General features: G+C 50.4%; 2 protein-coding genes across 2 annotated transcripts; both read left to right on the top strand.

The window, feature by feature from the left end:
• The first annotated feature begins 7,000 nt into the window (after nt 1-7,000).
• NOL6 (nucleolar protein 6) lies at nt 7,001-19,185 on the top strand. Its single transcript, XM_006066695.4, has 26 exons — nt 7,001-7,244; nt 8,304-8,510; nt 8,598-8,714; nt 10,310-10,489; nt 10,815-10,983; nt 11,226-11,360; nt 11,448-11,611; nt 11,700-11,820; nt 12,026-12,084; nt 12,394-12,495; nt 12,687-12,802; nt 12,977-13,154; nt 13,312-13,434; nt 13,606-13,754; nt 13,904-13,979; nt 14,227-14,367; nt 14,478-14,595; nt 14,678-14,832; nt 14,923-15,086; nt 15,504-15,656; nt 15,881-15,978; nt 16,710-16,834; nt 16,958-17,047; nt 17,417-17,611; nt 17,727-17,828; nt 18,006-19,185. The coding sequence occupies exons 1-26, from the start codon at nt 7,191-7,193 to the stop codon at nt 18,153-18,155; spliced, it is 3,441 nt and encodes a 1,146-aa protein (XP_006066757.1). The 5' UTR covers nt 7,001-7,190; the 3' UTR covers nt 18,156-19,185.
• Nucleotides 19,186-28,424: 9,239 nt separating this feature from the next.
• On the top strand, nt 28,425-34,387 carry AQP3 (aquaporin 3 (Gill blood group)). Its single transcript, XM_006066697.4, has 6 exons — nt 28,425-28,607; nt 31,795-31,921; nt 32,285-32,422; nt 32,741-32,859; nt 33,081-33,298; nt 33,386-34,387. Exons 1-6 carry the CDS (start codon nt 28,500-28,502, stop codon nt 33,552-33,554), a joined length of 879 nt encoding a protein of 292 aa, XP_006066759.1. The 5' UTR covers nt 28,425-28,499; the 3' UTR covers nt 33,555-34,387.
• The last annotated feature ends 26,561 nt before the right edge of the window (nt 34,388-60,948 follow it).

Genomic DNA, 60,948 nt, shown 5'->3' with positions numbered 1-60,948 from the left:
CTTCCTGCAATGCGGGAGACCTGGGTTCAGTTCCTGGGTTGGGAAGATCCTCTGGAGAAGGGAATGGCAACCCATTCCAGTATTATTGCCTGGAGAATCCCATGGACAGAGGAGCCTGGCAGGCTACCATCTGTGGGGTCACGGTGAGTCAGATCTGACTGAGGGAGCAACTAATGCACAGAGAAATATCCAAGGCTTAGGGATGTTAAGAAAATTACTCAAGGTGAAACAGGAGAGAGGGGGGCAAGGCACAAACTTTAAAAGAAGGATGTAGCCCAAGGACATGATATAAACTGACTAGAACCAAATGGGTCCAACATAGTGGATGAGTCAAGTTCCACTAGACGTTGAGCCTCAGTATATACTCATTGTAACACATCTGCAAGCTAAATGACACTCCCATGGGTGCCACGAAACTTAGGCTGACCATTAAAGACCAAAAAGTGTATGGTGGACCAATTCCTGGAAATCTTTGCACCTTCCCTAAAATAGTTGGGATAATCCTCCTGCTCATTAGCCTATGAAATTACCCAGATTATGAAAGCTAACCGCATCATATTTTGAGGCCAGTCTCACATTTTGAAATGGTCTACCCTCTGTCTGTAGAGTGTGTTTCTCTCTCTAAGTAAATCCACTTCTTACCTATCACTTTTTCACTCATAATTCTTTCTGCGATGAGCTTCATTAAGTCCTGAAATCAGGTGTGTGATATCAGTAGGAAGACTGTGGGGTCTGGCCATGTTTGAGCCCTGGTACATGGGTTCAAGTCCTAATGTGAGGTGAACAGTTTTAAAGATTACCCAGTGAGTGACTGGTAGAACCTGAAGTTGAACCTTGGCCATCCCACTTTGGTGTGACTGCTTGTAACCACCGTGCTGTTCCTAGTCTAATGTGCCCACAGCAATCTGTACATATATGCTCTACTGCAACTGTTTGTTTATGTCTTTCTCTCAGCCTCTAAGGTGCTCCTAAGAAAGAGACATTCATGGAGGAGGAAATGGCAATCCACTCCCGTATTCTTGCGTGGGAAATCCCATGGACAGGGGAGCCTGGTGGGATATAGGCCATGGGGTGCAAAAGAGTCAGATATGACTTAGCAACTAAACAAGACCATGCTAACAATATTTTCAAGAGTATAGGATATTTTCTTACCTCTGTCATTTCTTTAAAAATAGCATTAAAAAAAAGATAAAATTATTTTGCCCAAACATTGTTAATAAAAGAAAAAGTAGCTAAAAATTATTATATATCCAGGGCTTCTCTGAAAGACAAACATTATACATTGGCTTCTAATTTAAAATTGCTCATTTTATAAACATGACTTTGGTTGATCTTTGACAAAGATTTGTAAAACAAATTTGATTTTCCTCAATTCTGTGATTTAGATACTTCCCACATTGAGGAAATAATAAAATTTGTATTTATATTTTTAAAAAGTCATTCACTCATTCAACAAATATTTATTGAATGCCTGCTATATGGCAGGCCCTGTGCTTAATGCCAAGGATACAGTAGTGAATGAGACAGAAATGACTGGGTTCTGACCTCAAGGAGTTTATATTCTAATGGTTGAGACAGAAACTGACAAAAGCAAGTAATTAGTAGACAAATAAGATTATTGCAAGTTTTGGTGAGTACTAATGAAGGTGATTAAAGTGGACAGCCAAGACTGAAACCACCGGGGTGGATGCAATTTTAAATGGAGACAGGGTCAGAAGAAACTTCTCTGAGGTTATGTTTAAATTAATACAGGGATCATCAGCCTGTGAAATGTAAAGGCAAGAGCATTATTCCAGATTTCTGGCTTGTGATCATTATGTCTTATTTATCTTTATCCTTGACATAGCACAGGCCTTGATGTTGTGGAATGAAAAGTTGACTAATCTCTGGCCCTTTTGGTCTTCCTCAGACTGCCAGGATGGCATATCCTCCCTTGATCAGTTCAAACTCAAATCATACTTCTGGACTCAGCACCAGTCCCATCTCCTCCAGGAAACCTTACTGAACAATCAAAATACTCTTCAACTATAAAGAAGGAAATTTTGCCATTTGGGACAACATGGATGAACACTGAGGGAATTATGCTGAGTGAAATAAATCAGAGAAAGACAAATACTGTAGTGTCTGGGAGTCCCTGATGACTTAGCGGTTAGGATCCAAACTTTCACTGCCATGGCCTGGGCTCAATCTCTGATCAGGGAACTGAGATCCTGTAAGCTGCGTGGCCTGGTCAAAAAGAAACAAACACTGTAGTATCTCACTGACATGCAGAATCCAGAAAAGTCAGACTCTGAAACAGAAAGTAGATTGGTGTTTGCCAGGCCCTGGCGGGTAGGGGAAATGAGATATTGGTTAAAGGGTACCAGCTTCCAGTTATAGAGGAATAAGTTCTAGGGATCTAGTGTACAGCATGATGACTATAGTTTAAAATATTGTATTGTAGACAGCATATTAAAAAGCAGAGACATTACTTTGCCAACAAAGGTCCATCTAGTCAAAGCTGTGGTTTTTCTAGTAGTCATGTATGGATGTGAGAGTTGGACTATAAAGAAAGCTCAGCACCGAAGCACTGATGCTTTTGAACTGTGGTGTTAGAGAAGACCCTTGGATAGCAAGAAGATCCAACCAGTCCATCCTAAAGGAAATCGGTCCTGAATATTCATTGGAAGGACTGATGCTGAAGCTGAAACTCCAATACTTTGGCCACCTGATGCAAAGAACTAACTCATTTGAAAAGACCCTGATGCTGGGAAAGATTGAGGGTGGCAGGAGAAGGGGACGACAGAGGATGAGATGGTTGGATGGCATCACTGACTCAATGGACATGAGTTTGAGTAAACTTTGGGAGTTGGTGATGGACAGGAAGGCCTGGCGTGCTGCAGTCCATGGGGTTGCAAAGAGTCGGACATGACTGAGCAACTGAACTGAACTGAATACTTGAAAATAGCTATAAGAGTAGATCTTAAATGTTCTCATCAAAACAACAAATGGTAATTAGGTGAGGTGAAGGATATGTTAAATGTGTTAACTAATCTTACTGAGGTAACCATTTTGCAATATGTGTGCAACAAGTCATCACGTTGTACAACTTAAACAGTTATATGTCAATTTTATCTCAATAAGGCTGTGAAAAAAATATCAAAACATTGGTAGCAAAGAAGGTGGTAAGCTCAAAAGCCCAGGACAAGAAAGCAAGATAGAGTAGGGAAACTCCCAAGTATGTTAGTATAGCTGGGCCTTAATGTTTGAAGGAGACAATGATGACAGACAAGGTTGGAAGTTTGACAGTGGTCACATCATTCAGTCAGTAAACACTTACTGAGGATGTACAGTGTACTGGGTATTGGACATGTACACCTGATCCTTGTTTTCACAGACTTACAGTCAAGGATGGAGAGATAGACAATTGATAAACAACAAAAAATCATTTTTTAAAGTGCTAAAAAAGGGAATCAATGGGGTGAAGAGATAAGGGAAAACATATTTCAGGTTGGGTGATCAGTGAAGGCCTAAGTATAGACATGTTATTTACACTGAAAGCTGGGGGATGAAAGGGAAAATTTTTCAGAGACGCATTCCAGGCAGAGCAAACAGCTTGGCTCAAGTCTCTGAGATAAGAGAGAACTTGATACAACCAAGGAATTGAAAGAAGGTGGATATTGCTGGAGCTCAGTGATGAAGCGGTAGAATATTGAGAAAAAAGATGGGCTAGCAAGTGAGGCGGAGAAGGCAATGGCACCCCACTCCAGTACTCTTGCCTGGAAAATCCCATGGACAGAGGAGCCTGGTAGGCTGCAGTCCATGGGGTCGCTAAGAGTCGGACACGACTGAGCGACTTCACTTTCACCTTTCACTTTCATGCATTGGAGAAGGAAATGGCAACCCACTCCAGTGTTCTTGCCTGGAGAATCCCAGGGATGACGGAGCCTGGCAGGCTGCCGTCTATGGGGTCACACAGAGTCGGACACGACTGAAGCGACTTAACAGCAGCAGCAGCAGCAGCAGCAGCGAGGGAATATATTGATCATGGCCTTGTAGAAGTCTGTATTTCATTCTAAGTGCAAGGTAGCCAGCCACTGATGAGTTTTTAAAAGGAGCATGACATGATAGGGTTTCAGTTGCAGAATACTCATTCTGGCAAGCATGTGAAAATATATTGAAGAAGTACAAGACCACTTTTGTGAAAATTCCTTTAAAAGCGTTGCATAAGCTAACCTATGCTATTAGAAGTCAGGACAGTGGTTATTTTTCTGGGATGATGACTAAAAGGCAGCATGAGGGGAGATTGGAAAGGTGCAGAAAATGTTGTTTTCTCTTAAATTAAAATTTATTTTTGTGTTTATTTTTGGCCTCACTGGGTCGTCGTTACTGCTCCTGGGCTTTCTCTTGTTGCAGTGAGTAGGGTCTGTTCTTCATTGTGGTGCGTGGACTTCTCATTTTGGTGGCTTCTCTGGTTGTGGAATACTGGCTCTAGGACATGTGGGCTTCATATAGTTGTGGCTCGCGAGTTCCGGAATTTGAGCTCAGTAGTTAGGGTGCACATGCTTAGTGGCTCCGTGGCGTGTGGCATCTTCCTGGACCAGGAAATGAACCTGTGTCCCCTGAATTGGCAAGCAGATTCTTAACCACTGGACAACGAGGGAAGTCCCTGCTTTTTTTTTTTTTTCTGTGAGTACATATGTATGTTTAGTTTGTGACTATCCAAGGTGTATCCTTGAGATATGTGAGTTTTTCCATACGTGTGTTGTGCACAGGTGCTCAGTGGTGTCTGACTCTGCGACCACATGGATTGTAGCCCGCCAGGCACCTCTGTCCATGGAATTTTCCAGGCAAGAATACTGAAGGGGGTTGCCATTTCCTACTCCAGGGGATCTTCCTGACACAGGGATTGAACCCAGATCTCTTATGTCTTCTGCCCTGGCAGGCAGAGTCTTTACCACTGCATGCTTCAATAAACAAGATTTAAAGAAAAAGCTATTGAATGAAACTATGCTATATTCTTCAAAACTGTTGTTGGAGGGGGGAAATGGACTTCCCTGGCAGTCCAGCAGTTAAGATTCTGCACTTCCAATGCACGGGGCAAGGGTACCATCCCTGATGAGAGAACTAAGATCCCACACGCTGCACAGCATGGCAAAACCAAAGCCAACACATACACACACGCAACAAAAAACAAAAAAGGGAGAGAATATGTTCCAGATTAATTCAGACTGAGAGGGAAAAGAAAGATGATGCCTAAAAAGATGCCTGATCTTGAGCCAGGAAATAAAACACTACTATGTAAGGGGTATTATTGAGATAATTGGCAAAATCTGAATATGGACTTTTTTTTTATTCTAAAATTTTTTTTAAATTTTATTTTATTTTTAAACTTTACAATGTTGTATTAGTTTTGCCAAATATCGAAATGAATCCGCCACAGGTATACCTGTGTTCCCCATCCTGAACCCTCTTCCCTCCTCCCTCCCCATACCCTCCCTCTGGGTTGTCCCAGTGCACCAGCCCCAAGCATCCAGTATCCTGCATCGAACCTGGACTGGCGACTCGTTTCATACATGATATTATACATGTTTCAATGCCATTCTCCCAAATCTCCCCACCCTCTCCCTCTCCCACAGAGTCCATAAGACTGATCTATACATCAGTGTCTCTTTTGCTGTCTTGTACACAGGGTTATTGTTACCATCTTTCTAAATACCATATATATGCGTTAGTATACTGTATTGGTGTTTTTCTTTCTGGCTTACTTCACTCTGTATAATAGGCTCCAGTTTCATCCACCTTGTTAGAACTGATTCAAATGTATTCTTTTTAATGGCTGAGTAATACTCCATTGTGTATATGTACCACAGCTTTATTATCCATTCATCTGCTGATGGGCATCTAGGTTGCTTCCATGTCCTGGCTATTATAAACAGTGCTGCAATGAACATTGGGGTACACGTGTCTCTTTCCCTTCTGGTTTCCTCAGTGTGTATGCCCAGCAGTGGGATTGCTGGATGAATATGGACTTTATATGATAGTATTGAATGATTGAATGAAAGTTACAGTTCTTGAATTTTATAATTTAATTATGACCACATAAAGGACAGGGAGGAGAAGGCAATGGCAACCCACTCCAGTAATCTTACCTGGAAAATCCCATGGACGGAGGAGCCTGGTAGGCTGCAGTCCATGGGGTCGCTAAGAGTCGGACACGACTGAGCGACTTCACTTTCACCTTTCACTTTCATGCATTGGAGAAGGAAATGGCAACCCACTCCAGTGTTCTTGCCTGGAGAATTCCAGGGACGGGGGAGCCTGGTGAGCTGCCGTCTATGGGGTCGCACAGAGTCGGACACGACTGAAGCGACTTAGCAGCAGCAGCAGCAAAGGACAGGGAAGCCTGGCGTGCTCCAATCCATGGTCGCAGAGTCGGACACGACTGAGCGACTGAACTGGACTGAACTGAACTGAAGTGAACTGAAGAGATAGTCCTGGGGCTTCCCAGGTGGTGCTAGTGGTCAAGAACCAGGCTACCAACGGGCAGGAAACCTAGGAGAGGCAGGTTTGATCCCTGAGACAGGAAGATCCCCTGGAGGTGGCCATGGCAACCCATTCCAGTATTCTTGCCCAGAGAATCCCAGTGACACAGGAGTCTGGCAGGCTACAGTCAGTACGGTCGCAAAGAATGGGACAAGACTGAAGTGACTTAACACACACACACACACACACACACACACACACAAAATGAATAAACTCCAGACATATTTTGGAAGTAGAACTGAGGAGACTGGTTAATTGATAAAGCAAGAAGAGGAATCACTTACGTAAACAAACCCTCCCCAGAAGGCCCAAGCCAACCCCGCCCTTTCCCTGGTGTTCTAAGAGGGGGAAGTGAGGAAACGGAGGCAACCGCCAAGTTGCCGGCAAGCTTCCGGTCTGGCGTCGCAAAGAGGCCGTAAATCGGAGAACTCTGTTTGGCCCCACCCCCGTGATGGGCGGTCCTGGAGAGTGACAGAAACCAATGGCGAGCGACTCGTCGGGCACTCACCCAATGGCTCTGGCACTGGGCGGGGTTCTTTGCCATGAGGCTCGTTAACGCCGGTACCCGCATTTCTGCCGCGGTTTGGGCATTTCTGCCAACGTGGGTAGAATCTCTTCAGAGCGAGTGGACTTTAAACCCAAAGTGCGAGAGCAATACGTGAGGGATGGGCCCTGCAGCTGCGAGAGCGGAGCATCGCGGAACTGCTGGGGAGCCGGAGGTGGGCGAGCGGCCTGGGAGGAAGGGATGCGCAGCGTGCCGGAGACAGCAGAACCTAACAGCTTGCTAGCGAGGGGCACGAGAGTGGCCCCTTTAGGGAAGAGCTTCATTTCCCCCGATGTTTCCAGCTTAGGATCCCGAGACAGGTCTTGCTAAGGGAGATAGAACTTGGCTTTACTTGCAAAGTAGTAAAGCCTGTGGACGGTCTCTGTTCGTTAGCTCTACACCTTGAAATTGAATAGACCCGCTCCATTCCCTTCTGCGGCTTGGGTCTTTTCCCTGAGTCCTTCTGGACCTTGTGCAGGATTTTCTCCCCTCCTGTGTCTAGTTTTGTGCTCCCCACGTGGTGGCAGTCCTGGTGCGCTACAGTAAGGCTCTTCCGGCTGTGGAACCATGGAGGGGGGCGGAGCCCAGGGCTGCAGGGTAGAGGTTTGGGATCCCGCAGACCAGGGTTTGAAGCCTGCTCACAGTTTAATCATACCAACTGGAACCACGAGTTCAACGGAGCTTAGTTCAGGTGTTTGTTTTCTGTTAGGATTATTATAAGGATTGAATGATTTATTGAGTATATCCTTCAGAGCCAGTAGGCTCCATCACTGAGCACTTAATGTATACTGATATAGCCTATAGTCAGGGCTTGCTGGGGCATGGGGTGCGTGTGTGTAACCTGGCAGGATTTGGATAGAGCAAGAGTGGAGATGGCATTTGCGACGTTCCAGAACTAACTCAGCAGAAGAGAAGGTCTTGTTACTTGGAAGTACAAGGAGCTCAGGCATTGCTTCCAGGGCCCATTCAGCTGCTACCCCTACTGACTCCAAGCAGAGCTACATGCTTGTGCTGTTAGATAGATGGGAACCCTCAACTCAAGGAGTTTTCAGTCTAGAGCTCAGTAAGTTCTTTTAACTAAAAATTATTCTGAGTTTTACACAATCTGATTCTTGTTCAAGAGAGACCAGAAGCAGGTGAAGCCTTTACCTGCATCTGGTCCTTGTGGCACGTCAGGCGGTGGATGCTGGATGTCTGTGATGTCACCCTGGCTTCTCCCTCTCATTGGCCACAGGTGATGGAGTCAGCTCTGGAAGGCACAGGCAAAGAGGGGAAGAAGGAATCCTTAAAGAAACGTAAGATGGTTGGGTCTCCGGGGGAGGGCCTCCTGCAGCCCGTGAAGCTCAGCCGGGCAGAACTGTACAAGGAACCTACCAATGAGGAGCTCAGTCGCCTTCGGGAGACTGAGAGTCTGTTCCATTCCAGCTTGCTTCGTTTACAGGTACTGTTGGGTGACTGGGGCTTGGGTTAGAGGGATGGGCTGAGACCCTGAGGTTGAAGTAGTACTCTCTCCTGCACCATCTTACAGGTAGAGGAGTTACTAAAGGAAGTGAGGCTGTCAGAGAAGAAGAAAGAGCGGATTGACACTTTCCTACGGGAGGCCAACCAGCGGATCATGAGGGTGCCCTCAACCCCTGAGACAGAGGTAAGTCAAGTAGTGGCGGGAACTGGAAAGCCCAGAAAAGGTCCTCAGGGACCTTGCTATTCTTTGAAGGGGATGGGGTGCTAGGGAGCTCATTCTCACTGCCAGGAGACTCAGCTGGGAGCACACTTATTTGTTCATTCAGCAAACACTTATGTGCCCTGCAGTAGTTGTGTTCTTTAGATGTGTTGTGCTTAGTCGCTCAGTCGTGTCCGAATCTTTGCAACCCCATGGACTGTAGCCTACCAAGCTCCTCTGTCCATGGGGATTCTCCAGGCTAGAATACTGGAGTGGGTTGCCATGCCCTCCTCCAGGGGTTCTTAGGATACATCAGTGAACAAAGCAGCCTGTGTTCTAGTGTTGGAATATGGACAGTAATATAATGAACATGACAAGTAAACTGTATGGCAGTGTTAGAAAGTGGTGGTAAGCACTATGGAAAAAGGAAGGACACATTAAGGGGATCATTGGAATATCAGAGGATGAGAGTGGTTGGCAACTTTAAATAGGGTGGTTGAGGTAGGCCTTACTAAAGTGACATTTGTGTAAAGAAAGTGAGTCAGCCATGTAGATATTTAAGGGAAAAAGAACATTCCAGGAAGGGGAAACAGCCAACACAGAGGCTCAAAGGCAAGAATAGGTCTGGTACTTCTTTGGAATGAGTGAAGGGAAGATAGAAGGAGGTCAGTTTAGAAAGTAATGGAGGAAGTGGGTATATCATGCAGGTCCTTGTGCACCAGAACAAGGACTTTGAGCTGTTGCTTTGGGGCTTCCCTGGTGGTTCAAACAGTAAAAAATCTGCCTGCAATGCAGGAGACCTGAGTTTGATCCCTGCATCAGGAAGGTTGCCTGGAGAACGCAATGGCAACTCACTCCAGTATTCTTGCCTGGAGGATTCCATGGACAAAGGGGCCTGGCAGGGCTACAGTCCACAGGTTGCCAAGAGTTGGATACAACTGAGGGATTAACGCTTTGAGTGAGATGGGGATAACTACAGCATTTTTGTTTTGTTTTGTTGTTGTTCTGTAAAGTGATTCTGTAATCTAACTTCAGTTTTAAGAAGTTCACCCAGACTATTAAAAGTAGAATGGAGGGAAACAAAGATGAAATCAGGAACCTGTTGTGCAGTGATCCACTGAAAAATAGCTCAGATTAGGATAGAGTAGAGAAGTGATCAGTGTCTGGATACCTTTTGAAAGTGGAATGGGTGTTTGTTCCCTCTTAACCTGTATTTATTTATTTGGCTGCACTGGGTCTTAGTTGTGGCATGCTCACTCTTAGTCACAGCATGTGAGATCTAGTTCCCTGACCAGGGATTGAACCCACACCCCCTGCATTGGGAGTGCAGAATCTTAGCCACTGGACCATCAGGGAAGTCCCAAAATGGGAGTTCTTAACAGAGATGAGTCAAGGTGATTTAAACATTTTTAGCTTGAGCAGCTAGTATGGAGTTGCCTTAATGGGGAAGACATATTTATAGGAAGATCAGGATCTTGGTTTCAGACATTTTGACGTGTTGAATTTGAGATGTCTACTAGACATTAAGGGGACATGTTAGGAAGGTAATCAAATATGTGTCACTGTCTCTGTCCCCGCAGCTGACCAACCAGGCATGGCTCCCAGATGGGGTTCAAGTCCCTATCCACCAAGTACCCTATACTGTGAAGGGCCGTTTCCATTTCCTGCCCCCAGCCCAGGTCACTGTTGTGGGAAGTTACCTTCTGGGCACCTGCATCCGGCCGGACATCAATGTGGATGTGGCACTGACCATACCCAGGGTAAGATCCAGAGTTTGGGATGGAGAGATCTGCCATTTCACCACCTACAAATCCTGGATCCCATTCTTTTTCCCACCTCCCACTTGCCAGAGGATTGAAATCTGAATTTTGAATCCAAAGAACAGACCACTGCAGTTGTCCTGAAGGAGCAGCACTTTGCCTTCCTCATCCAAGATATGGTGTTACTGGCCTTGACTTTGGCATCCTCGCCAGCAGATGGGGTTGCCAAGCTTTGCTCTCACTTTGGCTTCATCTTGGCCCCCAAGTCCTCCATCAACAATTAAGCAACTTGGCCGTCTCTCTCTCTTCTCCTGACTGCCTCCAGGAGATCCTACAGGACAAGGATGGGCTGAACCAGCGCTACTTCCGCAAGCGTGCCCTCTACCTGGCCTACTTGGCTCACCACCTGGCCAAGGACCCACTTTTCGGCAGTGTTCGCTTTTCCTACACCAACGGCTGCCACCTGAAACCCTCGCTGCTGCTGCGGCCTCACGGTAGGAGGCACACACTGGGTGGAAGGCACAGTACGGGGTGATGGACACATCTGGTAGGGGAGGCACAGGGGCCTTAAGTCCATGGTGAGAGAAGACCTGGGCCTCAAGTCTCAGGGGAAAGGTATTGGGACCTCAAATTCTGAGGTGAGCAGGCATGGGGCCCTTATGTTGGGAGGGTAGTGCAGGGGCTTCTCTGACTCCAGGGTGGCTGCAGGGTCTCAGCATCACCTGTCTTCCCCTAGGGAAGGATGAGCGTTTGGTCACCGTTCGTCTGCATCCCTGCCCTCCACCTGACTTCTTCCGCCTGTGCCGCCTCCTGCCGTCCAAGAGCAATGTGCGCTCTGCCTGGTACCAAGGGCAAAGTCCTTCTGGGGATGGTGAGTAGATAGTGATGTCAAGGCTGGGTTGGAGGAAAGGGTATTATGGGGCCCTCTCCTCTCACGGCTTCCCCTTTCCTCCCGCAGGTAGCCCAGAACCCCCCACCCCCCACTATAACACATGGCTCCTGCAGGACACAGCCCTTGAATCCCACGTGCAGCTGCTGTCAGCTGTGCTGGGCTCAGCCTCAGGACTGAAGGATGGGGTGGCACTTCTGAAGGTCTGGCTGCGGCAGCGGGAACTGGACAAGGTGAGCTGGAAGTGGCCCGGTTTCCCTGGGCCTCGCTGGGTGGTGGGCTGGCTCTGAGCATCGGCCTCTCCATCTGTTTCTCCCTCAGGGCCTGGGAGGATTCAGCGGGTTCCTTGTCTCCATGGTGGTGGCCTTCCTCGTGTCCACACGCAAGATCCACACCACCATGAGCGGCTACCAGGTGCTGAGAAGCACCCTGCAGTTTCTGGGTGAGGCAGCTGGACTCGGAAAGGCCAAGGGTCCTGATCATCCCTATCAGGGATCATTTGCTTTATTGTCCTCAGACAGAGGAGTAAAGCGAACCTCAGAGGCAGACAGTTGCAGTCACCTGTCTGGAGGGTGGGTGTCATGGGGACTGGGTCCTTAGAAAGGGGGATTCCTTCTGACACAACCACCTTCTCTGGTTCATTTCAGCCAGTACAGATCTGACCGTCAATGGGATCAGTTTATGCTTCAGCTCAGATCCCTCCCTGGTGAGTAGGGCGGTGCTGAGTCTGGTCTTCCCAGGTGGCACTAGTGGTAAAGAACCCACCTGCCAATACAGGAAACATGAGACGAAGGTTCGATCCCTGGGTCTAGAAGATCCCCTGGAGGAGGCCATGGCAACCCACTCCAGTATTCTTGCCTGGAGAATCCCGTGGACAGAGGAGCCTGGTGGGCTAGTCCACAGGATCACAAAGAGTCGGACATGACTGAAGCGACTTAGCACACACACAGAAGTCTGCGCCCGGAGCCCTGAAGTTAAGGCCCAGCCCTCACTGGCTTCTCTCTCCCTCTCCCAGCCGGCCCTGGCTGACTTCCACCAGGCCTTCCCTGTTGTCTTCCTGGACTCCTCGGGCCGTCTCAACCTCTGTGCTGATATCACTGCCTCCACTTACCACCAGGTACCAGTTGTCTCCCACTGTCCTGAGTTCCCCCAGTGTCCCAGCCCAGCCCCTGTCCCTTCTGCCAGCACCTGGACACCAGCAACTCCTCTCTAGAGCATGTCGCTGTGTCTGGGCCCTGGGTCCAGCAGGGGAGAGAGCAGTGCTGGTGGTCTCACATGGCGGGTTCCTTGCTTGCTCCGTGACCCCAGGTGCAGCACGAGGCTCGGCTGTCTATGGCACTGCTGGACAGCAAAGCTGACGATGGGTTCCAGCTGCTCTTGATGACTCCCAAACCCATGATCCGGGCTTTTGACCACATTGTGCAGTGAGTTTCAGGGTGATATGTCAGTGAGTCCTGTTGCCTCAGGACTAGTGAGGGGACCGAGATCTTCAGACTGGTACTCTGATCGATCTCCCTAGTGATGGCGGGGGTGATACCTGGGGCCAGCAGTACTTGATGCCCCCCACCTTTGTCCCTCCCTGCCCCCCCACCCCCCAGCCTCCGTCCACTGAGTCGCCTGCAGGCAGCGTGTCACCGGCTGAAGCTGTGGCCAGAGCTACAGGATCTCGGTGGGGACTATGTCTCAGCGGCTTTGGGCCCACTCACCACCCTCCTGGAGCAGGGCCTGGGGTCCCGGCTACAGCTGCTGGCCCACTCTCGGCCCCCAGTCTCAGAGGTGAGCTGGGGTGGGTTGGGGAGTTTGTGGGACTGAGAGAGGAGGACCCTGGGGCCCAGGGGATACACAAGACACCCCATCCCTCTAACTAGAAAGGGGGTTTCCTGACCTAGCTGGGGGGCACTTGGACTGAGCTCAGCCTCTCTACACCCTGCAGTGGGACATCAGCCAGGAGCCACCGAAGCACAGAGATCCGGGCGTCCTGACCCTGGGATTGCTCCTCCGGCCTGAGGGGCTGACCAGTGTTCTTGAGCTGGGTCCTGAGGCTGACCAGCCTGAGGTGAGCAGCTGGGGGTCTCAGGGGTGATTTTGCCCTGTCTTGGGAAGCTCAGCGTGTGTACTGGCAGGAGTGGGGTGGACTATCCTCTTGCCACCTGACTCGAGGCCTGTCGGGAGATTTCTGACAGAACCCCTTCCTTGTTGATCTCTCCCACCATCGTCTTCTCCCTAGGCGGCCGACTTCCGCCAGTTCTGGGGCTCTCGCTCCGAGCTTCGGCGTTTCCAGGATGGAGCCATCCGGGAAGCTGTGGTCTGGGAGGCTGCCTCTATGGCCCAGAAGCGTCTCATTCCCCACCAAGTGGTCACTCATCTCTTGGCACTGTGAGTGTTAGCATCTGAATGCCAGGAGGCGGGCATGGGCTGCGGAGCCTTTTAGGAGGCTCTGGCCCAAGCTTTTGGGGTGAGCTGCTCATGTCTAGCAGCTCTCTCCCTGGCCCCCAGTGCTCACGCTCTCTGTGCCCCTTTTCCAGCCACGCTGACATTCCAGATACCTGTGTCCACTATACGGGGGGCCTCCTGGACGCATTGATCCAAGGCCTGAAAGAGGTGAGGGCCCTGGTTCAGGGCTGGGGTCAAGGCTAGGGACGGTTGGGCAAGTAGCCTGTGTGGCTGGATTTGGGGAGGGCTGGAATGGGGCTGGACAGGCCCCACCACCTTAGCCAGGCTGCACTTCCCTGAGTGTCCAGCAGGGGGCCCTCTGGCTCTGCAGCAGCAGCCTGAGCCAAGGCTGTATCCCAGTTGGTCCAGCTCTCCTGTAAGGCCCTGCCCTCCTGATTGTCTCTTCTCCCCTCAGACCTCCAGCACCGGTGAGGAGGCCCTGGCAGCTGCAGTGCGTTGCTACGATGACCTCAGCCGCCTGCTGTGGGGCCTGGATGGTCTTCCACTGACCGTGTCTGCTGTGCAGGGAGCTCACCCTGTGCTGCGCTATACTGAGGTCAGGAGCAGGGAGCCCTTTCCACTGGGTGACACCCCACTCTGCCTCACTCACCTAGTACTCTCTCTTCCAGCTCCCCGTCCTCTTCCTTAGCCTCCCTTCTCCCACAGGTGTTCCCGCCAACCCCAGTCCGTCCAGCCCACTCCTTCTATGAGCAGCTGCGAGAGCGGGCCTCACTGTTGCCCCGGCCTGACAAGCCCTGCCCAGCCTATGTGGAGCCCATGACTGGTGAGGGAACTCTTGCAAGGGGCTGAAAGGGACTGCTGTCTACCCCTGGCCGTAGACTGAGGCCTCTCCCTCTTCTCCACAGTGGTGTGTCACCTGGAGGGCAGTGGGCAGTGGCCCCAGGATGCCGAGGCCATTCGCAGGGTCCGTGCTGCCTTCCAGCTGCGCCTGGCAGAGCTGCTGACTCAGCAGCATGGGCTGCCATGCCGCGCCACAGCCACACACACCGACGTCCTCAAGGTTAGGCGGGCACTGGGCAGGGATACGGGGGGAGGAAGGGACAGGGGTGTCAGGGTGCCCCATCTCCCATCCCCTCCCCTCTTCCAACAGGATGGGTTTGTGTTCCGGATCCGTGTGGCCTACCAGCGGGAGCCGCAGATCCTGAAAGAGATGCGGAGCCCCGAGGGGATGATCTCGCTGAGGGACACCCCCACCTCCCTCCGCCTCGAGAGGGACACGAGGCAGTTGCCCCTGCTCACCAGCGCCTTGCATGGGTAGGCCCACCTGCACAGGCTCTCATAGACCCTCTCCCAGTCCCATCCTGCTCTCCTGGCCATCTGTCTGGAGAGTTAGGCCAGTTAGGGATATGAGTGCTGGGCTGGAGTCAGGCAAGCGCTAGAAGTGCTAGGATTCTGGCCCTGCCACTTATCTGGCTTTGTCCCTTGAGCCCAAATCCCCCCCCCCACACACACACCTGATTTTTCTTATCTGTAAAATGGTAATCATGCTAGGAACAACCTCTTGGGATATTAGTTAGGAAGACATGAGATCATACGTGTATCATCATATAGCACATTAACACAGAGGCCAGTGTTGGGTGAAAGTTGAGTGAACAGTTGCAGTCAGGCTGAAAGTCTGTCCTTGGGCCCAGGTGCCTGCGCCTCACTGCCTCTACCGTCTTCTTCCCACAGGCTCCAGCAGCAGCACCCAGCCTTTTCAGGTGTGGCTCGGCTGGCCAAGCGGTGGGTGCGTGCCCAGCTCCTGGGTGGGGAGCTCACCGATGAGAGCCTGGACCTGGTGGCTGCTGCCCTTTTCCTGCACCCTGAGCCCTTCACCCCTCCCAGGTGATGCCCTCCACGTTTCCCCTAGCCAGGAAGTTCCCCTGGGGTCAGCTGCCATCCTTCCTGCTTCAGTCCACATGGGAGAGGTGGCCGAAACTAGGGGCCGAAGGGGTTCTAAGACACCCCCATCCCCTGCAGTCCAGACTAAGGGCTCTAGGCTCCCCAGACTGTGGGGGGCTGGGCACTGTGGCTGGGCCCCTGACACTTTGCTCACTCCTTCCTCTCAGCTCCCCCCAGGTGGGCTTCCTTCGGTTCCTTTTCCTGATATCAACCTTCGATTGGAAGAACAACCCCCTAATTGTCAATCTTAACAATGAGCTCACTGGTAAGTGGTACGATGAAAGTCAGACTACCGGAAGAACTACCCCTTGTGGGTTGCAGAGGCGGGCAGGCAAGGGTTTCTCTCTGCTTACCCAACTCGGGATGTCTACTCCTGATTCTGGCTGCCTAGGGGTGGGGAAATGTTAAGGAGGAAGAGGACCAGATCCAGCCTTCAGGGAGCTCTGAGACAGTAGAGATGTGGTTTGCCCACGTGACGATCAGAAACAGAACCCACTGGGGGCAGTGAGCAGGCTACCTAGGGGACTGTGGAGGGAAGAGGAGAGGAGAGGGACTCTGCAGCCCAGGTCAGAAGTCTTAAGGTGGGGGAGCAGGGAACTGTGCAGGTGGGGGTAGGCGCCCAGGCCTCAGAGTGTGAGTGATGACTTCTGTTTGTAACGTGAGGAGCTCCTGGTCCCAGCAGAGAGGAGGGTGTCCGCTTTCTAATTCCCCAGGTGTGTGGGAGCCCAGGGGAGGAGGGGGGCCAGGGGCAGGCCTCAGCTTGTGCAGGCCCGGAAACCAGACCAGGATTCCAGGCAGTGGAAAATTCTGCTTCTGGGCCCAGGCTGGGAGTTTACCACCCTGCCCGATTGAGGCAGATGCGGTGTCCCTTTCATCACTTACGCCATGTGGGGGATGTTGGAGACTCCCTGTGGTAGGCACAGTGGGAGGACTTGGAGCAGTAGGGGGTGTCTGGGGAGAGGGGTCAGCTGACCCAGGACCCCCTCTAATTCACAGCGGAAGAGCAGGCGGAGATCCGCAGTGTCTTCCTGGCAACCCGGGCAAAGCTCCCCGTCATGGTCATTGTTACCCCCCAAGATCGCAAAAGCTCCGTGTGGACACAAGACGGACCCTCGCCCCAGGTTTCATTGCAGTCCTGCTCCCAAATGTGTAGTTTTCTCCTTCAAGGAAAAAGTAGGCCCAGCCTGAGCTAAGAGAGGCCCATGGTCAGGTCTGACCTGCATGACCTGTGTGTACCTCCCCAGATCCTCCACCAGCTGGTGATCCTGGCAGCTGAGGCCTTGCCTGTCCTAGAGAAGCAGCTTATGGATCCCCGGGGGCCTGGAGACATCAGGGTAAGCCCCTAACCCAGACTGACTCTGGGGGCTCATGGGGCTCTGCCTTTGAGCCATGGAAGCCCAGAGTTCTCGGGCCCTTGTTCGGTGAGACTGAATTCAGAGAAGGCACCATAGCTTCCACAGTGCCTGGCTATGGAGGCTGGAGAACTGTGGCCGCAGCTTTGCTCTTGTAGCCCACAATCCTCCTGTGGAACCCAAGCTGCCACCATCTAGGCCCTGGTGTTCCCACCTTGAAATGAGCATATGGGCCCTAATGGGGGGTCAGACCTAAGGGAAAGAAGGAAGCAGAGTGGCCTGTGGAGGGGTTTGTGGTCCAGTTTCCAGCTCCCCAATGGGCACTGCTGAGCCCTCCCTGCCCTTCTTCAGACTGTGTTCCGGCCACCATTGGACATGTACGATGTGCTGATCCGCCTGGCTCCCCGCCACATCCCCCGGCACCGCCAGGCCGTGGACTCGCCGGCTGCCTCCTTCTGCCGGGGCCTGCTCAGTGAGCCAGGGCCCTCCTCCCTTATGCCCGTGCTGGGCTATGATCCGCCTCAGCTCTACCTGGCACAGCTCAGGGTAGGTCCTTGAGGGCTGGCTGGCCCTGGGGGGGAGGCTTCCAGGTGAGTTGGGGCCGTGGCGTTGGCTATCAGGTTCCCACCTGTAGTCTTTTTCCTGTCCTGCCCTTTCCTAGGAGGCCTTCGGACACCTGGCTCTTTTCTTCTATGACCAGCATGGCGGAGAGGTGATCGGTGTCCTCTGGAAGCCCACCAGCTTCCAGCCCCAGCCCTTCAAGGTGAGCTGGCCGGTGACAGTTGTCTCTTCGTGAGTGTGCACGTGTGTTCCGTGTGGGCGTGTGTGCCTGTGTGTGGCTCCACAGGTGACCCTGTGTCAGGTGTGAAGCGTGTCTGTCTTGGTGTCTCTGCGTATGCCTCTCATGACACTTCAATCCATATGTCTCTGGCTCCCCCAGGTCTCCAACACAAAGGGACGCATAGTGGTGTCTCAAGGCGGGGAGCCAGTGATGGTGCCCAATGTCGAAGCTATCCTGGAGGACTTTGCCATCCTGGGCGAAGGCCTGGTCCAGGCTGTGGAGGCCCGAAGTGAGAGGTGGACTGTGTGACCTCCAGCCTAGGAGCAAGCTAGATGGACAGACCTCTGGAGCAAGATGTCAGAGGCATGACCACCCTCACTGTGGATAGACCCTCCAAAGAGGGCTTGCTGGCCCGAGCATGCTGACTTGTCCCCAACAAATCCCCGTCCTGATTTCCTGTCTGATGCCCCAGCACTGGGACAGGGGCCATGGTGGCCCGTGCAGTCCCCTGGACCTGACCAGAGGAGAACTGGGGGTCAGCTCAGAGGGGACACCGAATGAACCCAGGAAATCCAGCTACTTGTCAGCTTGGCCTGGGCCTTTTGTTCCTTCTCAGGTTGCTCCTAAAAGTCCAGAGAAGAGACTGTGCGCCCAGGGCTGAGGCTCTGTCCCCACCCCTGTGCCAGGATGTGGGCCTTGACCTCAGTATGCTCTTCGCTGCAGCGTCAAGGCTTTTAAATGGGGCCCAGCGAAGGTGCGGCACTGCCTGAGGGTCATAGGGCGGCAGCACTGAGCAGGAGAGGGGGCTTCACAGGATGAAGAGACCGCACTGAAGGGGCACAGTGCCCTCTTGTGTTGGTTCCGCTGCTTCCCAGGGTGGGGACGTGGAAAAGCACAGAAAACAGGAAGGGGGTGGGTGGGCGAAGTGGCGAGAGGGACTGGTAGTCCCCCATCCAGGAGAGATGCAAAAAGCACTGAATGCTGCCCTGGCCTCTGGTGTTAGAGGCTCTGTGCTCCCACCTTGGGGGTGCAGAGGTGAGCAGGACCAAGACCTGCTCTCCAGGAGCTCCAGTGCCCTGAGGGATGGGGTGCTGCTTCCTTTCAGCCTGGTCCACACCCCCCCCTCCCAGCAGCTTCTCCCTAATCCTGGCTGTTTTTCCAGATTCAGCTCAAACAGTGACTCCTCCTTAAACCCTTCCCTCGCCCTCAGCCTAAGGTGCTCTTCCTCTGAAACATCAGAGCAATTCCTGTCCATTCACTTCTCTTCACAGTCATGTACAGCGGCATAAACTCTTCTCTTGTCTTAAATTCTGATTTAACATTAAATCTTTTTAAGTTCCCCATGGCTTCGGCTTTTTTGCCTTTTCCACGTGGTTTCGACCTTGTCTCCTGCAGGTCAGCTCTTTGGGGGCAGGAAACGTATTTGAACAGATTTCATGACAGCTAGTACAGTGCTCTGCCCAAGCAGGACGCAGGTGTGGGCAGAAGGGGCCCCTGGCTCAGGCAGATGGAGGGCAGGGCAGGCCTCCAGAAGACTTCAAGGAAAAAGAGAATCCTGATTTGTGATCTCTGCCTAGAATGGGTAAGGTTTTGATGGTGAAAGGCCTGAGAAGTAATAAAAAGTTGATGTTGGGACCCTGATTGGTCCAGTGCTTAGGACTCCACAGGTCTCACAGCCAAGGGCCCAGGTTCAATCCCTGGTCAGGCAGGGAACTAAAATCTCATGAGTTGCGCAGTGCGGCCAAGAAAAAAAAGTTGATGTTTATTGAGTGTCTACCTAATAAGGGCTGGGTGTGCTTTGTTATTTTCCATATCTTACATAAGGAAATTGATTATACAATCATACCAGCCCTATGAAGTACTGCTTTTCCTCATTATCCTCATATTCTGAGTGAGGGAACAGGTTCAGCAACAGGCAGGGGCCTGTTTGTAGAGGGACTTTGATGCTTGGCTAGCTGGCTTTATCCTCAAGATGCTTAACCACATACGGGAACTCTGATTTCCAATTTTGTCCCAATTCTGTCAGTCTTTGTGAATCTGTGTCGATCCCTGCCTGTCACTGTCGTGGGACAGCTTAGTCTGGGGTTGAAACTAGCATAGGGAATACACTGATGGGCTGTATGAACTGAGGTCTGTGTCCATCTCCCTCCCTGTGCCATTTATGAACTCCAGACCTCGGTGCACCAGGCTGGATTTTCAGGGAGATGCCAGAGATGCAGTCCCAGCCCTCACAGAGCCCTGCAGTCTGTGGTTGTCCCTGGCTTCTCAGCTTCCCTTTGCTTTGGTCCCTCACGCGCTTTCTCCATAGTCTCTCCATGGCTCAGGAGGGGCATGGGATGCCGGCTGTTTCAAAGAATCCTGCATCATTCCAGGGGCGGCTTCAGGCCTATGGCTTCTTTCACAAACCCAGTGCGGGGAGGGGGTGGAATCTGCTCCCAGGAAGCCCATGGCTCCAGGAAGTGCAGACACCATTCCTCCATCAGGGGGACGAGCTTGGGCCTGCTACCTTGCCATGTGGTCCTAGGCAAGTCACCCTTGCTGGGCTCAGCCTCCCCATCCTTAAATTGGGCACAATAGGGACTTCCCCTGGCGGTCCAGTGGTTAGAATAAGCCCTTCCTCTGCAGGGGACACGGGTTTGATTCCCAGTTAGGGAACTAAAACAGAAAAAAGCCTCAATGATGGTTTTCTCAAGTGTCCAGTGTGACAAGAGAAGAGGGTAGGTCACTCAGAAAGCCAAGGAGGTACGTACACCATGCTTTCTGCACTCCCTGCTCCAGCTTGGTGTAGGGGGTGAGGGAGCTCGAGCCCTGGGCTCTAATTTCAAGGCCTGCTCCAACCTGTTGCCTCAGAATTTTCTCTCCCGGAAGTAGGTAAGGAGGCTGGTGTGTACTAATGTGACCTTGGGGGAGGGGGGACACAAGAAGCTGGAACTGGAATGTCAGGGAAAGAGAAGGAGAAGCGTCTAGGAGGACCTCTGATAGCGAGGGTGTGTAGGGTGGGGTGGGGGGAATGTGTGTTATGGTGCAACCCATGGGTACATCTGCCCCTGTGGGCTTCTGGGCTTGCAGGTAGACATGGATGGGGTAGGAGGCTGTGTCACACGTATGGTGTGATGCTCTCTATGTGTTGGTTGGGGTGGTGGAGTGGGGCTTGTGCACATCTCTATACACTAGTCTGTGAGAGCAGGCTTTTGCCTCCGGCTCCAAGGTGGTGTTAAAGGCAAGATCTGTTCTATTTTTAAAGAGGAGGAAAAGCTCCCAGGAGGCAGGAACTCTGGATCCTTTCCTGCAAATGTGTGTGTGTGTGTGTGCTAAATTGCTTCAGTCATCTCCAAGTCTATGTGACACACATGGATAGCTCAGCAGGCTCCTCTGTCCATAGGATTCTCTAGGCAAGAATACTGGAGTGGGTTGTCATGCCCTCCTCCAGGGGATCTTCCCAACCCAGGGATCAAACCCAAGTCTCCTGTGGCTTCTGCATTGTAGATAGATTCTTTACTGCTGAGACACTGGAGAAGCCCCCTATAAATGTTAAGTGGCTTTAAATAAAGCCTTCCCCTTTGGGGGGCTTCAGTTTCCCTGGTTCTGTCAGACCTCCTAAGCCTCTCTTTGTTGTCACATTTAGTGAATTCTCAAAGGGTCATCCCTTCAGGTGGTGCTGAAAACCTCCTTTAAACCAAAACCCTTTTAACTGAAGACCCTGTTTTCCTCTGCCGAGCTCCTAACTTTGGAGGAAAAGAGACAGATCCCAAAGCCTAGGGCTCCTTGCAGCAGGTTACATTTCGGCGAAATCCTGAGGCTGCTCAGTCCCTGACCTGGTAAGTCAGACTGGGCTGGTCTGAGCCCCTCCACTTCCACCCCAATAAATAGGTACCTCATGTTGAGGGGGTTCCTCAACTTCCGGTCCTTGCTTTGTGAGTCACAAATTAAAATCTAGGTGAGCGATAAAGGGGAGGGGAAGCCTGGGGCACGTGAGTCACCCCCATCTTGCTCAGGGAAGGCCAGCCTGCCCGTCCCTCTGTTGCAGACAGAAGGCAGCATTTTGGGCTGCCCCAGGGAACTAAGGGGGACCAGGGTGTTCCAAACCCAGAGGGAGATTCACTCCCCTCTCCCACTTCAGTTTCTGGAAGAGGGATGGAGAGGATCATTTTTCTGGTTTGCAAGAAGCCCAGAGAGGTGTAGGAACTTGACCAGTGTCACACAGGGAGCTACAGAGAATCTATGTATCCTGGCGCCAGGCCTTGCTTCTGAGCTGGGCTTTCCTGGGGACCAAGACTTCCCTGGTAGCTCAGATGGTAAAGCGGCTGTCTACAATGCGGGAGACCCGGGTTTGAGCCCTGGGTTGGGAAGATCCCCTGGAGAAGGAAATGGCAATCCACTCCAGTACTATTGCCTGGAAAATCCCATGGATGGAGGAACCTGGTAGGCTACAGTCCATGGGGTCGCAAAGAGTCGGACACGACTGAGCGACTTCACTTTCACTTTTAAGAGTCAGGTGATGAGGAATAAAAGAGTAGAAAGGCCAGAGCTCTGGATGTCTCCAGTAAGGTGGAGAGGAGTGAAAAGCCAAGCCCCCTCCCCTTTCCTGGGCTGCCTGCCAGCCTTGCCCCTTCCATTCTGCCCAAGGCAGCAGAATGAAGCTGTTATTAGACCCAGGGAAGCAGGGTCAAGGATAAGTGTAGCGGGTGGGAGCACGTACACTCTGGTCTACCTCAGTTCAAGCCTACATCTCTGTTCCCCTGGCTGGGAGTCTCCTCTGTTCTCCCAGGCTAGAGACTTGCACAGGACAGAGCTGGGGTCTCCTAGAGACTGACAAGGCCAAGGTTGGACATTGACCGAGGGATCACTGAGGGGCACTGAGATGCAGCCCCTGTTCCACCTGATGACCAAATACAGCATCCTGGCCTTCTCCAGTCTCCCTCTACCACACCCACACCCCTGTCTCCCAACGAATGGGGTTTCCTTGGACCCCAGCTCCCACTGCCCCAAGGTCTGGAGACCCTCAGGAAGTCCTTCCTGAAGTCTGACTGCAGAATCTCCTGCCACAGCTTGTCCCCTCCTCTGGCTCCTTCTCCTGTGACTCCGCCCATATGGCCGGCACTGGTGGCTGCCCTGTAATTAGCACTCAGACTTGGCTGGGATGAGGGGAAAGTGTACTGGGGCTCACACACCCATCACCTTTCTGGAACACCGGATGCAGAGCCTTCCACCGCCTGTCCCCCGCCCCCACCCCTTTCACACCGCAGACCTCTCAGACAGCAGTTGTCCTGGGCCCCACCCAGGGTCATATTCCTGTGTCCCCTTTTCTGCCTGCCTTCAGCTTCTTGCCTACCGCCCTGCCCCCTCTTCCTTCTAAATCCCAAACCCTACTCTCATCATGTTGGACCAGGTCACTTCATCTCCAGGCTCCTCTACAGATCCCTACCTCCTATCCCTGACTTTCCTAAACACCCCACCCAGGTCCACAGCCAAGCCCAGACGGGGACACACAGAGATATATATGCAGACTCCCAGGGTCGCCCACATGTACACACAGACCTCCACAGGTACACACATACATAGAGCCCAGAACACACATGGATGGACATGATAGGCATACAGGAGGAAACCCGACTCTGATTAAGGAGGGAGCTTCTGGAATCGAACCTTTCCTTCTACATTGACTGTATTACAGTTTTCAAATCCGTAATCTTGTCTGATTCTTACAGAGGCCCTGAGTGAGTGAGTGTGTGTGTGTGTGTGTGTGTGTGTGTGTGTGTGTGTGTGTGTGTGTCGGGGGACTCCACCTGAAACCTGCAGGTGACTGATGAGGAAACTGAAACTGAGAGGTGGGGGAAGGGAGCTGGGTGGGCCGCCTGACTGATCAGTGGTCAAGTGAGGCTTGGGGCTGAGCTTCTGGGTTGGCAAGAGGGCTTGCCCCATCAGCCCTGCCCCTGGGATTCTGGGCTCTTCCTCAGAGCAGGCTCTAGCCCCTATCGCATTCTTCCACCCCCTCTCTGTGACCGTCTGCTGTCCTCAAAGGGTGCTGAGGGCAGCCCAGGGACAACAGAAGGGAAACTATGGGTCAAAATCTATCTTGAGATAGATTTTCTCAAGTTCCAGCTGGACACCTGACCAGTACCCTGGGGGGAGTGGGAGGAAGGTTTATGTTCATGGATTCTCCACCATCTCATCTGTCTGGAGATAGGGGGTGACTGTGGGCACAGGAGGAGGAACTGCCTGCCCGGACCCCAGTCTGGGGATGCTCATAATCAGGTGATTCATCTCTGCTGTCCACTCCCCATTCCTGTCCAGAGCCAGCTCCCTACTCTTAAGACTCAGAAGCAGGGAGAGCATCTAGCAGTGGCCTAAGAGAGGGGCGCAAGGCTGAAGCATGGGGAGACCTGTGGCTCCCTGGCCTCCCTGCCCTCTTCCTGGCTCCTACCCATCCCCGCGGGATGTATCCAGCTCAACACTTAACGGCTGAGTGAGATCTTAGCAGGTGTTTGCATGCATGCTAAGTTGCTTCAGTAGTGTCTGACTCTTTGTGACCCCAATGGACTATAGCCTGCCGATTCATCTGTCCATGGGGTTCTCCAGGCAAGGATACTGGAGTGGGTTGCCAGTCCCTTCTCCAGGGGATCTTCCCAATCCAGGGATTGAACCTGGGTCTCCCACACTGCAGGTGGATTCTTTACCATCTGAGTCACCAGGCGACTTCTCTCCAAACGTCAGTTTTGTCATTTGTGGAAGGGGAGATTATACATCCACCTCTGATGGTTTTTCGCAAACTGGAGGAAGTACTTTCTATACTTGAAAAATGTCTGTATGTCTGTTTTGGTCTGCGCCCCCCTCACCACACTCCAATGCTGGGGAAGAGGTTAGGGGGTTTAGGGAGGCTGTGAGGGAAGGTAGCGTGATTTATTTTCTATGTTTACACTCTTCTCTGCTTGCTGACAGCAAGGCCCATGTCTCCTCTGTTGGTTCAAGCTACTCCCTTTCAGGCAAAAAGAGTTTGGGGGGTAGGAAATGAAGGGCGTGCCGGCCCTCCCCCTTACAGGGCCCTAGCTCGCCCCTCTGGTCCAACAGGCTGGGACTTGAGTCTTCAGCCCTTCCCTTGCCTGAGAACCCACTCCCCCAGCTCTGACCTCAAGGAATCACAGCCTCCCACAGGGTGAATCGGAGGCCCCTTCCTGGGCTCAGCCCTCCCGCCCAGGTGAGACATAGACCTTGCTCAAGATGCCTTGAGGGTAGGTGGGGCCTCCTCATGTGCCTTGTCCTGGAGCTCCCAGGCAGGTGGGCTGGCTCGCAGCCTGTACTCAGCCTGGCTTTCCTTCCAGAAGAGCAGGAGCCAGCCCAGAGGGCCTGGATAAGCTGCATGACTCAGGGTCAGGGCCTGCCTCACCAAGCTCGGGCTCTTCCTGAAGAGCTCCAAGAGCCAAGCTCCAGGGGCTTTTTGCCTCCAGGGGGTGCCATTCATAGCCTACAGTGAGAATGAGCCCCCCACGACTCCCATTGCCTGCATCCAGCTGTGCAATGAGGTCTGCCCCCTCAAACTCGAGGCCAGACAGTCCGGGCCTTCTGTACAAGCGTTCTCAGGCCCTGACCCATCTTATCCCCAGATGACCCAAGGAGGGCTGACAGGAATTAGGGGCCCTTGGAAGGCATTGCATCCTTCTCCCTCTTCCAGGCAGGGTCCTCTCAGGAAGAAGATATCTTCCACTAAGAACCATGAAGCCCTGACCATACCTTCTCAGCTCCAACTCTAACCCATCCCCGTGTGCATGCTGCATACACGTGTGTGGACCCGTGTGTAAAAACCAGTTATAGACAGCAACAAGTTTGGTGGGAGTATATGGGGTCATAATTCTGAAGGATGGGCTTTTTAAAGATTTTTTGTTTATTTATTTATGGCTATTCTGGGTCATTGTTGCGCCTATGGGCTTTCTCTAGTTGAGGTAAGCAGGGGCTACTCTTCGTTGCCGTGCACAGGCTTCTCACAGCGGTGGCTTCTCTTGTTGCCAAGCACAGTCTATAAAGCACAGGCTCAGTAGTTGTGGTGCATGGGCTCAGTGGCTCCAGGGCATGTGGGATCTTCCTGGACCAGGAATCGAGCCCTTGTCCCCTATACTGGCAGTCGGATTCTTAACCACTAGACCACCAGAGACTCTGATTCGCGACCAGGGGGCACTGGGATCCAGGTCCTGTTCCACGTGCCCAGCCATGTGCCTCGGCACGGGGCTGCACCCACTAGGGAAGAAGGGGTCACAAATGTGCTCTACAATGAGCTGCAGGCCCAGAGTTACAGGTGAGCACAAACACACATGTGTGAGTACACACAGGTGCACATGTGTAAACAGATACTACTTACAAGATACACAAATCTACAGTTATATGTGCAACCTGCTCCCTCAGGGTGGAGCACCATGAACACCTATGTGAACTGACAGCAAACATATGTGAGTATGGGGGGCAGTGCTCTACCTGCAAACAGTTGTGTGTATGGGGGGAGGGTACGTTATCTGCAAACACACGTTTGTGTATGAGGGGAGGGCAGTGCTCTACCTGCAAACACATGTGTATATGGGGAGGGGAGGGTGCTCTGCCCACTGAGAGCAGAGCTGTCCCCTGTTTCCCTCCCCTGCTTTGGTTTCTGGGCTGGGCTTGGCTGCTGGCAGGCCTGGGATCAGGCAGGAGTGAGGATAGGGTGCTGTGAGCTGGGGTTCCCTACTTTCTCTCAGCGTTGAGGAGCCCCTTTGCCAGTTCTGCCTTGCGCAGCTCCACCTGGGGCAGTGAGGGGCTGAGAAACATACCAGGGAGTGGGGAGAAGAGAGGACGGCCCAGTGTGGGGGTGTTCCCCTCTTCCCACACTTTGGGTTCTGGCACCAGGACTCTGGGGTTTTGTCTTGAGTCACGGATGGGCAGTGGGGCCACAGGCAGGCACTGGGTGATGGCTCCCTGATTCACCATGGGGCCTCCCAGCCCTTGAGGTTCAGGGGGCGGGGTGCTTCTTTCTGGACCACGGGCCCTGGGAGACCTCCCTTGTGGGGGTTACATATCTGTGTGAGCCTATGGCCAGGCTTTCATGGGAATGCCATCTCAGGAGTGCATGAACAAACCTCAGGGTCTATAGGCGAATATGGCTGCCAGCCCCAGGGTATAGTGAGTGTGCACGCCTGCACGACACGTGTGACTCTATGTGTGTTGATAAACCCCATCTCTTTGGGCATGAGTCACCTCTGGAGCCCTCATTTCTGACAGCCGCTGCTCAAAGGACAAGTCCCTAGGGTCCCCAGCCTACCTGGATTAAGTCCCTTCTGGAAATGAGGTCTCCCTGGCAAAGCTGCCTTAGAGACCAGGGTGAGGGCATATTTGCTGCCAGTCCTGTGGGAGTCAGGTCCAGGTGACCAGACCTCAGCTCACAAGTTATTAGATGCGGCACAGGGAGCAAGATTGCTCCATGACCCCCCACCTCTGATGGGTCTGACACCCCCACAGCTCAGACAGCTTTACCTCTCAAAGGAATAGACTTGCCCCTGGCTAGGGATCAGCCAGGGTGGGAGAGGAGAGGGTTAAAAACAGCGGGAACTCAACCTGCCGCAAGTATATGGCCGGCGGCATGTCTGGACAACTGCAGCTGGGCCCCGGAGCCGTGTGCAATACTACGCAGCTACACGTGTGACAAGCTCTCTTAACCCAGACATGTTCCACTGCTATGAGCACAGCCATGATGCCCCAAAAGTATGATCAAACACATGGGAGATGTCATGTGTGGACACAGCTGAGAACAGAGCTGTCAAGACAGGCAACATGTGACATGTACTAACCAGACAAGAAGCAAGGCCCCTGAGCTCTGGCTGGAACTCAGCCCATGTGTTCTGTGAGTCCACCTAGGTCTGGACTGTGTCCACCTGGGTCTCTTCTCCCTTGCCCCCTCCCCACTGCAGTCTTCTCCCTCCAGGCCCCTAACTGAAGACAGGAGAGGTCCAGCCATGGTTTAGTGCTTAGTTGCTCAGTCCTGTTGGACTCTTTGCAACCCCATGGACTGTAGCCCGCCAGGCTCCTCTGTCTATGGGATTCTCCAGGCAAGAATACTGGAGTGGGTTGTCATGCCCTCCTCCAGGGAATCTTCCCACCCCATGAATCGAACCCAGGTCTCCCACATTGCAGGAGAATTCTTTATGGTCTGAGCCACCAGGGAGGCCCATGAGCTGGGGCCAGTTCCTTTCCTAACTCGGTGGGAGTCTGCTCTCACTCCCACCGTGGTGGGGATGGCAGGGAGGCTCGCTGTGACTGGGCCAGGGAGGTCTCTTCCGCAGTTCCTTTCTCCCCAGTGGCCCTGGTCCTGTACGTGCCTTCATCCCCGCATCGGCTCTCGGCCTCCATCATCCCGCAGTTCTCCCGGGGACAATCCTAGCCCTAAGGGCTCCTCACCCCACCCTGTACCTCTACCTTCCTCACCAGCCTCCCCTCCAACCCAGCGGTCCCTTCAGCGGTGGGGGCGGCCGCCCACCTTGAGGCCGGCGCGGAAGGGGCGGGCGGGGTTGCGGGCGGGCGGGGCACGTGCCTTCGGCTCTATAAAAGGGCGCCACCCGGCGCTGGCGGCCACTCTGCTGCTGCTGCTGCGGCCGTCCTTTTGCCTGCCTGCCCGAAGCGCCGTCGCCTGCCACCGCCATGGGTCGACAGAAGGAGCTGGTGAACCGCTGCGGGGAGATGCTGCACATCCGCTACCGGCTGCTCCGCCAGGCGCTGGCTGAGTGCCTGGGGACCCTCATCCTCGTGGTGAGTGGAGGGACCCGCAGAAGCCTCTTGCCAGCCCCACCTCCCCAGTCCCTCTGTTCACTGAGGGGCTGTGTTTAAGACAGCCTCGACCCCTCTCTCAGCTCTGACACTCCCCCCCAGCCCCCCACCCTGACCCCCTCCAGGGTCGTCTTTGCTTATAGCTCTAACCCCCTCTGATAGCTCTGACTCTTGCCAGAATGACAGCTGTTACACCCCAATGACAGCCCTGAGCTTCACCCAGTCACCAGTGGGCCAGCCCACAGGCTGCGCGAGTTGGTCACCCCTGCAGTCTGGGACCTCCAGCCCTGTGTGGGTGCAACAGGTTCCTGGAGTCCCAGCCCCGGCAGGGGAGGGTGGTGGGGGGCAGTGGCAAATGGGCCCCTATTGAGTTATTTGGGTCCTGGGTGCCTGGCCCCTAATGAATAATTAACCCTCAGAAAGTTTAAAAGTTCCCCTGATGTGAAGACAGTTTGCTTCAGGTGGGGGCAGAGGGCAGAGGCCATGAAGCACACAGCAAGCAAGGAAGGAAGGAGGATCCTGAAGATAAGAGGCTATGGAAGGCAGCTTTGCCCCAGGCACAAGGGATGTGAAGTCACTAACGTCTGTCCTTGAGTGCTGGGCAACTCCTGGACAGTTACCCAGACAGATGCGGTCAGCTTCCGTGCACAAGCACACCGGTGTGCATGGGTCTCCAGGATCTGAGTTACTCTACGGGTTACTCCCCAGTCCCAGTGACTCCCTGGTCATGCGAGTTTCAGTCTGGGTTGTTTCTGGGTGACTGTTTGTACTTCTTGGACCTGGCAGACAGATCAGTTATGGGCTCCGTTTCCTGTCCCAGTTAGTCTCAGATTTTCGGCCACGCTTGTGGTTACACCTGTTTCCCTCTTGGTTACTTCTGGGTTCAGTTGCTTCATTGCAGGGGATGGGATACTCTGTGCCCCAGTTCCAACCCTAGGTAGCCCCCTGTGGACTAGTGAGATTAACTAGGGGGAAGGAGAGCTGGGTGGCTCCCTACCATGGGTGGTGGTGGTGGAGCAGGTTCTATAGAGAGAGAAAAGCTGGGACTCACCTTTGGCTTCCAGAAACAGGAAGGGAGGAAGCCAGGTAGGGCTGTTTATCCACACCCCCCACCCCCAAGACTAGTGGTCCTTCCAGTCATCCGTATCTCTTCTCTCCCAGGAAGGGAATAGGACAGGTGCTTATCATCACCCTGCCCAGAGCCTTGTGTCCCCCGTCCCCATCTGACTGACAGTCCAGTCCCCTGTTGGAGAGCAGCCAGGACAGGGGACATTGTCTTCCTTTCACAGAGGGGCCTCCCTAACTTCTCCCTAAGTCTCAGTTTGCCCTCCCCTAAAGGAGCAGTCGGGCCTCCCGCTGAGCCTCAGGATCACTTGGCTTATCCCTGACCACAGAAGGAGGGTATTATGTTTGTGAAGGCTTTCAGGCTCAGGTGGTTGAGAGGCATTGGGTATCAGTGCCTGAAGAGGAGGGGCCAGGCCAGGAAGACCCCTGAGTGGTGGGTGAGGCTTGCCTGCACCCCTCTGGGGATTGGGGACCTAGGGCCTGCAGTGTCAGAATCAGGGCTGGCTTTAAGGCTGGGGAAGCCCCTTTCTCTGGGGCACCTAGTAAGGTGAGGAGAGGGAGAAGGAGGCAGGAGGAAGAGGAAGATTAGTCTCAAGGTGGTGGAACTGGCTCTGACAGCTTCTCCCTCCAAGGCTTCTTGGGATGGAGCCAGGTTTGTGCCTCGGGTAGGCAAGGAGCTGAGGCCAAGGCCTGCCAAGCTGGGCAGGGTGCCCCAGACCCTCACATGCCTGTTTCAGCACACACACAGATACTTACAATCTCGGACCTTTGCTCTCACCTGCCTGCCCACCTTTGCCCTGCATTGCTGCCTCAGGTTTCCTATCTCTTCGTCCTCCTGAAGGGTGATAACCAAAATTCATAACCACCCAGTGCAGCAGGACACGGACGGAGCTATCAGAATGAACAAGGGCCCTGAGCACAGATCTTGTAAAATTTCTGCTGAATAGGCCTCAGAATTTAGTTATGGGGAGATGGGAAAGGAGAGCTGGGGCAGGGCTGGAGCAGCTTTGGGGGGCCCCTGGGGGCTCAGAGTAATAGCCCTTTACAGCTAGTGCAGGAGCATTCTGGGGGCTTCCCGGTGGCTTAGCCATAAAGAATCTACCTGCCAATGCAGGAGTGGCTGGAGACACAGGTTTGATCCCTGGATTGGGAAGATGCCCTGGAGGAGGGCATGGCAACCCACTCCAGTATTCTTACCTGAAGAATCCCATGAACAGAGGAACCTGGCGGGCTATGGTCCATGGGGTCGCAAAGAGTTGGACAGGACTGAGTGACTTAGCAAGCATACACAGGAGCATTTTTATATCTGAACAAAGGGAACTGACATACAGCATGCTCTGTACTTGCAGGACATCAGGGACTTTAGCCTCTTGAATCCCCCCATTTCTGGCAGAAAGCTTAGAACCAATCTCCCCACTTGCATTGGCCTGAGGGTCCCTGACTGGCTAATGAGAGGAGACAGAGACCTCTGTCTTAGCACCTCCAAATCTGAGTGGGGAACCTAGGCCTCTGAGGGTAGGGAGGTCAAGGTGAGGGGAGAGAGGAGGCTCTGGGTCAGGGACATGTCAGGGAAGCTGAGGGTTCTAAGAGGGAGACCAGGGGCTCTGACACCCCAGATTAAGGAGAAGTGGATTCAGCCTAACTTCTGGCCTCTGCCCTTTCTCTGTGCCCTCTCCCTGCCAGCTCTTCTTTGGGGCAGAGAGAAAGGCAGCTGCAGGTGGGGGCTGAGTGAGAACCGTCCCACCCCTAGGGACCAGGCCTGAAGGGCTGGGGGAGGAACTGCTCAGGTGAGAGTGTCCCCTTCCCCTGGCTCTTATTGAGAATCGAGACAAATCAATGGAGATGGTTCCGCTACCTTCTGGGCTCACAGTTGCAAACTCTGTTTCCAGTCCCTTCCACAGGACCCTGTTAGAGTGGAGCTGGGACCCTGGGGCTGGGAGGGCCTGTCTGCTTATGACTGCAGCAGGAGGGGAGGGGCTTGATTCCAGGAAAGGGCTTCTGTTTCCGCATGAAGGCAGTGGGAGGTGGCTGGCTTCATCCCTTTCCTCTGGAGTGAGAGTCATTGGTCCTCACTCTCCCTGCTTTGTTCTGTTTCCTGACACAGATGTTTGGCTGTGGCTCTGTGGCCCAGGTTGTGCTCAGCCGGGGCACCCACGGTGGTTTCCTCACCATCAACCTGGCCTTTGGCTTCGCCGTGACCCTAGGCATCCTTATTGCTGGCCAGGTCTCTGGTAAGGCCTTGTCCCCACCCTCAGCCATCAGCCCTCCAGCTACCCCACATGGTGTCCCACTGGGGAATGGGGTGGGGGCGGGAGTGTTCTTCACAGGGCAGGGCACAGCCATGCCCTAGCTGTGGGCCTTTGAAAGAGAAGAGTGACGAAGGGACTTGATACGTAAGAAACTTCGACTCTCACCTCGGAATCAGAGACTAGCAGAGTGGGTCTATTACATAGTCCAACCCGCCATTCTGTGCAATAAACCCTTCTCTGCATCCCTGTTCACCAGAGTCGAAGAGGGGGAGTGTGGGTGGGGGAGATCCTGGCCTCCCCACTGTGGCAGGCAGGGACTAATAGGCCCCATCTCCCTCTGCCCAGGGGCCCACCTGAACCCTGCCGTGACATTTGCTATGTGCTTCCTGGCGCGCGAGCCCTGGATCAAGCTGCCTGTGTACACCTTGGCTCAGACTCTGGGAGCCTTCCTGGGTGCTGGAATTATCTTCGGGTTGTATTACGGTGAGCATTCCCACCCTGCTGTCCTCCACGACCCCCTCCCTCTGCTTAGGACTGACCTACTGGCACGAGGCCTTTCCATGACGAATACCAGGGACCTGCCCAGGCCCTGGGCTTATGACTCATTCATGCACCGGGCCCAGAAATGAGCTGGGCAACCGTGGAGTTAAGCCCTCCACCCTCCATCTTCCCACCCCATCTCCAGAGTGATAAAGCAGTGATTACGCTCACCTGAGACCCCTGGGAGGGTGGGCACAGCTTGATGGGGAAGACAGGGCTCAGGCCTCTCTCTCACACATGCGGTATCAAAACTGTCACCAGATGCGATCTGGGCCTTCGCCAACAACCAGCTTATTGTTTCGGGCCCCAATGGCACAGCTGGCATCTTTGCCACCTACCCCTCTGGACACTTGGACATGGTCAATGGCTTCTTCGACCAGGTATGGGCTGGGGTTGGGTGAGGGGCTTGGGTTGCTCATGGGCTGGCTGGGGGACAGGACTCCCTGTCTAGAGCAGACTCCTAGGACTCTGCTAGTTAACCAGTAAAAATCTTAGTACCACTGCCCTGAGGAGCAGAACACTGGAGATGCCAAGACTCTTAGAGGGAAGCCAGAGGGTGGAAGGTGGGGGCTCTCCTCACGCTGTTCTCCCCACTCCCCAGTTCATTGGCACGGCCTCCCTCATCGTGTGTGTGCTGGCCATTGTGGACCCCTACAATAACCCCGTCCCCCGAGGCCTAGAGGCCTTCACCGTGGGCCTGGTGGTCTTGGTCATTGGTACCTCAATGGGCTTCAACTCTGGCTACGCCGTCAACCCCGCCCGGGACTTCGGCCCCCGCCTTTTCACCGCCATCGCCGGCTGGGGCTCGGAAGTCTTCACGTGAGTGCAGTCCCCACTTGCATGCCCCAGCCCATTCTCTGCTTTGGTCTGCCCCACCCACCCCTGACCACATCTGTCTGCCCCCAGGACGGGCCGCCACTGGTGGTGGGTGCCCATTGTCTCTCCGCTCCTGGGTTCCATCGCCGGTGTCTTCGTATACCAGCTCATGATCGGCTGCCACCTGGAGCCGCCCCCACCCTCCACCGACGAAGAGAATGTGAAGTTGTCCCACGTGAAGCACAAGGAGCAGATGTGAATGGGCGGGGGCACCCCCATGCCCTCCCATGAGCGTCCATTGACTGTGCAGGGGCTGCTCCCCAGAAGCCCTCTTCACAACTCCCCTCCTGGAATAGGAAGCTTCTTGTCCACCACCTCCTACTAGACAGCCCCCTCCAGGCTTTTCCATCCTGAAGGAAATAGGACCCAGCAGGACCTTCAGCCTGTAAGCGGTGGTGGCACAGGGAGCCTGGCCAATCTAGCCCCTCATCTCCCAGAGGGAGATCATAGGCAGCAGGTGTGTGAGTGTGTATGCAGGTGTGTGTGCTTGGTTTTCCACATATTCAGGGCAAAAGACCGAGTGGAAAAGATTCTGTTGGTGGAGTTGGGTGGGGGTCCAGAGGAAGAGAGGGGAAGGTGTCTATCTGTGAATGAGAAAAGAACGTTTCAGGGGCTCCATGTGGAGGAGGGTCCAGGTACAGGCATTTCTCAGTATGTGCGTGTCTGCCCTTCTATTCAGGGGGCTCTTATAGGCTTCAGTAGGGTGGGAATATAAGTAGGGCTAGGAGGAGGGGGCCAAAGCCCAGTTGTGGAGCTCTGTCTATTCATAAATAAGGAGCAGCAGTGTGATGTGTTCATGTCACAGTGGAGGCATGAGGGGAGTGGGGGTGAAGTCCAGGTCATAATTTCATGTTTGCTCTTAAAAATATATTTTAATATATGTGTATTAATACATATATGTAGTAGATGTTACAGTTTCAGGGATGGGGATTGGGAGACTCCATGGTCTGCCCTCCTTTAATCCTCCACTCAACACATGTATTTTTGCCTTTTATAAAAAAAACAATAAAATGTATGCCAATTGTGTAAATAGCTCTCTGCCTGCTCTGCTGTTTTTCTGGCGCCAAAGAGCTTCAGTGAGTCTGGCCACAGGGCACCCTGAGGGTTGTACTTGAACCTGTTCTGGAGGCAGAGGTCAGTCGCATGGGTCGGAGAGTCCTTCATCTCAGCCTGAACTCGGTGGTCCCACACTTTCCTCCAAGCTTCCATCCTCCCAGGAACCCCCAGTTGGTGAATCACATCTCCTTCCCGAACCCTGCGCCCACCCACTACCCCCGGAAGGCAGACAGAAGCCTGGCCCGGGGGGAGGAACTTCCTCTTAAAGGAGAGGACTGCTCTCCAGGAAGTAGTGAGCTCCCTGTTTCTGGAAGAGACCAATCATACTGGGAACCTACTGTTGCCTTCGACCCCTCGCAATTGTTTGGGCTTCATCACCTACAACCAGACCTTGGCCCTACCCCTTTAGCAGCAGTCTCCCTGACTCCAGTCTGGATCGGACAGTCCATACAGCAGCCAGAGGGATCTTTCTGAAAGCCCTGATGGAAGTGGCCTCATTCCATGGCTCTCCCCGCCATCTGGAGACAATTCAAATCCCTCCATCCTGCATTCAGGCCCCCTCAGGACCTGGCCCTGGTCCCCACCCCTCCCCTCACAATGCTCCATCCACTCAGGACTATTCTGTGCACCCCTGTGTCTTCCTACCTCACTGACCAGTCACTAAAACCCTCCTGATCTGCTCCAACACCTCCTCCAGGAAGTCATCCCTGCCCTTACCCACTCCTCCATTTCTACAGTCAGCTGTCTGAACCCAGAGACCACAGCTGCACTCATTCCTCCTGCTGGCTTCAGTTCTTCAGTTTGAGGCACCCCCATGTCCTGTAAGGCAGGGGTTGGACTGACTCTGACACCCTGACTTTGCCTAGAGAGGCAAAGGACTCGCCACATTTGGGCCTGGGCGGTTCTGTTGGGAGATCACGTGCCCCTTCTCACCTCCTTTTCCTCCCTTACTGTGTGCGTGCATGCTAAGTCGCTTCAGTCTTGTCCAACTCTTTGAGACCCTCTGGGCTGTAACCTGCCAGGCTCCTCTGTCCATGGGATTCTCCAGGCAAGAATACTGGAGTGGGTTGCCATTCCCTTCCTCAGAGGATCTTCCCGACCCAGGGGATGAACCCTGGTCTCCTGCATTGCCGGCAGATTCTTTACCAGCTGAGCCACAAGGGAAGCCCCTGAGCTACAGGGAAGTCCTCAAATTTCACTGGGAATAAAAAGGAAAGGCAGCCCCAACCTGAGCTCTCCTGCCAAGTTAACTGTGCTGAGAGCCAGAGGATCCCTTGGTCTGGAGAAGAACTGTGGATTTTAAATAAGCCATCTCTTGCTTGCCAGCTCCTTCACAGATGAGGAGAACGTGACTCAGAGAGAGTGAGTGGCAAATGCATGGTCACACAGCCTGGACCCTGGGCTGGTAGGGGTGGGAGAAGGCAGTTCCATCTTAAGTCTCCACCTAATCATTGTCCCCAACTCCCAAGAGGCGTGTCTGGAATGTTGAAGGGATCTGAGCCAGAGGGAGTGTCCCTTCTCAAGCCCTGGGGGAGGAAGGGCAAACCTCAGGAGGAGAATGAGGGCTAAAGAGATTTATTCCAGCCACACAGGTACCCCCCACCCTGCTATCCTCCCCTGCCTGCCCCATGTCCTTTGTCATCGCTTCCTCTCAAAATCTGTAGTTGACGCTAACCAGTCAGCCCAGGGGGTGGTGGGAGGCCTTCTGGCCCAGTGGTGAACAAGTGGTCAGACCTGGCTTCCAGGCTCAGCCTGGCCTGTCTCTAGCTATGTGGTACTGGGGTGGTCATCTTCTTTCCCTGAATCTCAGTTTCTTCATGTGTGAATTGGGAGACATTGAGAGGAGGAAGTATGGAAGATATTAGTCAATAAATGTCACTTGGTGATTTTTTTTCTGCTGAACCGAGGGAGGAAGGTTGGTCGTGGAGAGATACTGAAGGCTGTTTTTTAAAGGTCATTTGAATTTAATATCCTCTTCCGCCTGGGATTCCATCCATGATTCTGAAGTTCTTGAGTGATGGGGGATGGTGAAGAAGAGCGGGGTTATGGCTTGCTGTGCCCTAATTTGAGGAGGCTTTGGGAGAAATCGAAGGGAGACACAAGAGGGAGATCACTGCGGGCATAGAGGACAGAGGATCATGCAGCCCAGGGAGCAAGCTGGATGGAAGTTTACATCGAGTGAGAAAGGGGAAGGCCTGGCCGACCAGTGACCGGAGCCAATAGCAGCTTGACCCCTAGGGGCAGGAGCGAGGTGGCCCGCCTCCCCCACTCCCTTCTAAGTTATGCCTCTCACAAGGAGTTCTGTCTGGTTCTAAAATGAAATCTCTTTATCTCCTTCAGGAAAGGATCCCAATCCTTTTTCCAGGGTGGACTTAGAGAATCAAGACCCTAGAACTCTTCTCTTGTGCCTTCATCCTGAGCTAGTCCTCCCCACAGTACACTCTGGAGGAGCTCTCGGTTCCTTAAAGCTCTGGCCTGTTTGCATTGAAATCAGCCTCCCTGAAACCTGAGCTTGGTTTCTGTTTTCTTGTGTGCCTGTCTCTGTGTGCTCACATGCAAGTGTGCACCTCTCAGCGTTGCTGGCTGTGCCTGTCCTTCTCTCAGTCTGCCTGGTTATGGCTCTGGGTCTGTGCCCCTGGCTGGCCATGTCTCTGTCTCTTTCTGTGTTTCCTGTCCCTGTCTCCTGCTTTTGTCTGGGTCATTCTATGTGTACTTCTAAGTGAACATCTCATGTACTCAAGTACTTAAGAGAGTCTGAGTGTCTCTCCTGCCAACCTAGTTCCCAGGGCATTCCTCCTCCTTAATTCCTGGTAATGAGCTCCCTCCTCCTTGCTAACTCTTTCCCCTTGATTTTGTTTATCTAAAGATCTGGGTGGGGCCTCCCCAAGGCTTGGGGAAGCATGGGTGAGGTAGAGTTGGGTGGAGTGGGAAGGGGCGAGGAGGGACTACTCCACCCTGTGGAAAGACCCCAGAGGCTAGAGACACCCTTGATCCCCCAAGGGAGGATCTGTGAAAGTACTGGCTTCCTCGCTGGGAGAAGGGAGCCTGTCCTGAGGTGGTGACCCTGAGCTGTGGGCCTGGGAATGCTGGCAGTGCAAAGGAAGGAGAGGAGGAACTGGGGAGCTTATCGATGAATTCTCTAAAGTTGTGGGATACAAAATTTACATACAGAAATCTGTTCCTTTTCTATACATTAACAATGAACTATCAGAAAGAGAAATCTCATTTATCATCACATCAGAAAGAATAAGATATCTAGGGATAAATCTACCTAAGGAGGGAAAAAACCTGTGCTTGGAAAACTACAAGACACTGATAAAAGAAATCAAAGATGACACAGATAGAAAGATATACTGTGTTCTTGGAGTGGAAGAATTAATATTGTTACAATGGCCATACTACCTACAGTAATCTACAGATCAATGAAATCCCTATAAAATGCCAATGATATTCTTCACAGAATAAATAATCTTTAGCAAACAATCTTAAAATTTGCATGGGAACACAAAAGACGCTGAGTAGCTAAAATAATCTTAAGAAAGAAGAGCAAATCTGGAGGAATCATGCCTCTCCTGACTTCAGACTAAACCACAAAGCTACAGTAATCAAAACAGTATGGTAATGGTACAAAAACAGGCACATACATCAATGGAATAGAATAGAGAGCCCAGAAATAAACTTGGGCACTTTTTGTCAATTAATCTATGACAAGGGAAACAAGAATATACAATGGAGAAAAGATAGTCTCTTCAATAAGTGGTGCTGGGAAAGTTGGAGAGCTACAAGTGAACCAATGAAATTAGAACATTGTCCAACACTATATACAAAAATAAATTAAAAATGTATTAAAGACCTAAATGTAAGACCAGAGGCCATAAAACTCCTAGAGGAAAACAGGCAGACCACTCTTTGATGAATTTGGAAGGTATTGTGCTAAGTGAAATGTCAGACAGAGAAAAATACTGTATATCACTTATACGTGAAATCTAAAAACTGTAACAAACTAGTGAATATAACAAAAAAGAAACAGACTCACAGATATAGAGAACAAATGTGTTTACCAGAGGGGAGAGGGAATGGGGGAAGGGTAATGTTAGGCACAAATTAGGGCATAGCAGGGGATTAAGAGGGACAAACTATTATGTATAAAATAAGCTATAAGGATATGTTGTACAATAAAACACGGACTCCACTGGCAGTCCAGTGGTTAAGATTCTGTGCTTACATTTCAGGGGGCACAGGTTCGATTCCTAGTTGGGGAACTAAGATCCCACATGACACACAGTGTGGCTAAAAACAAACAAAAAAAACCATCCCCCCCCTCCCACACACACATACACATACACAAAACACAGGGAATATATACAATATTTTATAACAACTATAAATGGAGTATAGCCTTTAAAAATTGGGAATTGAGTCTTCCCTAGTGGTCCAGTGGTTGAGAATCTGTCTGCCAATGCCAGGGAGGTGCATTCGACCCCTGCTCCGGGAAGATCCTGTAAGCTGAGGAGCAACTAAGCCTGTGAGCCACAACTACTGAGCCCATGTACTGCAACGACTGAAGCCCGTGCATCCAGAGCCCAGGCTTCACAATAAGAGAAGCCACCGAAATGAGAAGCCTGCTCACCACAGCTTGAGAAAGCCTGCAAAGCAACAAAGACCCAGCACAGCCAAAAATAAGTCAATAAATCTTTTCTAAAAATTGTGAATTATTTTTACTCAGGGAACTCAAACAGGGGCTCTGTGACCATCTAGAAGGGTGGGATGGGGAGGGAGATGGAAGGGAGGGGACATGGGTGCAGCTATGGCTGATTCTTGTTGATATATGACAGAAAACCATAAAATTCTGTAAAGCAATTATCCATCAATTTAAAAAAATAAATAATGTGGTAAAAAAATTGTGAAAAAATTTTTCTATATACCTGTAGCATAATATTTTTTTCTTAAACAATAGTTTTTATTTTTACATAAAATAAAGCAGTACAAAATGAGGCAGTTCTTCAAAGGGTGACTTGGAGCTAGAAAATCCATCCTGAGCGTGAAAGTGTTAGTGTTAGTCACTCCTCAGTCATGTTTGACTCTTGGCAACTCCATGGACTGTAGCCCGCCAGGTTCCTCGGTCCATGGGATTTCCCAGGCAAGAATACTAGAGTGGGCCATCATTTCCTCCTCCATGGAACATATAATATTGTGCATCAACTATACTTCAATTAAAAATAAAGACTAAAATAAAATTTTTTTTTTAATAAGAAAAGATACTGGGGCTCTCAGACGGCTCACCTTGAAACACTGAGTAGAACATCTGAGTCCTAAGCAGGCAGAGGAGTGGGTGCTGTGGCCCAGCAGCTGGGGTGGCCTCCTCAGGCACTCAGTGTCTCCTTGCCTGGGGCCTCGGCTTTTGGTGCCAGGCTTATTTGAGCTAAGAAGGAGGATGACAGCGGAGACAGAGACTCCACCCGGTCTAGGAACTGTGGCTGTCCCAGAGTGGCACCCACCTTGCACAAAGGGGAAACTGAGGCCCGGAGTCTCTTTCAGGGTCACCGAGCAGTGCAGCAAAGCCTGGACTAGAACTCAGCTTACTGCCCCCAACCTGGCTCCCCTCAACCGCTTTCCCAGGCAGCACTTTGCAACATCTCGGGGAGCAGGACTCCCAGTCCAGATCACCTGAGTTCCACAAACCAGCCCTTCCCAGACCTGGGCCCTTGGGCATGTGGCCTCCATTTCCTCCAGATCCCATCTCTACCTGCTCTGTGCCTCTGGGAGGCTAAAGTGTGTAGGCGGCCTCCCCTGGACCCTCTTGCCCTCTGGTGTTCAGGTGGGTTTGGTCAGTTGGGGGGCATGACTAGGAAATCGGAAGGCAGTGTGTGGTGAGGGTGAGGGAGAAAGGTATTCCTGCCTTTTCCAGGGGAGGAAAGCTTTCACTACATCCAGTAACCCTGCTCTCGCCTCTTGTCTCCTCTGACTGAGGGGGGAGTGGCTGCCTACTCCTAGGGCCCAGGCCACCCCCTGCCCCTGCCCCGCCTCTGTAAATAGTCCCTTCACAAGTTCTCTTCAGTGAAGCCCTCCTGGATATACCATTTCTGCTGGTTTCCTGACAGATTCCACATCTCTGCTCTTTAGTTTCTTCATCTGTAAAGTGGGGATAGTAATAGACATACCTTATTAAGTTGCACAAGGTGAGGATTGAGTGAGTTAACACATGTATGGAACAGTGCCAAGGCAGCAGTAAGTGCTGTAGAATATAGAATAGTTAATAATACTATTACTGTCATGCTTCTTGGCAGGAAAACTATGACAAACCTAGACAGTGTATTAAAAAGCGAAGACATTACTTTGCTGACAAAAGTCCATAGAGTCAAAGCTATGGTTTTTCCAGTAGTCATGCATGGATGTGAGAGGTGGACAATAAGGAAGGCACAGTGCTGAAGAATCGATGCTTTCGAACTGTGGTGCTGGAGAAGACTCTTGAGAGTCCCTTGGACAGCAAAGAGATCAAACCAATCAATCTTAAGGGAAATCAACCCTGAATACTCATAGGAAGGACTGATGCTGAAGCTCAAGCTCCAATACTTTGGCTACCTGATGCGAAGAGCTGAGTCATTGGAAAAGACCCTGTTGCTGGGAAAGATTGAGGACAGGAGGAGAAGGGGATGACAGAGGATGAGATGGCTGGATGGCTTCACCAACTCAAAGGACATGAACTTGGGCAAACACCGGGAGATGGTGAAGGACAGGGAAGCCTGGCCTGCTGCAGTCCATGGGGTCCCAAAGAGTCAGACATGATTTGGTGATTGAATAATAATAACAACTGTCATGCCTCCTTCCTTGCGAGCTCCAGTGCACTGTGGGGAGGGAAAGTGTGAAGCCAGACTTGGAGAGAGATGCCTGACTGCCCAAGACTGTCTCCTCCAGCTCCAGGCTGCTTGGTGTTTTCATGGGGCCTTGGTTAGCCTGGTTGTTTAGCCTCAGTCCCTCCAATTCAAGTGGAGCCAACTTTCCCTAGGAAGACTGGGGCCAGGGGAGATGAAACCAGAGACCCTTTGCCATCCTGGCTCTTCTCCAGAAAGCTCAGGCTCCTGAGAAAAGGCAAAGTAGATACCCCACATTTTGTGGGACTCTGGGGATCCAGTAGAGGTTGAGAACGGTTGTGGTGATGCATTAGGGGTTTAGAAGGAGAGAGTTAATTCCAGGGAGGTTGAAAACAGAAGCAAAAAGCCTAGTCTGTGTGTTTCCAAATCTGGGCTCTTTGCTAACCAGGAAGCCCTTCCTCAGGGCTCACTGCCTTCCTGCTTCAGGTCCCAGGACAATTACCATGACACTGGGGGGTCTTCTCCAGCTCTCACCAACACACTGGGAGTTCCAGCAGCTTTGGGAGGAAGAAAAGAGTCTGTGTGCCCCCTGCCAAATCTGCATATGGCCAAAGGAGAGGAGGCCTGAGGGTCACTGATGTCTTATGGATCAGCTTGAGTTTGCCAGTGAGGTGAGCTTATGAAGGGACTGAAAACTGGCAAACCTGACACCTGCCTGGACCCTTGGTCACACCTTCAGGTCAGACACAATGTGGTGTAGAGAAGGGGTGTGAGTCACTCATCTCTGTCTCCAGAGGTCTCTGGGGATGAAGGCTTAAACCGGATGCAGTCATCTTGACCAGCTTCTCTGATCCTTGCTCTGGGAAGCCTTTTTGGCCCACTATCCTCTATGCTGTGCTGTGCTTAGTCACTCAGTCATATCCTACTCTTTGCGACCCCATGGATTGTAGCCCACCAGGCTTCTCTGTCCATGGGATTTTTTTCAGGCAAGAATACTGGAGTGGGTTGCCATTCCCTTCTCCAGGGGATCTTCCCAACCCAGGGTTCGAACCCAGGTCTCCCACACTGCAAGCAGATTCTTTACCATCTGAGCCACCAGGGAAGCCCCTGCCTTTTTTCTGGATGCCCCTGCGGGGAGTGATGGGCTTATTTCGGCAGTCTTCCTCACTGCACTCAGAGTCAAGCAGGCCTGACTGGGCGAGGGGAGGGAGGACTCTGGGAATCCCGATAATCATCTGGACATGGTCCACCACTCATCTCCATGGAGATGTCCTCCCATAGCCAAGGAGGTACCAGGAATGTCCTGCCTACCACCCTCATCCTTTGCCTCTCTGCTCAGGGTCACTGCCAGGGCCTGGACAGAAGCGGATGAAGGCAGAGAAGTGGGGTGGGGACTGGTTTAAGCAGGGAGGCAGGCTGCGGTCCCCATCTGAGGAAGCTCTTTCCCAGGAAAGGTAGCCTTTAGCAGGGGGATCCCCAGTTCCACATCAAGGATGGAGAAGGGAAATTGACCCTGGCCGGTGGACAAAGTCTCCCCTTGATTGGACTAAAGGTTGATAGCTTGAGCTCCCTTTGGCCCTAAGAGATGCGAGTGTGACCACATACACATGAGGGTGTGTCTGTCATAGTTGGTGACAGACTGGAGGGACATGTTCTTTTTTTTAGTTCCCTGACCGAGGATTGAACCTGCGCTCTCAGTAGTGAAAGCTCAGCATGCCACAAAGGCAGTGGATGGGCAGGGAATTCCAGGGGGGTGGGGTGTGTGTGTGGGCATATTCACACATGCACATTTACATGCTCACTCGCTCACTGACTAACAAACTGAGACACACTCACTTCACGTTCAATCCACCTATACTCATATATGCACTCTCAAACTCTGACGGTGACTCATCCACACTCAGGTGCTCAAACACGCCTAGATACACTCCTGTGCACCCAGCACATCCAAATGCAAGCTCTGACACACACCTTCACCCCATGACCTCACACACACATACACTTTCAGCCATGCATGCTTAAGCACACATCAACACACTCACTCACACTTGAATACACATTTACCCAGCTTGAATACCCTCCTGCTTGCAGGCTGCCAGAAGCTACACTGTGCACTGAGTCTGATGTGGGTGGTGCTGAGTGTAGAGATAAGGGGCAAAGAGGTGGACATCACGGAGGTCAGGGTGTGGGCTTGGGGGAGCCTTTAGGTGTTGAGGTCACAACCCGGACTTTCAGGGCAAGGGGTTAGGAAGCAGGAGCTTTAGAGCATGTGAATGAGAGTCTCAGTGGCTGGGCAGGGCACCCAGTAACTCCTGGCAAATACTTGCTGAAAGAGAGAACAGCAGGACAGACTAAAACTCCCCATTTCAAGCTGGTAGAGCTGCCTGTCTGTGTCACAGAGGTTTAGAATCTTGGGCAACCAGAGAGTCAGGGCCATCTCACCGTCTGAACTCAGTGGCTCCACATTCTCACTGCCATCCTGCAGAGCCAGAGGCTAAGTCTCAAATGCAGGTGGCTGCAGACATAGAGAACGGACTTACAGTTTCCCAGGGGGACGGGGGAGAGGAAGGGATGGAGTGGGAGTTTGGGGTTGGCAGATGCAAACTATTATATATATAGGATGATAAACAAAAAAGTCCTACTGCATCAGACAGGGAACTATATTCAATATCCTATGATAAACCATTATGGAAAATAATTTTTTTAAAAGCATTTGTATTTTCCTGGGGACTTCCCTGGTGGTCCAGCTGTTAAGAATCTGCCTTGCAATGTAGGGGATGTGGTTCGATCCCTGATCAGGGAGTTAAGATCCCACATGCCTCAGAGAATCTAAGCACACGTGCAGCAACTACTGAGTCTATGAGCTCCAGAGCCTGTGGGCCACAACTAGGGAGCTTGTGGGCCACAACCAGAGTCTGTGCGCCTCAAGGGAGGATCCTGCCTGACGCGAAGAAGATTGCATGTGCCACAACAGAGACCCGGTGCAAATAAAGAAATATTTTTAAAAGTTTTGTATTTCCCAGCTTTCAGACTGTGAGAAATAAATATTTATTGTTTAAGTAAGAAAATTAATGAATAAATAAACGCAGGTGACTTGCATGAAACTCCTGGGTCAGATAGTGCCAGTACAGACCTAGATCCCAGCCTCAGGGGATAAATTCTAAGCCCAGGGATACCCGACTGCAGAGAAGCCAACAATAAACTGCCTGGGAATGAATGGGAAGTGAGTAAATTCTGGCCTGTCCTGGGGATTTGGGCTCTAACCAGGAAACAGGGGGACCTGCTGAGGTCCTTTAAGGTATAGAAGGTCAAGGAGATATATAGAAACTCTGCAGAAAAGCTCCTAGAAAGGTCTCATGTGTAATGTAGTACCTCTGGTTTTTCTGCCAGAAGGGTTATATTTAATTTATTTATTTGTTTGCATATTATTTCATCAAATGTCTATTGAGGATTTTTTTCATGCCAGGTTGTGATAGGTACCAGGATTACTATAATGAATAAGATATATATGCAAGATCAGATAGGAAGTCTCTGGATGCACAAAAGAGGAAATCTAACTTGATCTGGTTTGAGCAACTGTGGTGATTCATTGGCTCTGAAAAATCAGAGGGAAACTTCAGGTGAGGCTTCATCCAGCACTCACATTCACTCTGCTTTTCCTCTCCTCTTTCCATGGTGTCAGCCTCATCCTAAGCCTGGGTTCTACTATGGTTTCAAAATACCTGGCAGGAGCAGGCTAGAGGGAGCATCTCTTTCATGGCAGTTCCAGCAAATATCCAGAGGCACACTCTGATTGGACCTGCTTGGTGTCATACCCAGCCCTGAGTCACAAGCATGGCTCAGCTGATTAGATCAGTTTAACTCACATATTCCATCTCTGGCCTCAAGAAAGATGTTGGCTCCATCTGAACAAAATGGATTCCCAAATGGAAACGAAGACTCTTAGGAAAAGGGAAACCAGGGCCTACTAAATAGTTCCTATCCTCATGGAACGTAAAGACTAATTAATGGAGGAGACTACACATATAATTGAACAGATGAAATTGGGATTTGGGACATTTTACCAGAACAAAGGGCTTCCCAGGTGGCGCTAGTGGTAAAGAACTCACCTGCCCATGCAGGAGACACAAGTTCAATCTCTGGTTCAGGAAGATCTCCTGAAGAAGGGCATGGCAACCCACTCCACTATTCTTGCCGGGAGAATCCCATGGACAGAGGAGCCTGGTAGGCTACAGTGCATAGGGTTGCAATGAGTTGGACATGATTGAAGTGACTTAGCATGCACATATACCAGAACAAAACACTTCTACAGGACTGGATGCATAATTTATGGGGCCTATTCTAAAAGGAAAATACAGGGCCCCTTATTAAAGAATTATTTAGAATTTCAAGACAGCAGCAGTATTAAATCAAATACAGGGGCCTTCTAAGGCCCGAGTCACCTGTCCAACTTAAAGACAGCCCAATTCCTCTCTATTGAAACCTGAAGGAGAGAAGGAATCAGCCAGATGGGGTATTCTGGGTAGAGGTAACAGCTTGTGCAAAACCCTGGAAGCAGGAGGTCAAGTTCCCTGGAAAAGTTGGAAGGAATTCAGTTGTGGCTGGAGCTTAGAGTGCCAGATGAGATTGGAAAGTGGGTGGAGCTGGGGTCGGGTAGGAGCCTGGTCATGACATATCTGGGAAACTGAAGCTTCCTAAGGCTATTGCTTAGTGGTCTCTGTAAGCCTATCCATCACCAAGTTAGGGGACAAGGAGGAGCCAGGTGGGTGCCAGACCCTGCCTTGGATGGAGTTCAGATGCACAGCAAACAGATCAGGAAAGTAAGGGAAGCATGATGAGAGGCCTGGGTGTCAAGAGGATCAGGCTGCTCAGAGACCCAAAGCAAGTTCCACCACCACCCTGCCTCAGTTACCCCTCAAAACCACAGAAGGTGTTGCATGAGATTATTTGGGTCCTAACTTCCTCTCTAGCTCTAGGATTCTGTGATTCTCTTCTAGGGTTCTTAACAGTCTTAGATGATGGAAGGAAGGCAGAAAGGAAGGGAGGGAGGGAAGGAGACAGGAAGGGAGGGAGGAAGGAAGGGGAGAAAGAAAGAGAAAGAAATCCCCTTTTTGTAGCAGATCTTTATGTTAGTAAAACACTGCTGAAGGCTTGGGGAGATGGAGGGAGTTTACTTTGCACAAATGCATGCAAGTTGGGTATCAGACATTCTTGTTCTTGGAAACCACATTGGCTCCTCCCCAGTGGTGATTTCTCACTGGCCCTTTATCCTACTTGGCAGCCTAGCCTCTGGCCACATCATGGGTTTCTTTCCCTTCTTACCTTCCCTCCTCACGTTCTCCCTCTAGATTGCTCACTGTACTCTAAATATTTTTGGTATTCAGCTGAGCAAAAAGTCACTAGCATAGATTCTGCACTTTGCTTTAATGGAACTCACTCTCCTTGGGTTTTAAAAAGTAGTCTGCCCTCCTCCATTAAGGGTGTTCCCAGGTGGCGCTAGTTAGTGGTAAAAGAACAAGTCTGCCAGTGCAGGAGACATAAGAGATGCAGGTTCAATCCCTGGGTTGGGAAAATCCCCTAGAGGAAGGCATGGCAACCCACTCCAGTATTCTTGCCTGGAGAATCCCATGGACAGAGGAGTCTGTCGGGCTATAGTCTTTGGGGTTGCAAAGAGTCAGACACCACTGAAGTGACTTAGCACACATGTTCCTCCATTAAAAGGGAACAGAGCTCTCTCTCCATTGTGACTGCCATTTACTTGTCTGTCCTTGAGACTCAGCATCATGGAGACAGGAAACACAGGTTTTGTTGTAAAAGCTAGCCCCTCATTTGTTGCAAGAGGCTCCATAAATATTTGCAGGATGAATGAATGGGATTATCCAGACCTCCCCTTGCAGGCCATGTTCTTTTCTCTCTCCTTCCAGGGAATGGTTATGACAAAGTATTAGAAGAGTCAGCTGTGGGAAAAACCGGTAGAAGCAACAAATCCTTGGCTACGACAGTTCTGGCAAAAGTTGCATTCTCCAAGGAGAGGGAGGCTGGGGATTCTTGGTGGGTCTCAGATGGGGCTGGATGTGTACCCAGGAAGGAGGAGGCAGCAATGACACAGAGGTTACTTGATAAGTCTGGGCATAGCCAAGAAGGGCGCCCAGCCAGCCCCAGGAGCTTTGGCTGTACCCAGAGATCTTATCTGAGTCTGACTGATGGATCGGTACTGACTCATGGGACCTGCAACCTAGGAAAGAGTTCTGATGTTGAAACAGGTCCAGAGAAGCAGGCAGGGTGGGTATTTGTAGTTTGCCATCAGCACAGACATCACCAGCCACACTTCCTGTTATGCCTGGGTCACCTTTATGGTTATCACTCATCTCCCACCCTGTCATTTACTTGCCACCCTCCTCACACCCCTGCATCCCAACTACTACTGCCCTTTCTTAACCATGCTGTCACTTGACCCAGTTCCTGTCACCTCTGAGTCATCGGGACTGTCACCTCCTTTCCCCAATCCCCTGTTAATTCACCAGCACTATCCATTTCTGTCTGCCCCCGTCACGAACATCGCCATCCTCCTGTCTCACGCCCCTCATCTAAGTCTCAAAATGGGCTTTCCCCTCTGCTGTAGACCCTCTCATCATACGCCCACTCTGAGCTTTTGCCCCTGCCTTTCTGGCCTCTGGTCTCCTCTGGGCTTCTGTATCTGGAATTGCCAAGCTCCTTACCTTTGCTCCCTGCTTTAGCCATGGGAGCTTCATTTCACTGTGTGTCTGGACCCTGGGGCCAGGTGCTTATTCCCAGAGTACTAGGCAGAGGCTGTGCCAGGAAGCCATGAGTCTTCTCTGTCTGCACCTATGCCACTTGGCAGTTCCTTCCACTCAGCCTACGCCTAAAATTTCCATGTATTAAATTGACTATTGTGAATTCCCTGGCAGTCCAGTGGTTAGGACTTGGCGCTTTCACTGCCATGGGCCTGAGTTGAATCCTTGGTTGGGGAGCTAAGATCTCACAAGCCACATGGAGTGTCCAAAAATAAAAAAACTAACTAGACTATTTCCCTTTTTGAATTCCTTGATGTTCTATACCTCAGACTATTACCTAACCCCCATGATACACTATAGTGCCCCAGTACTTTGATGTGTAATACTTGTGATCAACTACTTCTTCGTATAATCATTTGTGTATCAGATAGTCTTGCCCACCAGACAGGACGTCCTGGAAGGGTGGTAGCTGTGTTTGTCTTGGTCATTGCCAGGTCCTCAAAGTCCAGTACTATGACTGGCTTCTTGTAGGGACACAATGAATGTCTGCTGACTGAATAAATACTATTTATTGAGCACTTAGCTACAGGCACTGTGCTAAGTATGTACATATCCATGAACTTGTTCATTCCCTGTTGTATGTTTGGTGTCCCTTTTAATTTTGTTTACTTTTGAGCACTTCAAGAGCTTTTTAGCTGATTTGGCACAAGTGCTTCTGACAAAGTTCAAGCAGAGAAGCACATTTCCTGTTACTCATCAGAAAGTGAGGACACAGAGAAAGTCAGTTACTCCCAGGGCAAGGGATAACACTGTTGTAATTAGGGCAAAGAAAACCGCAGCTTGTAATGTCACCTCTTGATTTCATCTTTCTGCTCTCCAAAGAAGGTGGAAGAAGCAAGGGACTGATGGGAGGAGGGTACCACAAGAAGATCACTTCTGATCTCTGGAGAGCAAAAATTAGATCCTCTCCTCACATCAGAAACTAGTGGTTTTTGAGGGAATTCCCTGGTGGTCCAGTGGTTACAATGCAAGAGCTTTGCTGGTAGCTCAGTCAGTAAAGAATCTGCCTGCAGTGCGAGAGACCTGGATTTGATCCCTGGGTTGGAAAGATCCCTGGAGAAGGAAATGGCAATCCACTCCAGTACTCTTGCCTAGAAAATCCCATGGACAGAGAAGCTTGACCGGCTACAGTCCATGGGGTTGAAAGAGTTGGACACGGCTTAGCGACCAAACCACCACGGGGAAATAAGATCCTGCAGGCTGTGTGACCTGGCCAATAAAACAAAATAAAAACAAAATTAAAAGAAAAAAACGAAGGTTTTGAGAGGTAAATATACAAAGAGTTAAAGTAAACTTGGATGTTTTTCATATTATTTGTCCCTGTTAGTTCATTTTTGGGAATTTATCCTTGGGAAAATAATTGAAGATGTAGACAAAGCCTTTGCCCCCAAATCTTCACTGCAATGTTATTTTTACTGTTGAAACATTGAAATACAAATATATATGTACCAATGAAAAAAAAGAAATGTACAATTTAAAAAGCTGAAAACAAACTGAACACCCAATGATAGAGAATAGATTAAATAAAGTATGGTTTGCCTCTTTGTTATTAAAATCATGGTTCTGAAGAGTTGATAATTATTCTATAATCATGGCATTAGGTGAAAAAGGCTTTCTACAAATAGATGTGTACAGAATTGTTTTCAGTTTCTGTCAACAGATTACTTAGAACAATTAAAGAATCAATAGGTATTTGTTGATTCTGAATTGTGAGAATTAATTTTTATGATGGAAATTATTACTACTTTTATAATAAAAGCTCTATGTTTGTAAAATAAAACAACAACAGAAAGGCAAAAATAATGTTTTATGTGAATGTGTATTTTACAATCTTAGATTTTTATTATTTTTTAATATTTATTTATTTGGCTGTACCAGGTCATAGTTGCAGCGTGTAGGATATTCTCTTCATTGTAGCGTGCAGGCTCTTTAGTTTTGGCATGCAGGATCTAGTTCCCTGACCAGGGATTGAACTCAGGCCCCTTGTATTGGGAGTACAGAGTCTTAGCCACTGGACCACCAGAGAAGTCCCTAGATTACTTTTCTTTTTCCTTACATTTTCTTTATTTTTTCCTTACATTATTTTTTCATTCACTAGATTGTAAATTCTATGAGGCCAGGCTCTTCTTCTTCTTGTCTATCTCTCAGCATCAGGCCTGAATGAAAGAATGATGAATAAAGTGTGAGTTAATGAGTTTCTTTTGCATCATCTCTCAATGTAATGGAGTCAATCAATATGGAGTCAGATTTGTTCTTCCCTATTACAGTTCCCCACTGTCAATGTCCATTCCTCATCCTTGTGGGAAAGGGGTGGCAACCGCTCTGGCTATTTCCTGCTGAACAGAGGCACTGATGGGATGATTGTGGAATGGAATTGATCAGCTTGGGACTGGAAGTATTCCTGAGTCTCTAGTTGGGCATACATGGCTTTTCTTTTTGTGGTTCCCAACACTTAGATAAATACTCGAATACCCACATAAATTCCAGGATGTTCTGCCTTATGCTAGCTTTATACCCTGCCAAAATTTTATAGAAAGCGGGGGGCTATTTTCTTCTTTGGTCCTTTTCAAAAAGTGGCTGTCACCAGTATAGTGAAACTAAGGAGAAGAGCAAAAGTCATCATTACTTATTTGGTAAGAGGCTTGGCTCAAAACAGCAATTTATGATCACAAAATCAAGTCTATTTTTCTTTGCTCCATCCATTTTCTAGAGGAGTAAGTTTTACTTGGGTGTGGTGAATCCCTGTCTTATCCCAGCTAATTTAATAAAGGAGTGAATGTTCATCAGGGCCTCGTATCGTTCTGTCCACTTAGCAGCAAGCTGATGTTTGTGCTAAGTCACTTCAGTAGTATCCAACTCTTTGTGACCTCATGGACTATAGCCCACTAAGTTCGTCTGTCCAAGGGATGCTCCAGGCAAGAATATTGGAGTGGGTTGCCATGCCCTTCCCCAGGATGTTCAGGTCCTTGTTTTCTCCAGGTTTTGAGGAGACTATCCCTGGGTTGGAAGGGATGTAGCACCACCTTAGTTGGGCAGACAAACCTATAGGAAACAAAGTCACAGGCAGAAGTTAGTATAGTCCCTAGTGTCTTAACATAGCTGGCTACTGCTAAGTCCTTTAAAAGACATTCACAGACCCCTGCCTGAGTAGACATTCCAGAATGGCCTACCATACAATATTTCAAGAAGGATTAATTTAAGTTTGCTTCTTGGAGCTACTCTAATACATAACAGGGCAACTGGCAAGGGCTTATCCAAGTTAAATTAGTCTCCTGACATATTACAGCAATGCTCTTTTTAGTGTAAACATAGTCGAAACACAGGATCTAGCCTCTTCACTGTTACCCAAGTGAAATGAAAACTTCTGTGCACACAAAATTTGTAACTTGTGATTTTATTCCCAAACCTAGGAAACAATTCAGATCAACTAGGGAACAGATAAATATACCATGAAATTTAACTCAGCAATAAATCACTGATAGGCACAATGACATGGATAAATCTATTACTACGCCAAGTGAGAAAGGCTACACATTGTTTAATTCCATTTATAAGACATTTTGGAAAAGGCAAAACTATAGAGAAGGAAAACAGATTAGTAGTTACCTGGGGCTAGAGGTAGTTACCGAGAAGGCAATGGCAACCCACTCCAGTACTCTTGCCTGGAAAATCCCATGGGTGGAGGAGCCTGGTGGGCTGCAGTCCATGGGGTTGCCAAGAGTTGGACACGACTGAGCGACTTCACTTTCACTTTCCACTTTCATGCATTGGAGAAGGAAATGGCAACCCACTCCAGTGTTCTTGCCTGGAGAATCCCAAGGACAGGGGAGCCTGGTGGGCTGCCGTCTATGGGGTCGCACAGAGTCGGACACGACTGAAGCGACTTAGCAGTAGCAGAGGTAGTTAAAATTTGATAAAGGAAATAACACAAATCAACAGGAAAGGGAAAATGATGTCAATAAATGATGCTGGCAAAACAAGCTTTTCTTCTTTTTTTCCCACACCGCACATCTTGTGGGATCTTTGTTTCCCAATCAGGGATTGAACACAAGCCCTTGGCAGTGAAAGCACAGAGTCCTAACCACTGGACAGCCAGGGAATTACCACAGTGAGCTATTTGAGGAGATTAAAACAGTCCATTTTGCTTTTGTCTATGCCTTTACATCAGATGGTCAAAGAGGTAAGCAAACCACAAAGAAACAATACAAGTTTGGTCATCTACCAAGCCCCAGTGCTGGGAATTGAGTATAGGAACCAGAGGCAGCAGAAGGGGTGGATATCTGGGCATAGTGGCTGGAGTGGCTAAGATAGTAACAAATCCTCACTCTCATCTCAATCCTTTTTTAATTTTAATAATTGAATAGTTTTTTGGGGGGAGGTATCATTTTGCACAGTTTGTGGGATCTTAGTTCCCTGATCAGGGTTTAAACCTGGACCCCTACCCCGGAATTCTCTTAACCACAGAATAGTTCTATTTGCAAGATTGTATAGAGCCATTCAAATGCCACCATTCCTCCGTGTTTTATTGTAAAATGATTGATCCTCTCTAACCATTAAAAGAATGCCTTTTTTGCCTTGGTATCAACCAACCAGGCTGAATTCTGGGCTGGACGTTTTGGTGATTTGGGGAACCAAGCATAACCTTTCTTTTCTCCCTGGGAATGTCCCACTTTTGGACAAGAGCACAGATGGTTGTTTTTGCTGTTGTTCTTTTCCATTCCTTTCCTCCATTTGATATCGTGAAAGTTTTCAACATCACTAAACTGATTTGGCTATAAATGGAGAAACAGTACCAAAGCAGAATGAAATTAAAAACCCAAAGGACAAAAGAAAGCCCTAAATAAACTCTCAAGTTTGCACTTGTGGTTTTACCTATCAACCCAACCCCTTGCAATGTGACTCCTTAGAGAGCTGTTGGATCCAGATCAGTGACATGGGAGACTGCAAAGAACATAATTAACACAGCAAGGGTGACAGTACATGGTACGCAGGGGCCCAAGATAATCCTGCATAAATGCGGAGCTCCTAATAGGGACTGTGACCACGCGTTATTCATCTTCCTCTGAGTCATAGGTTGGGTTCATAGCTGAAATCAAACCACTTATCCACAATGCACCCCAGAGGACTTTCTTTAGGGATAGATGAAACATTCCCCATCTTGTAAAGATGGAAATGCAAGACGAAACACAAATGGTGCCCACAAACGCTAGCATCTAAAGAAACAAAAGGTGTGCGTGCTAAGTCGCTTCAGTCACGTCTGACTCTGTGCAACCCTATGGACTATAGCCTGCTGGGCTCCTCTGTTCGTCGAATTCTCCAGTCAGGAATACTGGAGTGGGTTGCCATGCCCTCCATCAGGGGATCTTTCCTACTCAGGGATTGAACCCGTGTCTTTTATGTCTCCTGCATTGGCAGGGGGGTTCTTTACTACTAGCACCATCTGGGAAGCCCCAAAAAGAAAAATAGGAACTGGTCCACAAATATGGTAAATGTCCAGCAATTATTTCCTCTCTCCGACAGAGTACTCCAGTCAAATACAAACAGGCTGGCTAATTTCTGAGGAAAAAGCCCCGAACAGAGAGGAATAAAGTTTCTAGCTGTAAACAGCAGAGTAATTTACCCTACTGTCTGGAGCCCTTCCCTGTTCCAACTGTCAGGCACTGGGGCAGTTACAGCTGCTTCAGAGAATTCTGAAGGGAAAATCCCCAGGGCAAGTGATCCCAGTAGCTGTTGAGCCTTACTTGAAAATTCCCCTAGGTTCCTGTTCAACTTTGCCAAAATTTGTTACCGATTCCAAGGCTGTACTATTCGCCACACGACAGGCCAATCAATCGAGAGACAAGTAGCAACTTTATTCGGAAAGCCAGCAGACAGAGAAGATGGTGGACTAGCGTCCCAAAGAACCACCTTGCCTGGGATTGGATGCTAGTTTCTTTCATAGGGCAAAAAGGAGGAGTGTGAGCCAGGAATCAAACCCGCATCTCCTGCATTGGCAGGTGGATTCTTCACCCCTGAGCCACCAGGGAAGCCCATCCGGTCCCACCACTTCATGGGAAATAGATGGGGAAACAGTGGAAACAGTGTCAGACTTTATTTTTCTGGGCTCCAAAATCACTACAGATGGTGACTGCAGCCATGAAATTAAAAGACGCTTACTCCTTGGAAGGAAAGTTATGACCAACCTAGATAGCATATTCAAAAACAGAGACATTACTTTGCCAACAAAGGTTCGTCTAGTCAAGGCTATGGTTTTTCCTATGGTCATGTATGGATGTGAGAGTTGGACTGTGAAGAAGGCTGAGCGCTGAAGAATTGATGCTTTTGAACTGTGGTGTTGGAGAAGACTCTTGAGAGTCCCTTGGACTGCAAGGAGATCCAACCAGTCCATTCTGAAGGAGATCAGTCCTGGGATTTCTTTGGAAGGAATGATGCTAAAGCTGAAACTCCAGTACTTTGGCCACCTCATGCGAAGAGTTGACTCATTGGAAAAGACTCTGATGCTGGGAGGGATTGGGGGCAGGAGGAGAAGGGGACGACAGAGGATGAGATGGCTGGATGGCATCACTGACTTGATGAAGGTGAGTCTGAATGAACTCCGGGAGTTGGTGATGGACAGGGAGGCCTGGTGTGCTGCGGTTCATGGGGTCGCAAAGAGTCGGACACGACTGAGCGGCTGATCTGATCTGATCTGATTCAGAATACAAATGTAATACATGTAATAAAATGTAAATAAAATAAAATGTAATAAAATTATATTTTATTTAATGTAAAATAAACAGATCCCATATGGAGTCAGATTTGTTCTTCCCTGCTACATCACTAATTTTCACTTTAATTCACTTTAATTCTTCAGAGTAACCCCTCCTTACACAAAAAGAGTGTTTGGGGTGGGGGTTGCCTTGATCAACAAAACCAAAAAACCTTCACACGTGTGATGGCACTTTTAAGAAGACATGTGATGCTACAGGGCAACTAAGCCCACATGTCTCAACTACTGAAGTCCTCATGCCCTAGATTCTGTGCTCCACAGCAAGAGAAGCCATTGCAACAAGAAGTCCGCACAACGCAACTAGAGATTAGCCCCAACTTGCCACAATTAGAGAAAGACTGAGCATAGCAAAGACCTAGTATAGCCAAAAAAAGAAAAAAAGCAACGTGAATTTGAGAAACTCTTATCAGAAACATGAAAATAAGACTTGATGATACACTGAGCCTATGCCTCCTCTTTTGTTCCCATCTCAGAGAGGCGCTCCACCCCCACCAGAAACGTGAAAGTCATTCCACACTTCAGGCTCCTACACCCTCAGAGTCAGTCTTTCACAAGCCGGATCACTTTTTCTGTCCCTAATGCTACTCCCTTTGTTCCAACCACCACCGTCTCCTGCCTTCACTACTGTGTGGTTGCTCAGTGGCTCAGTTCACTACTGCAGCTGCCTCCTAACCAGTTTCTCTGCTTCCCACCTCAAATTCATGCCTTCTGAGCTCTAGTCATGCTCAACTTTCTAATACACTACGCTAAGCATGCCACTCTCCTGTTTAAGGCCCTTCGGTGGCTCCCATCACTCTCAGGAACAAGTAGAAAGCAGTTCACAGTCTAGCTCAGACTCACCTCTCTAGCACCATCATACTCCCCCCTGCTACTCCAGTTGCACAGAGTTTTGCTCTTAGCATTTCCCCATGCTCCCTCTGGTCCTTTGCATGAGTTGTCTCTTCTCCAGGGGAAATAATGCTTTTTCTGGTCCACACTCCTTTGCCTGGCTAACTAACTCTTTCTCATGTCTCAGTTGTTAAAGTGAATGTCCCTTCCTCCAGGAAGGCTTTCCTGGTGCTATCCTCCCCCCAGCTTGATTAGGCGCCCCTTCTCTCAACCCCGATAGGCTTTCGTACTTATTACCTCTGATATCTGCATTGTCACTTCTTGTTTGCCCATCAGCTTCCCTACAAGTCTTGTAAGCTCTCCGGCTCTGGGCCATGATTTGTCTTCCATGGCAGGTCCAATACCCCAAAACTGGTAGGCCTTCCATGGCTGTTGAATGAATGAGTAATGAATAATGAATGAATCAAGTATCCTTGAAGGAGTGGATTTTTTTAAAAATGTATTAATTACTTGGCTGCATAAGGCTTCCCTTGTGGCTCAGCTGGTACAGAATCTGCCTGAAATGGGGGAGACCTGGGTTGGGAAGATCCCCTGGAGAAGGGAACGGTTACCCACTCTAGTATTTGGCCTGGAGAATACCATGGACTGTATAGTCCATGGGGTTGCAAAGAGTTGGACACGACTTTGTCACATGCGAGTGACTTTCACTTCACATCAGATCTTAGTTGCAGTACTTAGGGTCTTCATTACTCATGTGGGATCTTTCGTTGCAGCCCACGGACTTGCTAGTTGTGGCGTAGGTGCTTGGTAGCAGTGACCTGCTGGCTCCAGAGCACTTGGGTTTTAATGGTTGCAGCCCTCAGGCTTAGTTGCTCTGAGGCATGTGGAATCTTAGTTCCCTGACCAGGGATCGAACTCATGTGTCCTGCATTGCAAGACCAATCCTTAACCACTGGACCACTGGGAAAGTCCCAGGAACTGATTAATACTTTTTAAGATGCTTAGAAGTTGACATTCAGAAAAAAAAGTTGCCCATGAAGGATCCATAAATTCTCCAAAGGGGATGAAATTGTCTTATGATTTAAGAAATAATGCGAATTTGATAGGCAAGAATTTGGGAGTGAATGTGTAGTTAGAAACAGTGGTGTACTGGGTGGAGGGGCAGGCGGGGATTGGGAGCGATCTACTGGTTCCAAATAGGAAAAGGAGTACGTCAAGGCTGTATATTGTCACCCTGCTTATTTAACTTATATGCAGAGTACATCATGAGAAACGCTGGACTGGAAGAAACACAAACTAGAATCAAGATTGCTGGGAGAAATATCAATAATCTCAGATATGCAGATGACACCACCCTTATGGCAGAAAGTGAAGAGGAACTAAAAAGCCTCTTGATGAAAGTGAAAGAAAAGAGTGAAAAAGTTGGCTTAAAGCTCAACATTCAGAAAATGAAGATCATGACATCCAGTCCCATCACTTCATGGGAAATAGACAGGAAAACAGTGGAAACAGTGTCAGACTTTATTTTTCTGGGCTCCAAAATCACTGCAGATGCTGACTGCAGCCATGAAATTAAAAGACGCTTACTCCTTGGAAGGAAAGTTATGACCAACCTAGATAACATATTCAAAAGCAGAGACATTACTTTGCCAACAAAGGTTCGTCTAGTCAAGGCTATGGTTTTTCCTGTGGTCATGTATGGATGTGAGAGTTGGACTGTGAAGAAGGCTGAGCACCAAAGAATTGATGCTTTTGAACTGTGGTGTTGGAGAAGACTCTTGAGAGTCCCTTGGACTGCAAGGAGATCCAACCAGTCCATTCTGAAGGAGATCAGTCCTGGGATTTCTTTGGAAGGAATGATGCTAAAGCTGAAACTCCAATATTTTGGCCACCTCATGCGAAGAGTTGACTCATTGGAAAAGACTCTGATGCTGGGAGGGATTGGGGGCAGGAGGAGAAGGGGACGACAGAGGATGAGATGGCTGGATGGCATCACTGACTCGATGGACGTGAGTCTGAGTGAACTCCGGAAGTTGGTGATGGACAGGGAGGCCTGGTGTGCTGCGATTCATGGGGTCGCAAAGAGTCGGACACTACTGAGCGACTGAACTGAACTGAACTGATCCCTTCTGTGGTGTTGGAGAAGACTCTTGAGAGTCCCTTGGACTGCAAGGAGATCCAACCAGTCCATTCTAAAGGAGATCAGCCCTGGGTGTTCTTTGGAAGGAGTGATGCTAAAGCTGAAACTCCAGTACTTTGGCCACCTCATGCGAAGAGTTGATTCATTGGAAAAGACTCTGATGCTGGGAGGGATTGGGGGCAGGAGGAGAAGGGGACGACAGAGGATGAGATGGCTGGATGGCATCACTGACTCGATGGACGTGAGTCTGAGTGAACTCCGGGAGTTGGTGATGGACAGGGAGGCCTGGCGTGCTGTGATTCATGGGGTCGCAAAGAGTCGAACATGACTGAGTGACTGATCTGATCTGATCTGATCTCTTCTGTTGTTTAGTTGCTAAGTTATGTCCAGCTCTTTTCGATCCCATGGACTGCAGCACATCAGGCTTCCCTGTCCTTCACTGTCTCCTGGAGTTTTCTCAAACTTATGTCCATTGAGTCTGTGATGCCATCCAACCACCTCATCCTCTGTCACTGCCTTCTCCTTCTGCCTTCAGTCTTTATCAGCATCAGGGTCTTTTCCAATGAGTTGGCTCTTTGCATCAGGTGGCCAAAGTATTGGAGCTTCAACTTCAGCATCAGCAGTATTTTATTACTGACATTGTTTAGAATAGTTGCTGCTGCTCATAATAAGAAGCATACTGACTTTTAGTCAGTTTGATTGCTTTTCAGTTCTCAGTGGATCATGCACCCCCACTATTGTTTGTCCCCAGGGAGTGCTGCTCCCACCCCACCCCCAAGTAGTATGCCACTGGTAAGAACCCTGATTACTGAGTAAACTGGTTTATTTTCCTCCCCTCCACAGTGAACTGGGAGTGATGTCAAAGGTATCCAACTTATCAAAACTCTACAGGGCAAGGTGGTCCTCTGCCAGGGTTGACTCTGGCCTGTGACTCCTCTGTCACCCCCAGCTTCTTCGGGGAAGCCCTCTGAGTCTCCTGGCTAGTGGTTGTCCATGGCAGGGAGGCCCTTCCTATGCATAGGATCCAGCCCTGAATCTTGTCTCGTCCCTGTCACTAGCCAGCCTACCCTGAGGCCTTGTGCTGGCTCTCAAGGTCCACACTGTCAAGCCCCTCTGGGGGGCCTCACTTTGCTCACTCATAAAACTGGGGCATTTGATGACCTGTTCCTCTCACTGATCTGAGTGAAGTATTCTACTACAGGAGACTGGCTAGGTTGGGTGTATTGGCCAACAGGACAGAAGACAAGTCTGGACAGGTGGACAGAGGAGCCTGGGCCCCAGGATGGGGTGTGTGTTCAGGTGTCACAGATCGGGGTGGGAAGGGGTGGATCCCAGGCAAAGGTTGAAGATGGGAGAGGTGGCTCCAGCAGGTCAGCTGACCCTGCTTGGTGACAGCCTTCAGGAACTGCAGAGACACTTGTTGGGCTGGGCTAGGTCCTGGCTCTGCCCTGGAGTTGGGGAGGGGATGGGGATGGAGATCAGCCCCTTGGGTGAGGTCACTTCTAGGGTGGGAGCCAAGGTCCCTTTCTGGGAAAGATAGGTGGTGTCATGAAAGCAAAAGGGATTTAGGTGCGACTATAGGAGGGGCAGGTGATGGTGGATCAAGGAGGATGAAATGTCTCTACTTGGGCTGCTTCCCAGGAGGGTGGGGAAAATTCCTCCCGCCCAGCCCTGCCAGGAGAGCACTGTCTTGTTAGAAGGCAGGGGAGCTAGACAGGATGACCTGGGAAACAAGGTAGCTTGCAGCTCAGAGCCAGGACTTGGGGCACTCGAAGTTGAAGAGGAAACCCTGGGACACCTCAGGCTTGGTTCAGATGCCTGCGAGGCCTGGACCTTGGCTGTTCCTCTGTGAAATGTGGACAATCTCCTTGGTACTTGCCTACCAAAGACAAAGCATCCGCTGACTTGGTCACCAAAGATCAGAGAGTCTTTCTTATAAATTCCTTCTCAAGTTTTGGGGAGCTGAGAGAAAACTCAGTTGAAATTTGGGCTGAGTGAGATGGAGAATGGGGAGACTGGACCCACTGGGGCAGAGGAATGCTTTAGAATACAAGTAGCCTGATGAGATATCCCAACCCCAAAGCCCCCACAACAACTAGGCACCATTCTAATCCTGCCTTCCCAGACATTCTGAACCCCGGACTATTTCTTTGTTCCAGGGTTCTTCCCCAAGGCTCCCCAGCCCCTCACTGCTCCATTCCATGAATATTTATCCAGCACCTGTTATTTGCCAGGTATTTTCTAAGCCCTTGGAATTTGGAGGTGAATGAGATTGTTGGTCCTTGTCCTCATTTTCCCCTCAGGGTAAAACAGCAGGAAACTAAGTGAGGTAGTTTAGGATTTACTGGCTATGGGAGAGAGCCCAGACGGCTATGGGGACTCAGAGAAGGCACATATCGAGCCCGGGGGCAGTTATGGCCAAGGTATCAGGGACCCTGAGTCTGGAAGGGTCAGTGGGCGTTTGCCAGGGAGGCTGTGGTGTGGGGGACAGCAGAGGTGGAGGTGAAGGTTCTGGAGCCACTTCAGCAGGCTCACAAGAGCCAGTTGTTACATTGTCAGGAATTTGGCAAGCCCCTTGTTAAACACAGCCATTATTGAAAATTAAATTATATAAATGTGTAATCACAGAAATTATTTTTAAAACAAAGGTAATAACTAATCAAACTCATTACTTCCTAATTGTTAAGTAGGTAGAATAGGGAAAAGGAGTCCAAAAAGGCGGTGGCTAAAAGACAAGGAAGGGAAAAGCCCGAGAAAATAGAACAAAAGAAGGTCCGAGGACCGGAGTGAGGACCTCAGGTAAAACAAACAACACTCCTGGCTGGCCCAATTTACATAGGATAGGCCCAGGGAGAGATAAACATAAAAATAGAGAAGCCAAAGCTAGCTCTCTCTCTCTCCCGCGCTGGGGCGCTCTTCTCCGTGTCTTTGGATCAACGTGCCCTCACGCCTCGAAGATGGATTTCCCTGCTATCTTCTAAATAAAATGGAGCTGTAACACTGAGCTGTAACACTGATTTGTCTAAGAGCTATAACATGGTCCTTTTGATACCTGAGAACTATAACACAGTCTATCCAAGACCCGAGAGCTGTGACATGCCGAGGGGGCTCTAATGTCCGTCACTCCAAATCTTTGTTGTGACGAGACAAAGAGCCGAGGAACATACACTCGC

This window comes from Bubalus bubalis, chromosome 3 (assembly GCF_019923935.1).
Source record: "Bubalus bubalis isolate 160015118507 breed Murrah chromosome 3, NDDB_SH_1, whole genome shotgun sequence".
In the NCBI taxonomy this organism is placed as follows: Eukaryota; Metazoa; Chordata; class Mammalia; order Artiodactyla; family Bovidae; genus Bubalus; species Bubalus bubalis.
This window is presented reverse-complemented; position numbering and strand designations above follow the sequence as displayed.

Coding starts and splice junctions, on each gene's coding strand:
- NOL6 (XM_006066695.4), top strand. CDS start 7,191: ATGGGCCCTGCAGCTGCGAGAGCGGAGCATCGCGGAACTGCTGGGGAG. Junction 11,361..11,447: donor GCAAAGTCCTTCTGGGGATG/GTGAGTAGATAG, acceptor TTCCTCCCGCAG/GTAGCCCAGAACCCCCCACC. Junction 14,368..14,477: donor CTGTGCTGCGCTATACTGAG/GTCAGGAGCAGG, acceptor CTTCTCCCACAG/GTGTTCCCGCCAACCCCAGT.
- AQP3 (XM_006066697.4), top strand. CDS start 28,500: ATGGGTCGACAGAAGGAGCTGGTGAACCGCTGCGGGGAGATGCTGCAC. Junction 31,922..32,284: donor TATTGCTGGCCAGGTCTCTG/GTAAGGCCTTGT, acceptor CCCTCTGCCCAG/GGGCCCACCTGAACCCTGCC. Junction 33,299..33,385: donor TGGGGCTCGGAAGTCTTCAC/GTGAGTGCAGTC, acceptor GTCTGCCCCCAG/GACGGGCCGCCACTGGTGGT.